The 72,089-nt window shown below is 38.8% G+C and overlaps 6 protein-coding genes across 6 annotated transcripts; 3 read left to right on the top strand and 3 right to left on the bottom strand.

The window, feature by feature from the left end:
* Positions 1-2,029: 2,029 nt before the first annotated feature.
* On the bottom strand, positions 2,030-3,138 carry LOC139111379 (golgin subfamily A member 6-like protein 22). The gene is made up of 2 exons (XM_070671636.1): positions 2,696-3,138; positions 2,030-2,138 (listed from the first exon to the last, which is right to left on the bottom strand). The coding sequence occupies exons 1-2, from the start codon at positions 3,136-3,138 to the stop codon at positions 2,030-2,032; spliced, it is 552 nt and encodes a 183-aa protein (XP_070527737.1).
* A 13,168-nt stretch (positions 3,139-16,306) lies between these two features.
* Positions 16,307-18,536, top strand: LOC139111261 (uncharacterized). The gene has a single exon (XM_070671405.1). It carries the CDS (start codon positions 16,785-16,787, stop codon positions 18,024-18,026), a length of 1,242 nt encoding a protein of 413 aa, XP_070527506.1. The 5' UTR covers positions 16,307-16,784; the 3' UTR covers positions 18,027-18,536.
* On the top strand, positions 18,030-21,893 carry LOC139111378 (uncharacterized). The gene has a single exon (XM_070671634.1). The coding sequence runs from the start codon at positions 18,030-18,032 to the stop codon at positions 21,891-21,893; it is 3,864 nt and encodes a 1,287-aa protein (XP_070527735.1).
* A 2,601-nt stretch (positions 21,894-24,494) lies between these two features.
* On the top strand, positions 24,495-25,760 carry LOC139111377 (uncharacterized). The gene has a single exon (XM_070671633.1). It carries the CDS (start codon positions 24,495-24,497, stop codon positions 25,758-25,760), a length of 1,266 nt encoding a protein of 421 aa, XP_070527734.1.
* Positions 25,761-52,840: 27,080 nt separating this feature from the next.
* Positions 52,841-54,443, bottom strand: LOC139111375 (uncharacterized). The gene is made up of 4 exons (XM_070671632.1): positions 54,293-54,443; positions 53,818-54,105; positions 53,191-53,610; positions 52,841-53,037 (listed from the first exon to the last, which is right to left on the bottom strand). Exons 1-4 carry the CDS (start codon positions 54,441-54,443, stop codon positions 52,841-52,843), a joined length of 1,056 nt encoding a protein of 351 aa, XP_070527733.1.
* A 160-nt stretch (positions 54,444-54,603) lies between these two features.
* On the bottom strand, positions 54,604-55,893 carry LOC139111206 (uncharacterized). Its single transcript, XM_070671336.1, has one exon. The coding sequence runs from the start codon at positions 55,810-55,812 to the stop codon at positions 54,730-54,732; it is 1,083 nt and encodes a 360-aa protein (XP_070527437.1). The 5' UTR covers positions 55,813-55,893; the 3' UTR covers positions 54,604-54,729.
* Between the last annotated feature and the right edge of the window lie 16,196 nt (positions 55,894-72,089).

Raw genomic sequence — 72,089 nt, 5'->3', positions numbered from 1 at the left:
GGCGTTATCTAGGCAGTTGCCGAAAAGATTGTAACGGCCCGCCCGCCGAAGATCCGCGTATCGATAACCGCCGTATCGATCCGGCGCATAGACATTCCGAATACCGCGTTACCGTAATATTTCTAATTCATGTATACTATTGTTCGTTCCGGCGACGTCTTAATCACGCGTTCGTCATATTTGTCTTTTATTTTTTAATTGAATAAACATCCAATTAATTGTTCATTCACGTTTCGTTGCATTTACGGACCTAACAATTCTATCGCGAATCCTGTTATCCCGGCGAGCTCATTCGGACACTCCGCTGGCCCGATATTCGCGGCCCAAGGAATTACGGTCGTTTCACACTATCTTCGTATAATAAAAAAAATATGGACCTTTACGAAATTTATCGTGTATCCGCTTTGAAGCAAAACATAAAATTGCTAAATTTAATGCAAAAATTACAAGTTCTCGTCAGAATAGTTCATTTACATTAGCTTTTAAAAAACAGTTACGTCTTTGCTATAGATTTGTATGTAAAAAAGGATTTAAAAATCGAGTTTTTTTTTAAATATAATTTGTAAAGTTCTTTTTATCAAATTACGAACAATTAAAGAAAGATGTACCTTATGATATTTCTAATTTCGATTGTGTAAAGTCAGTGGAAGTCAGTGGAACATATTATAACATTGGCTATTTTTTAGTGATAAGCAGCACCGTTAATATTTCTTCTATTTTATATGGAAAAATTAAGTATATTATAATTAATGCAAAGACAAACGCTGCATTTTTTTTTATATATTAGATTAAAGAATATTATTTTTTCTGAACACTTAAGTGCCATAGAAGTTGTAGAAACTTTAAGTTTATCTTTTATATGTCAAAAAGATATTACACATTTTGAAACTTGTGCTGTGAAATTTATATCGGATAAAAGACATTACGTTTTGTATAATTATTAAATTATAGTTATTAATAAAAACTAGTTCTAATTAAAATTATTGATTAGTATTATAAGTTTATATAAAGTTTATATGTATATGTAAAATATATAAGTATATTTTATTATTAATAATAACATAATGTTTTGTATAATTGTTTAAAATGATTAAATAACTTAAAATTATAATATATTAAAAATAATTTTAATTACTTCCGGCAAGTAAATAAACTCCTTAGTAAATCCTACATACTTCTTAGTAAATTTTTTCTTATTAAAAAAATATTTTACTGCAATCCATATAATGTTATATTTCACAAAAGTAGTAAATTTATGTAAAGTAACCGTAAATTACTTTGTAATAAAAAAAATAAAGTCTCAAAGTTAATTGCTGTTATCTTAATATAAAAAAGTAAAATGTCAAAGGTAATTACTATTAATTTAATAAAAAACAATTAAGTCTTAAAGTGAATTACTGTTATCTTAATATAAAAAAATAAAACCTCAAAGTTAACTACTATTTATTTACTATAAAAAAATTAAGTCTTAAAGTGAGTTACTGTTATCTTAATATAAAAAAGTAAAATTTCAAAGTCTATCACTGCTAATTTAATATAAAAAAATAAAATCTTAAAGTAAATTACTGTTAACAAAATTTGAAAAAATATTTACAGGTTTTTAGTAATCGCTTATTTTCTTGAAGTAATTTTATTCTAGTTATAGGTAATATTTACTTACAATAAGAAAATATTTTACTGATGTTAAACATTTTTTTCTTGTATTAAGTTATTCGTATATTATTGTAAAAAAATATTCTTTTACAATGTATATAATAATGTTTATTACTCTTTCGAGGTACATTTTCGGACTTTCGTCTCCTTACATCTTTAAATCTTTATAAACTTAAACTTAACCATACCCATAACAATAACAATTCATTATAGACATCTTACATTCAACATTTCTTTCTTACATTTTAACTCCGCCAACTCTTTTTACTCTTTTACTTTTTTCCACTACCTTCCCCTCACTACTGTCTACCTTTATCGCCACTATTTCCTTCTATCATTTTACGCTTTTTATCCATTTCATCTATTCGTCCTCGCCTTACAACATTTTCTTATCTTTATTTTTTTCTTCTTCTTCTTTTCCTTTTTCATCTATCAACTTTACACTCTTCTGTCTTCTTTTACATTTCTTTCTTACTTCCTTTATCCTGAAAAGACAAACAACAAAAACCTCGTCTTATTTCCTAAACGCTTTCGTATTTCTACCCTAATCTTTCTTATCAATCTTCCATCTTTTTTTAATTCCTCTTCTTTCTTGTTCTTTCCTGCAAATAATTTATTTCCTACTTTTCGCTTTTCTTACTTTCTCTAAACGCCGCTTAGCACACGAGAGAGAGAGAGAGAGATACCCATACGTTCTTACGCTCACACCGCCAGAAATCATTCTCTTATTCTATTTCTCATTCATTCTCATGGACCCCCGCTTCCGACGCTTTTACATCTTCATAATCTGCCTCATTCATTCTTCCATTCTCTCCCATTCTTTCCCTTACCCTTTCCCGTATTCTTAACCATTATTCCCCATTTCCCTCCCCTCCAAAATACATCTCCAACTGCCTCCTTCCAACTCCTCCCGTCCCCCCAGTTTACACACTCCTCCCAAACATGTTTCCACGTTTCCTCCTTATCCAAACACATCCTGCACTTTTTTTTTTCTATTTCCTCCCAGTATTTATTTCCCCTCATATCATCCCCCACTCTAAACCTTCCCACCCTTTGCCATTTCTCCTCCTTCCATCCCTTCTTTAAATATTCCGGTACTCCTTCCTCCTTTATTTTTCCATAATCCTTATTACATTTCCCCATTCTTATTTTTTCCCATCTCTCTTTTCTTTGCAATTCTTTATCTTTTACCACTATCTCTTCACCTCTCATTCCCTCTTCTTCTCTTCTTTCTTCTATCCTCTCCAGCGTCCACCCCAATCTTTCAAAGAATTCCTCCCTTTCTTTTTCCCATTTCCCACTTGTTTTTCCTTCCCTCGCTCTCTCCTTCATTTCTTCCCAGCATGCTCTTGCCAAAACCCCCCCTCTTCCTTTTTTCAATCTTTTCTCATATTTACAAGCCCTCATTCCCGCTTTCCCAGACAACTTTTCCCACTGAAATTCCTCTCTCATTATATACCCCGGCACACTTCTACTTACCCCCATTATCCATCTTAAATACCTCTCATGTACCATTTCAATTTCTTCCCTTTCCTTCCTCCCCATATCTCCACCCCATAGCTCATTACTGTCCATACAAGCCTGTCAAACAGCCATAGTCTTCTGCCCCAATCTTTTCCAAATTTCTTTTTACCAATATTCCATATTTGTCCCATCACCCTTGCTGCTTTCTTTACTTTTTCCTTCACGTGCTCTTTCTGATCTCCATTCCTTGTCACCACATAACCCAAATAATTAAATCTTTTAACCTCTTCTATTTCTTTACCCTTCCACACCCACTTTACCCTTTTCCATTTCCCTCCTCCTTTTCGGCACCTCATCACCTTTGTCTTATCCACATTTACCTCCAATCCTTTTTGTTCCACATATTTCTCTAATGTCTTCAACATTCCCTTTATTCCTGCTTCCGTTTCTGCAATCAATGCAATGTCATCCGCGTATGCCAGCGAGTACACCCTCCTGCCTTTTATCTTAGTTCCGCCCCATCCACCCTTTTTCAATTCCTCGTCCAAGTCTGCCAGCAGGATCGTGAATAAACTCGGGCTCAGCGGACATCCCTGCCTCACCCCTCTCACTGTCCAAAATTTTCTCCCTTCCTCTTTTTTTACTCTAACTTTGCTACTCGTCTCTTCCATTATCTCTTCGCACTTTTTTACCAACCCCTCTCTTATCCCCCTATTTCTTATTGCTTCCATCAATTTTCTTCTGTCCACAGAATCGAAGGCTGCCTTCATATCAATGAAAGCTATTACTAGCTTCCCCTTCTTTCCCTCTATTCTTCTATTTATCAGATGGTTTAAAACATAAATTTGATCAACTACTTAATAAATAAATTAAATAAAAATAAAATAAAGTAAAATAATAAATAAAAAAATAAATAAATAAATAAATTAATAAATTAATTAATTAAAATAATTAATTGTCTTGAATTTTTGAAAATTCATACGCTTGTACTCACAATTAATTTTAAAATTTGTATGGGCCGATTTTATATGCCTTTTTAAATTCTGTTCAAGTGTGTATTCTTTATCACATTCTGGACATGGAAACTAAAATATAAAATGTAAAAAAAATTAAAGATAAACTTCCGAAAACGATGCTCTCCCGATATTGATGTCCGTCTGTTTTCAAAACATTTAAAACAAAATCTAAAAACATTTTTTAAAATTCTTAATATTTAAAAAAATAAACAAGAAAAATTGTTTTATGGTTTCTTTTATCGTTTCCACCATAAAAATCAATTTCTGCAAATAACCACTATGGGATTCGTAATCAGCGCGTCAAGATACAAAAGTACACGGACAAACATCAAAATCGGGAGAACATTGTTTTTCGAAGTACAGCCAAAATTATTTTTTTTACTACTAAACGTAACATATGATTACAAGTACTTACGGTAAATTTATTTTTTTTTTTTTTATTTTCAGATTTTTTGTGCTTGTCGTCATTGCAGCAGGTAAAAATTTTGTGACAATCTGGACATTTTATCTGAAAAAGGGTAAATTGTCCCAATTTTTAAATAACAAAGAGACAAGCGAGTATTCTAAAGTTAATAAGTGTGTTTGTTAATAATAAAAACCTTTAAATAATACTTACGTCGATAGATTTAGAAGGCCCCGCCTCTGGTCTGAAATATTAATAATTTTTTAATAAAAATTGTAAACAAATATATGATTAAAAATACTTACGTATTACTGCGATTAGTTGTAACTGCAGCAGTTGCAACTGCCACAGGTGAATTCGATAAAATAAAAGAAGGCCCCGCTTGTGGTCTGAAATATTAATAATTTTTTAATAAAAATTTTAAACAAATATATGATTAAAAATACTTACGTATTATTGCGGTTAGCCGTAACTGCAGCAGTTGCAACCGCCACAGTAGAATTTATTGGGCTTATCTCTTGCACACATCTAAAAAATTAACAATTTTGTAATTAAAACTTACAGGTTCACTTATTTCATCGCGTAATTTTGTAAAAAAAATATCTTACTCTGATTCATTATTCAAATGTTTTCTACAAGGACTGCAAAATGGCACTTGTAAAAAAGTCTTATTCGTAATTGGCTCTTGTGGCGGCGTTTTCTCTATGGACTTATTTTCGGGTTCGCTATTGAAAAATTAATATTGATATTAAATGCAAATAATTTTTTAATATAAAATAACATGCGCTAACATGCTCTTAATTAGTAAATTTATACTATTTAATATAAATACTTACACGGTTTCAATAAAAAAATGTATTGGTGTTGATTCCTGTGAAATGTCCTGCAGTTTTTCTCCTAACAACGCTGATGAAAGATTAATTCTAAAAAATTAATATTTATATTAAGTTTAAACGTTTTTTTTTTAATATATGTACTATTATTACTACTTACAGAGAAGCGCTTCTGACCACTTCTACGTTTTCAGTTGCTGTAGCGGCCTGTAATGGCTGAGCCGTATTCATTTCTCTGAAATATTAATGTAATGAAAAAAAAAGAAAGAGAGAGAGAGAGAGAGAAATATCCTACTGTACTACTACTCACAAAAATACATTTTGTTCTTGCTCCAAAAGCGGGCGTTTTTCCGGTTTATATATTTGTCCTCTAAAAAATTCATATAATAAAAATAATTCATATAATAGAAAAAAGATTAAAAGAAACAAAACAAACGACAACATAAGAAGTTAAATTAACAAAAAATACTTACGCAGTTGCCACTTTAATCTCTTGCATTAAAATTGGACATTCTTTTTTTCCTTCGTTGTATAACAAGTCCATGTATTTTCGACTTTTTATAATATAAAAATATGTTTGCTTATTATTTATTCCTTGTGTCTAAAACATTATTTTTTTACATTAGAACAATACAGGCGTGCGCTGCGCGTGCGCATTAATTCAAGAAAATAGTAATTAAAAAAAGGCCACAGCCAAAACCAAACCTCAAAACCTCTTTTTTGACAGCTGACATTTTCTCTCGTTTGGCGAGAAGCAAGCCAAGCAAGAGAGAACCAATCAGCGCGAGTTTTAAACGGCAACAATAGATTCGAGATTTCGAGATTCAGCTAATTCAGACGTGCAACACACTTTTTTAGATAGGATTTATTATGTTATTTTATACCTTATTTAAAATTAGATAAAATACTATACTTACCATTACTATTTTTATTACATTACATGATTTCATTGTTTGCTCTATTACAGGCCACAACATAATAAAACCGTTATTGGAAAATCTTCGTTTGAAAATATAATTTGGATTATTCTTATCCATTACATATAGTTTACATCTGAGAAAAAAATATAATACATTTACAAATTATTGTTAAAATTTTAATGAAAACAAACTTTACGCGTATAATAAATTGTAATATAAAATAATAACTTACGTTATAAATTTAATATTATTCAATACTGCTATATGAGAATTAAGTGGATTAAAATTTTGTATAAATAGCTTTATTGTGTCCTCAGTTTTCATTAATTTATAAATATTATTCATCATCATTCGCGCATTTGCAATTCCGTTAACTAAAAACCAACAATACAATTAAGAAATAAATCATATTTATAAAAAAATTAAAAAATTTATACTAACGTGGTCCATCATTCATCAATTGTTCATGCGATATCATGTAATCTGTAAACACAAAAAATCTTACTAGTAAAACGTAGAATGTTAAACAACAATTGTAGAAAAAAATCTGATAAAACAAGTACTTACAATAAAAATTTGAATCATTTAAATAATGTTGCACTGTTGCGTTTAATGCCATGTTTATCTATAACAGAAAAAAAAACTAAAAATTATATAATTTAATAAATTTTTTATTTGCAGATACTAATATTCTGCTAGAACATTAAGGTACTTTGAGGAGAGGTAAATAGTGACTCACCCACATATAATTTATTGATATCCAAGGTAAGTTTTAAATAATAATGATAATATAAGTAATTTAATTTTTATTTTAATAAATTTGATAATATTTATATAATGTTAATTTAAGTAGTTTATAAAAAATTTTAATTTGTGAAATTAAAGATAAATATTATGTTTTTTAAATAACTTTAAAAATTTTTGTGTACATAATTATTATAATTTTATTATTTATTTTTAGAAGATTAGTAAGTTTGTATATATATTATTTAAGAAAAAAAATTATAATAGAATTAATAATTTTTAGATTTAATTCAGTTAATTTGGAGTATTTAATTTATTTAGATTGAATATCAATATTATTTATTAAATTTATTTTATTAATTTCTTCAATAGTTTTAATTTATAGATTTAGATATATAAGGGGGAATAAATTTATTAATCGATTTATTAATTTAGTATTATTATTTATCTTTTTTATAGTTATTATAATTATTAGGCCTAATGTAGTAAGAATTTTATTTGAATGGAATAAGCTAGGTTTAGTTTTTACGGGTTAGTAATTTATTATTAAAATAATGTATCTTATAATTGTGGAATAGTGACTGTTTTAAGAAATTGTTTAGAAGACGTAGGGTTTGTTGCACGTGGGCCGGTGCACGGGGTCCGTCCTTCGGGATCCGTGAGAGAGAGGGCAAAATGATTAGTTTTATTGAAATAAAAGATAAGAGTTTTTATTCGATTTCAATGATGCACTTTTATATCTCCCTAAGTTTCCTTTCTGTCGGTTCGGCACACGTCCTCGCGTTGTCACGCGTCCTCGGCTCCGCGAGGTCTCTTCTTACTTGGCACGCGACCGAACTTTCGTTATCACCGCTCTCAGTTTACGATACGGACTATGATGCGACTGCCCGTCCGTGACGGTTCGCGGTTATTTAATAGTGACGCAGGGCCTTGGCCTCCTCGGGTTGCAATGCCAAACTTCGGTAGTTCGGCGAATGCAACCTCAGCGATTTTGGCAATAAGTTCTCGCACGTGTTTCTTTTATTATTTAATTTCTTAAGGAGGTTTGCTGATCTTGCATCCTCCGAGGTTATTTAATTACGAGATACTTATTCCGAAATGCCCTGCGTCATGTTTCGTGTTGTAACGGGGTTTGGGTTACAACAGGTTATATATACAGGGTGTCCCAGACCAACGTCACTTTTTTTTAATGGTAGGTAGAACTCGTCGAAATAAGACGAAAAGTCCTATATCATTTTTCAAAATTTGCAACCGTTAACGAGATATCAATTAAAATGTAAACGTGTGCGAGCGACAAGAAAGCGCAGACTGAGCGAGCGCGCGATAGACGGCGGCGAGTATCGCTTAAAGAGAATGGGCGGAACTAGCGCGTAGCGAGCGAGACAAGGAGACAACGCGCGAGCGAGACGATGCGACGACACGCGAGCAAAATAAAGCGACAACGCGCGTTGTCTCTTTGTCTCGCTCGCTACGCGCTAGTTCCGCCTATTCTCTTTAAGCGATACTCGCCGCCGTCTATCGCGCGCTCGCTCAGTCTGCGCTTTCTTGTCGCTCGCACACGTTTACATTTTAATTGATATTTCGTTAACGGTTGTGAATTTTGAAAAATAATATAAGACTTTACGTCTTATTTCGACGAGTTTTACCTACCATTAAAAAATAGTGACGTTGGTCTGGGACACCCTGTATATGGAATTTTCTTAAAGCATAAACGTGATATGAGCGAATAATTTATGTGTCCTTAATAGTTAATTTTTATTAATAGTTATATTTATAATAATAGTTTTATTTATAAAATTTTTAGCAATTATTTGTTTTATGAAGGTTAAAGCTTCGCTAGTTCGATTACGAAAACTATGTTAAAAATACATACGTTACATTTATCGAAATTATGATCTAAAGGTGTGAAAAATTATGTTATAAAGTTAAATTATTTTTGTGACTTTTTTCATTGAAAGAAATTTTTATTATCATGTAAATTACAAGAATTTTAAAGATATATCAGAACATCCCTATAACCGCAGTTACCATTTACTTAATTAAAAGACATAACATGTCTTAAAATCCGTAACAAGGAACCAACTTTCATGAGTATCACATAACAGTCGAAAACTTGATAAATGGATGCCTTAACGGGTCCGTTATATTCCAGCTAAAATGTAATTTTAAATATGAGAAAACGACGCCACCTCTTCTTTCAATATTACTTTTAATTAAAAGTATTTATAATATAATTCGGCGGTATCGGAATAATCTCTAGAACTACAGTTACTGGTTATTTAATAAATAGACATAACATAAGATCCATAACAAGGAACAAACGTTTATGAAAATCATATAATAGTCGAAATCTCAACAAATAAATGCCTTAACGGATCCGTTTATATTCCGGCTGAAATGTATTTTATGAGCGAGAATGCGACGCCGCCTAGTGGCAATACCTCGTACTTTTCAGTGACTGTTCCGAAATGCTTATTTCACGATTTGAAGTATGCATCGTGATGTCTGTGCTTGTACAAAACGTAAAAGAAAAAGAAAAATACATTTTTAATATAAATAAATTATAAGCTTTGTAATAAACATATTTCAAAAATGATTAATTTAATCGTTGTTGAAATCCGATAATCTCAATAACTTAAAATAAAGGACCGTGTCTCTTGATATTATAATATTAATGCTAACATGTTTTCAATTATTGCTTATTATACTAAATTTATACTACATTTTCCGAGATTTTATTTAACTTTTTGTTGTTGCAAACTAAACTGATACCGAACTTCAAAACCTTTTTTTTTGACAGCTGACGTTTAAAGGCCAAAGTACATACACACTTATACATAACGCATAACGCGTATGTATAAAAAATACGATTGGTTCAATTTCTTATGTATTTACTGCTTAACAAAAGTGTGTGCTCCCGGCTTTACTATCGTTTAGCACGAAACGAGCCAATCGAGAGTACCAATCAGCGACGATTTTAAGCGGCAACAATAAACAGCAACAATAGAATCAATTTTCAGCTAATTAAACGTTACATTAATTTTTTACAGACTAGAACAAACTATGCGTGCGCGTTATGTTTTAATATAATTTTATTTTTATTTTCCAAAAGATTTTATTTGCATTTTTTTTTCTTTTTTTTTTTTAAATCTTAATTCTGCTTCTTTTTTTACATGTTTTTTATCACGCTTAAATGTTTTGGCTAGAAAATATAAAATATTATTTTTAGTTCAAATATTTCTAAAATGTATTTAATAAACATAGATAAAAATGGATAGTCAAGAAAGATAAAACGTTTAATCTAATTCACACTTGGCATGAACAAATCAGGTGCGTCTTCATGCATTCCTTTTTTTCAATAGATTTTAATTACAAAGTAAATTAAATTTTTATTATTGTTTACTTTTTGAATTAAAGTTTACAATTTTTTATTATTATTTTTTTTTTTAAATGTGTTTTGCATCAAATTTTTTTAACCACATCGGTTGTATTTTATGTTGCACCGTAGCTGGTGCAGGGGGTCCGTCCTCCGGGACTGTTCGTTCAGTCGGAACGTAGAATAAAGTTTTATCATGGTTCTTACAAAAAACAGCATTGGTTTTAATTATCTTTCCTTCGTAGCGTACAATCCTTCGTCGCGGTGTTAAGTTACGTGCCGCTTGATCGTAACTTTCTGACTTGCACGAGCTCAAAAGCTCGTGCATTATAAACGGTTTGTTGTTCTTAGTTAACAACTACGGAAGGCATTGACTGGGTGGCCGAATATTTTCCGCTGATATCGCGGTGTGGCAAAAGTGCTGACTTATTAGATTCGTATGCTTAGCGCATTCTATACGTTTTGGCAATCTACTGAGCCTTAACTTTAAATTGGCGCAATCGGTGTCAGTCACCTGCATCCAGGGGCTCGGGTTAAAACATTTAAAAGAATATTGTAAGTACATCCGACATCCGAAGTCTGTACAAGTGGAACGGGAAAAATATGTTGCATTGCACTTTTAAATTTTTTTTCAAAATTATGTAATAAGTTCTTTTCTTATGTAAGATAGAAAGACAATAAAACTTTCAAAAGTTTTTCTGTAAAAGAGTTTTCATGTTTATTATAAATGTTTACAGCTTACAGCTTAATTTACGAATTATACTACTCCTACCTGAAAAAGAGGAACGACACTTAAAATCGTTATATCGTCCGTTAATTTCTTTGTTCTGGAGCGATTCTTATACACAAGTGCTTATGTCGAGAGCGTAACTACTTCTATATTCTTGTGCCTATGCTATCTATACCTATATTATCTGTAGACTCATTCCGGACTGAGTAAGCGCGAAACGCAATATCGGGTAGGCGAAAGAAATTAATAAGAAGACTAATCTAAACGTAAAAGGACTGGAGAAAGACCGATAGTACTTTCGATCTCCCCACCACTGGAGAAAATTTTGAAAACAAAATTTTAAGGAAAGTTAAAACTAAGGAAGAACGTCTATTGGAGCCGGAATTAGTTTTGTTACGTGAAATAGGTTTGATTCTGGTTTTTTGTGTCCTGTATTAATTTGGTAAATGGTATTTGATAATTTTTCTATTATTTTAAAAGAGCCTATTCTTATTTCATTAAATTTTTTTCTATTTAAACGATTTCCATTTTCTATATATACTAAATCTCCATTGTTAAATGTGAAGTTTTTTCTATTTTTATCGAATAACATTTTGTTATAAATATGTGAATTTAGTGTATTTTGTAAAGCGGTTTGTTTGTCTTATGATAAAGAATTGATATTTTGTTGAAAGTTAAGTTCTTTTGGTAATATTGTAATGTTTTTTCTTTCTAGTAGGTATAGTGATGTAAAGCGTGTGATTGTATGTTCAGTTTCATTGTATTTTTTTGTACATTCGTGTGTTATTGTTGTCCATGCAATTTTTTAATTTTTTTTATTTAATGTGCATCTTATTTTGTTGACTAGGGTTTGATTTAGTCGTTTATTTAATCCATTAGAAAAAAAAGAATTCACAGCTGTAAATACGAGTGGTATGTTATTTTTATGTAGGAAATTTTTTAATTCATTGGAATTTATTCCAGGGTATTCATCAGATAGTAGTAAATTAATTTTATGATTGTTACGTTCTTAAGTAGTTTTATAAAATCATGAGCGTTTTGTGTTTTTGATGTTAATATCAAGAGGCACGATAGTGCCTCGCACAAAGTATAGGCGCAGCGCACTACCGTGCCTCTTATATGCGAATCAAAGTTTTGAGAAATCCATACATGTTCGGATCTCAATAACTGCTGAACCAATCGCTTTTAAATATTTTTTTAGCTTCTTCAAGTTCTTGGCGTAATTATTTGATCTCATTAGTTTTATAAAGTATATTTGATATTAAAATACACATTTTATGTTCTATTTTTGGGGAATCGTTCTTGGGGGGGTTTACTGTTAGGGGGTTTTCTTTTTTTTTTTTATTATTTTCTAGTTTTTTTTCAAGTTTTTTAAAGAATATTTAATATTAAAGTACACATTTTATGTTTTACATAGGGGGATTATAATTTTGGTGTATTATTTTAAGAGAAGTCTTTTTTGAGGGTTCAAAATAATATTTCGAGGGTTATTATATAAACGCATATCGCGTGAAGTGGTCAGTTATAAGGTGTAAATAAGTTTTTGTAAATCTGGAACCGCCAAAACCACCAATTGTATCCAGTGACATTATTTCAAAAGGTTCTGTGACCGGTCCTAAATGAGACAGTAATCCAAGTTTGTTCTGTCTTCTTGTTTTATTTTTTATACATATTGTGCAGGTTTTGCAAATTTTTTTTATATTTTGTAATAAATTTTTAGCCGTATAGAATTTTGTAATTTTGTTTTGTAATTGATTGATTCCTATATGGCAGTATTTTCTATGTAGTTTAGTAATTAGTTGTATACTGAATTCTTCAGATAATATAATTTTTTTTTTGTTTTTAATTTTTTTATAGAATATATTATTTTTTTGTATCAATTAATTTTTTAATTGTTGTAGATTTTTGTTATGTTGTTGATCTTTGATAATTGTGTCTAGGTTTATTAAATTGACCAGTTTAAGTTGTTCGTCTTCATTTTGATAAGTTTCTAATACTGGATTTCTGCTCAAACAATCAGTTTCTAAATTATTTTTTCCTGGAGAATATTGTATAGTAAAATCATATTGTGACAAGTAAAATGTAAAGTCTTTTAATTCTTTATCCGTTCTTGATTTTATATTTAATTTTGCTAATGGTTTATGGTCAGAAAAAATTGTGAAGTGTTTTCCTATAAGCCAGAATTGCCAATATTTTATTGCTTTCTTTATAGCTAAACATTCTAAATATATTGCTTTCTTTTCTGGTTGTTTAATTTTTTTGAAAAGTAAGTTACTGGTTTTTCTTCATTGTTTGGTTGTACTTGTTTCAGAACAGCTTCTATACCTTGTAAGCTGGCGTCCGTGTAAATATGTATAAGCAATTCAGGATCATATATTTCTAATATAGGTTGAGAACATAAAATTCTTTTTATTTTATTAAATGTATTTTCGCATTCTGTTGTCTAAAGAAATTGTTGATTTTTTCTTAATAAATTATGTTGTTATTTATATAAATATTATTATTATTTATTTATTAATTAATTTATTATTATTTTTTTATTTATTAATTTTTTATTATTATTTTATATTTTATATATTTTTTATTATTTTTTATTTATTTATTATTTATTCTTATTTTAAAAATTATGCTATCCCACCATTGTTACATAAATAAACCAATAATAAAATTAAATGTTGTTAATTATAACTAATTGCAAATAATAATATATGTTTTTGTAAATAATTTTAATTTAAAATAACTTAATACAATTATACTATAACTTTAAAGAAAAATAACTTAAATCAACAAAAATTAACATTTTTGAATATCTGTTTCGTGAATATTATTATTCTTTGTATGCAATCTTTCTTTTTCCCAGTCTTTCGAATTTGTTAGAACAGCACCAATTAGCCTGTCTATTTCTTTTTCATATATCATTTTAACATCTGTCTTGTTTTGCATCCTGAACACGTCTACACTTAATTACGTGATGTTTAATTATTTAAATTTGTACAGTTCACATTTTATAAATAAAATTAAAAATTTACCAGTAATGCAGTCATAAAATGCTGATGGTTTTAATACAAATTTTCCATTAGCCTTTTCGTACAAGTTAATTTTGTAGCTAAATGTTTATGTAAAAATTTCCTTATTATAGCAAGAATGTTTTTTGACGGTAGGGTTTTTGCATCCATAATAAATGTAATCATTGTTTTCTAGAAATATAATATAAATTAAAAATAGAAATATATTAAAATAAGTAACTAATGATAAAATAAGTAAATAATAAACAAAATCAAAAATAATTCAAAATAAAAATAAATCAAAAATAAATCAAAAAGAATAAATCTAAAAATTAAATACTTACAAAACTTTCTCGAAAACTATTATCTTGAAAGAGTAGTGTATTAAATTTATCAAATGTATCTTTATTTTCCAGAGAAAATTTAATTTTATGTTGCGTCATCAAATTTGAAACATCATTGTTCTTGTCTATACTATTAATAATATTTTGTTCTACATGTTTTTTTAAATTTTTTAAGTCATTTTTTATCGTCTCTTGATTATATTTTATTTCTTGAATTTCTGTTACAATTTGTTTTAAATCTGAAAAATAAAAGTTATTTTGATGATTGTACAGTTCCTATTTATACATGTAGAAAATGTAGAAATATTATTGATAAATTTACAATTAATGATTACAACTAAATTGTGAGTTGCAATCGGCTTGTTCAAAATAATATCCTCAATAATGACTGGCTTGTTAATTTGTTTAGAACTTTTTGTAAGACTTTTTTCTATCAGTTTTATTTTATTTTTCGATGCATTATATGGCTCTTTGTCGCTCATTGAATCTACATTGAATATATTAAAAAAATATTTAGTTGAAATCTTTTGCAAAATACGCAGTTAATTATATCATATTATTTTATAATTATATTAAATATTATTTTATTTTTATGTTATTTATATTTTACCTTTATATTATATTATATTATTATATTAATAAATTTAATTTAATTTTACCAGAATCTTCTGATGAAGAATGCACATATGTGACTTTTCCATCTAATCCGCATACCGCCAAACATTTTGCTTCTTCTAAATTATTTTCATTTTCAATATTTTTTTTTTTTTTTTTTTAATACTATTTGATCTTCTGAAATATCTGTTCCGTTGGAATCAGTAGCAGCTGTAATGTATCCTTCATTTAAAAATGTATTAACTTTTGCTACACCCTCTGCGTAAGTTTCTGTAATTTAATATTTTAATTTATATCATAGCTAGAGCATAAATATTGTAATTATTTATTATTTAACATATTTTACCAGCTGATGCGAGAATTCTTATTGGATATTGTGGCCACTTCTGAATTGGACTACTTTTTGACTTTATTAATTCTTGCTGTTCCGTAGCGTCTTGAATATATATATATATATACGAATATATATATATACTACGTATATATATATACTACGATATATATATATATATATATATATACAGGGTGTCCCAGATCAGTGGACGATGCCAAAAATGATAGGTAGATTTAATCGAATTAAAACGAAAAGTTCTTTACCATTTTGAAAAATTCTCAATAGTTTTCAAGAAAAAAATTAAAATATATAAAATGTATAAGCGTAAGAGCGACAAGAAAGCTGCGCGTGAGTGAGCGCGACAAACGAATGACTAGAAATGGCACCGTCGTCTGTCGCGCTCACTCACGCTTCCTCATCGCTCTTACGCGTACATAAATTAATTTTTTTCTTAAAAACTATTGAGAATTTTTCAAAATGGTACAGGACTTTTCGTTTTAATTAGATTAAATCTACCTATCATTTTCGGCATCGTCCACTGATCTGGGACACCCTGTATATGCGTATGCGTTGTCGTGCACGACCGATATAGACAAGTAAAACGACGCCGCACTTCTAAAGGTTCGCCGCTTAAGAAAGATATTTTGAACTTTACGAGTCGGCAAAGGCGCAAGATGTTATCTACGAGAGCCGCAAATTTCTTAAGCTTCAAATAAGTCGCCGATATCCAATCGAAAAGGATGTCGTGATATTATTTCGACCAATCACGGCGTTTTCCTCCCGGTTTCGCGTACCCGAAGCATAGCAACAGATTTTGAGAAGTCAGTCGAATGCGAGCTTCGAAGCGAACCGAGTCGAGCGAACATTAAAAAGGCGTGCGATATATGCGAAAGAAAGCGATCTTCCTGAGGCGACGTCGTAGGGTTTAACCACGACCCAGGAAGCCGTCATTTCAACGGATATTTTGCCGCGACTCAGAAATTAAGTTTTCTCAGGCGTTGTCGTGTGCAGAGACCATAAGAAAACGACGAAGGTGCGCGTGTGCTGAACACATATAGTATCAGTGTATTTCTATATTAATAAAAGACAATGTGAAATATTAACCTATTGACATTGAACAAAACATTTTGGTGCCTCCTGTGAGGTCACGGCCTCTGACCTCGAAGACGGATCTCGCAATTGACAGTTTGTCCGTATACAGCACGACCAGAACGATTGTGGATCAATCAACACACCAAAGAGCGGGTGGAAAATCCTGGCAACGTCTGCACACGTCTTACAAAAAACAGGGCAGTGCTTTCATTTATTCCTTATTTTTATTCCATTATCCTTCTATTGATTTCAACCATGGCCGATAGGAGTAAATTTATCGTTCAAAAACGAGTGTCACTAAAATCTCAAATCACTAATCTCGCGAATCTGTTTGATAAAGGAAAATTAGATAACACCGCATTAAAATTACGTCTGGCTCGTCTGACCGCGCTATATCATACGTTTGAAGAGTTAAACGATGAACTCATTCTATTAGAATCTGATGACAACCATCAGAGTGAATTTACACAAGTCCAAGACCGTTTTTATGCACTTGCAAGTAGAATTGAAGATCATCTAAACGCGGCTACTTCCTCAAGCGTCAATACCAGTACCGCGAGTAACGATACTCGTCCAGAAACTTCAGTATTGGTTTTGCCAAAACGTAAAATTAAATTACCGGACGCACCGTTGCCGAAATTCGACGGTAAATATGAAAATTGGCTAACGTTTAAAAATAACTTTCAGAATCTGATAAGTTCTCAGCCCGATTTAACAAATTTAGATAAATTGCATTACTTAAAATCAGCCTTAATAGACGATGCCGCCAATAAAATAAGCGTCTTATCAGTAGACGGCATCAACTACGCGGAAGCGTGGATTTTATTGGAAAAGGCATATGAGGTTAAAAGAATCCTGATCTCTAGACATTTATCTTTGATCTTAAATCTGCCGACATACGACAAAGAGTCCGCGCAAGGCCTATCAAAGCTCGCCGACGACACGCAACAACATCTCGCGTCACTCAAAGCGCTCGGTGTTTCAGTGGGACCAGAGATGATAATACATATTATAGAAAATAAGATGCCAAAAAATACGTTGGAGAAATGGGAGGCTAGCCTCGGTCGCGACGAGATTCCGAATCTTGACCAATTGTATGAATTTTTATACAAGTCTGCCGTGTGCGCGTCAAAGAGAGAACGTGTTAAATTAAACGATACGGAAAAAAGTAAGGCTGAGCCACCGAACAAACGTAGAAAAATATCGAACCAATCATTTATGACGAACGTCACGCGAAATTGTTCTGTATGTAAGACTAAAAAACATCCACTATACTTATGCGACGCGTTCAAGAAAATGACGGTTCAGCAACGTATTGATACTGTAAAATCTGCGAAACTTTGTTATAACTGTATGCGTTCACATCGCGGTACGCAATGCAAATTTTCCAATTGCACGATATGCCAAAAACGGCATAACACTCTGTTACATCTTGATAATTTTACATCCGTTAACAAGTCCGAGACAAATAAAATTAACGCGACACAAAGGGATTGACAAATGGAGCTTACCGATGGAAATTCGATTGACACTTTTGCTATTAATCATAGTTTATCACCTCAATTGCTGACTAGCGCAATGGTACACGTAAGCGATATTAATCGTATGAAATCGATAAAATGTCGAGCACTGCTCGATACAGGTGCTACGGCGAATTTTATAACCGAATCATTAATAAAACGATTAAAAATAAAGGCGGAGGGTCACTCATTACCGGTCAATACAATTAATTCTACAGGCACGGTATCAAAGAGTAGTGCGCGAGTCATTATTCAATCAATGCACAGCAATTTCTCAAAGAATTTAACTTGTCTGACTCTTCCGAGTATATCAAATTCCATTCCATCAGAGATTTGTCAACGAAACACTATTGCAATACCGGCGAACATAAAGTTAGCAGACCCTGATTTTCATCTACCTAGGCCCGTAGATTTATTAATCGGTTCCGGTCCTACGTTGTCAATCTTTTCCGTCGGTCAAATTAACTTATCTCAAAATGATCGAGATCTATATCTGCAGAAAATGCGTTTAGGCTGGGTTATCGGAGGAGACGCGTCGATAACATCAAAATCGGAAACATCTTCATGTTATTTATCAAATTTAGAAAATCAAATTACGAAATTTTGGACGATCGAAGAAGTTTTTACAAACAAACCATATTCTAAGGAAGAGATTGAATGTGAAAACTTTTACATCAAAACAGTTTCCCGGAGACAAGACGGACGTTACGTGGTTCGTCTTCCATTTCGCGTTTTAAATAAATTCATAGGCGAATCGCGATCGATTGCATTAAAACGTTTATTTTCTTTAGAACGCAAATTAACTTCCAATCCAAATTTGAAACTTGAATACGAACGAAATATTAAAAAATATAAAATGTTAAATCATATGTCCGAAATAAAAACGCCTTCCGATCATGGTTTTTATATGCCACACCACGCCGTTTTCAAAGATTTAAGCAACACCACTAAAGTTCGCATCGTATTCGACGCGTCCGCGAAATCCAACAACGGTATCTCATTAAATGACATCTTAATGGTCGGACCAACGATACAAGACAAGTTATTATCACATATTATCCGATTCCGATCATATAATTATGTGTTTTCTGCAGATATAGAAAAAATGTATCGTCAAGTCTTAGTACACGAAGACGACCGACAATTCCAGCGTATACTTTGGCGTGAAAATTCGGTAATAAAAACGCTTCAGTTAAACACTCTTACATTCGGAGTGTCTTCCTCGCCGTATCTCGCAATCCGTACGCTACACAAACTTGCCGATGACGAAGTTCAATCGTTTCCGAGAGCATCGAATGTATTAAAACATCATATGTACGTCGATGATTTATTATCAGGTGCCGACACAGTCGACGAAGCACGCGCGATTAGGGACGAAATAATCGCATTGTTGAGTCGAGGCGGTTTCGCTATACGCCAATGGGCGTCTAATGATCTGCATATAATTAGCGACTTAGACATCGAGGCGGTGCATATGAATTTAATTTTAGATAATGATCGATCTTTAAAAACGCTAGGAGTTACCTGGAACACGCGAGACGACAAAATTTGCTATACGACACACATTATGGAAATTTCGGGAGCGGTAACGAAACGAAAGGTTTTATCGGAAATAGCGAGAATCTTTGATCCGATAGGGTTGATAGGTCCTATAGTGTTTTTCGCTAAACGATTAATGCAAGACGTATGGCGAACAGGAATAAACTGGGATGAATCTCTACCACAGAGTATCCACACACAATGGTCAGAATTTCGTCATCAATTAAAAGATATGCGTTGCATATCGTTCGATCGTCGGGTTATATGCAAAGAATACAATAATGTACAAATTCATGGCTTTTGTGACGCAAGTAACAACGGTTATGGCGCATGTTTATACGTGCGTTCTACAGCAATTAACGGTGAAGTTTTTATTAAACTAATTTGCTCAAAATCTCGCGTTGCTCCGTTGAAGACTATAACTATACCCCGTTTAGAGTTATGTGGCGCATTATTGATGGCAAGATTGTATTCCGAGACTATTAAAACGGTCAATATTAATCCTGACAAAATCATTTTTTGGTGTGACTCGACCATCGTCTTGCATTGGTTAAAAACATCTCCACATTTATTAAAAACGTACGTTGCGAATCGGGTCGCTGAAATATCTGAAATTACTAACTTAATAGAATGGCGTCACATTCGCACATCAGATAATCCGGCCGATGCTCTTTCTAGGGGTCAATTGCCACGTCAGTTTATAAATAATAAATTGTGGCCTGAAGGACCCGCGTGGTTACTAAAAAACGAATCTGAATGGCACAATGAAACAATACCGATTATCACAGTACCGGAAATGAAAACAAATAGTTGTTTATTTATTACGCTTGACGAACCCGAATTTCTCAAAAATTATTCCTCATTCTCAAAATTATCCCGTATCATCGCTTATTGTCGCCGTTTCAAAACCCGTAATAGATTTTCTGGTCCGTTATCCTCAGATGAAGTGATCGAAGCTGAGGAACATATTTTGAAAATAATACAATCTTCTTACTTTCACAAAGACATCAAAATTATTAAAGACAATCGCACATCTTATTTCGGAAAATTAGTGTATCTTAACCCATTTTTAGACGATAAAGGTTTGTTGCGTATCGGCGGACGGTTACAGGCGTCTAAATTAACTTTTTCGCAAAAGCATCCGATCTTGCTTCCTAGTCAGCATCAACTGACGGACAAAATCATTCGCGAGATTCACGAGAATCATTTCCATACCGGGATTCAGACGACGCTTTATATTTTACGTCGCAAATTCTGGCTCTTGGACGGCCGTAACCAGGTTAGAAGAATAATACGCTCATGCATACGGTGTCGGCGATTTACCCCAGATACGATTACATACAAAATGGGCAATCTTCCATCATCTCGTATACAAAGGGCGACTCCTTTCGATAATACTGGAATTGACTTTTGTGGGCCCTTTTATATTAAAGAAAAAAAGTACAAAAATCGGTCTCGGATAAAGGTTTACGTGTGCGTGTTTGTCTGCATGGTCGTTAAGGCCATACATCTCGAATTAGTGAGCGATTTATCCACCGATGGATTTTTGGCGGCGTTCAGACGATTTACAGCCAGACGTGGTGTTCCTAGCAATGTATATTCCGACAACGGATCGAATTTCGTAGGCGCAAATAATGAAATGAAGGCTTTGTACGCGCTACTAAATTCCGACGATCACAAAAATTCAATATACAACCATGCTATCGAAAAACGAATATCATGGCACTTCATCCCTCCTGCGGCTCCACATTTCGGTGGATTATGGGAGTCGTCGGTCAAGTTATTCAAACACCATTACAAACGAGTAATAGGTGACTCTCTTTTTACATTTGAAGAGTTAAACACATTTACGGCCGAAATCGAGGGTATTCTAAATTCCCGGCCTATAACCTGTATTTCTTCCGACCCTAACGATCCACTTGCTTTGACTCCTGCTCACTATCTTATCGGAAAACCTATTACATCTCTACCGGAAGCGCAATTATCATCAGTTCCAGATAACCGACTGTCCGTTTGGCAGCACATTAGTAAAGTCAGACAAGACTTCTGGAAGCGCTGGAATATCGAATACTTAAACGAGTTACAGAAGCGAACTAAATGGATCAAAGACGGGCCTAAGGTGGAAGTCGACGCGATCGTTCTAATTAAGGACAAAAACATCTCTTGTACGCAATGGCTATTAGGACGTATCGCCTCGATCCATCCAGGGGAAGACGGGACTGTACGCGCTGCGACAGTTAAAACAGCTCATGAAGAGCTCAAACGAGCGGTCAAATATCTTTGCCCGTTGCCCATTGAACAATAGTTCAATAGCATTATAATTTATATCTGTATTTAACACGTACTTATGTCAAGCGTAGAATAATAATAATTATATGCGATGCGAAATTATGTACAATGCGATCAAACATCCCATCGACACAATCATGCGCGTATGGTTGTTCGGTGCCCTACCAACGGGGGGGAGGATGTTCCGTAGCGTCTTGAATATATATATATATATATGCGTATGCGTTGTCGTGCACGACCGATATAGACAAGTAAAACGACGCCGCACTTCTAAAGGTTCGCCGCTTAAGAAAGATATTTTGAACTTTACGAGTCGGCAAAGGCGCAAGATGTTATCTACGAGAGCCGCAAATTTCTTAAGCTTCAAATAAGTCGCCGATATCCAATCGAAAAGGATGTCGTGATATTATTTCGACCAATCACGGCGTTTTCCTCCCGGTTTCGCGTACCCGAAGCATAGCAACAGATTTTGAGAAGTCAGTCGAATGCGAGCTTCGAAGCGAACCGAGTCGAGCGAACATTAAAAAGGCGTGCGATATATGCGAAAAAAAACGATCTTCCTGAGGCGACGTCGTAGGGTTTAACCACGACCCAGGAAGCCGTCATTTCAACGGAGATTTTGCCGCGACTTAGAAATTAAGTTTTCTCAGGCGTTGTCGTGTGCAGAGACCATAAGAAAACGACGAAGGTGCGCGTGTGCTGAACACATATAGTATCAGTGCATTTCTATATTAATAAAAGACAATGTGAAATATTAACCTATTGACATTGAACAAAACACTTGCAAAACTTTACACATTTTTGTACTGTATGAAGGAGGCATGTATTTACAAACTAGTTCTTGCTGTTCTCCATCAAATAAAATCCAAGTCGATGGAACACAGTCAATCGACGTATTATTGTCCCATTTTATAAAATTTATAATATTGTACATAGTTTTTTTTCTCAGCGTTGACATCTAGAAAAATCACATATTGTGAGAGCATAAATACAAAGTTATATTGATTTGGGACACTCTATAAACTAAAAAAATTGATATGAGATACTTACCTTTTGTATGAAGACAGGATAATAGGAAAAACTGGATAAAAACGCGAGTTTCACAAAATTTACAAAGAAAAATTTGACTTTGCGATTTTCTCGTACTGATTAATTTTATTTATTATCAACTCTATAGCAACGGAAAATGAGCAGCGACAGATCGTCGTTACGAAATCACTGCGCGAAAAAATTAAACAAAAAAAGAACTCGAGTTTTTATTCAGTTTTTCTTATTATACATATATTCTTGTCTTGGTACAAGATAAGTATCTCATATCATTTTTTAAATTTTTAAAACTTTATATTTATGCATACATATAATGAGAAAATTTTTTAGATGTCAACGCTTACAAATAAAAAAAAATATATATATATATATATAATATTGTAAATATATAAAAAGTAATTTAAAAAAAAGTGATTCTATACAGAAGTGACCACAATACTCAATAAAAATTATTGCAATAACTGGTAAAATATCTTACAATAATAAATGCTTAAAATACATATATATGCCTTAGTAGTTGAGATATAAATTAAAAAGATACACCTGTACTACAGATTTCTATTTTCTACATATATAAATAGAAAGTGTACAATTTAAACATCAGAGTAATTTTTATTTTTTAGATTTAAAGCGAAATTGGATGATGAAACATAAATATTAAACTTTCCCCTAGAAAGTAATGACATAATAAATTTAATATAATGTAAAAAAAAGTAGTAAAAATAAATTAAAAAAAAAATAAAATGTAGTAAAAAAACATATATATATAAACATACTTATATTAATATACATATATGATTAACTTAATACATTATATTTAATTTAATACATTTCTTAAATTAAAAAAAATGAATTAAAATATAAATATAAATATAAATATATTTTTTAAAAGTGAGGTTAACATTAAAAAAAAATCTGTTTAGTATCAGTCTAGCCACTGTATAGTTGTTTCTGGATATTATTAAAAAAGTGTGATTAACATTTTTTTTAAATCTGCATAGTATCTGTCTAGCCACTGTATAGCCGTTACTAGCTACAATTCAAAAAATGAGGTTAACATTTATGAAAAAATCTATTTCGTATTCTTCTAGCCACTTTCTAGCCGTTACTCGATAAGATTAAAGAAGTAAAGTTTAATAAATATGTCTAGTATCCGTCTAGCCACTGTCTAGCCATTTATAGTTATTAACAATAATTGGTTAGACGGAAACTAGACGGATTTTTTTGGAAATTGACACAACCTCACTTTTGGAATCCTAAGCAGTAACGCCTAGACAGAGGCTAGACAGATACTAGACAGATTTTTTTTTAAATGACACAACCTCACTTTTGATTTCTACACAGTAATGACTAGATAATAGCTAGCTAGTCACTAAATAACAAATGTGTCTTCACAAATTATAGCTAGTATCAAGCTAGTCACTAGCTAAGAAATATATCTAGCCTGCGCTATCTAGTCACTAGCTGCTAAATCAGAATGGCTAGACGAATTTCCACTCGGGTTATTGACAAATACAAAGCTTTAGGACATATGACGCTAGATTAGGATCCAGAATCCGACGGATACTATATGCTTCACCACGCGGTGGCCAAAGAAACTAGTCACACAACTAAAGTTCGGGTAGTATTCGATGCATCGGCTAAAACAGACAATGGCCTTTCAATAAATAATCTTTTAATGGTTGGTCCGACTATTCAAGAAAAACTATTTTCGCACTTAATTAGATTCAGAACCTACGTTTATGTAATTTCATCTGACATAGAGAAGATGTACAGACAGGTTGTACTAGATAAAAAAGACCGTCGTTTTCAAAGAATTCTCTGGCGTGAAAATGAAGAAGTAAAGACTTTCCACTTAAATACTCTGACGTTTGAAGTTTCGTCGTCACCATTTTTTGTTATCCGTACAATGCACAAACTCGCAGACGATGAATCTCATACATTACCAAGAGCGGCAGAAATCATAAAAAATCACATGTATGTGGATGATCTTTTGTTAGGCGCGAATACTATCGAGGACGCGCGCGCTATCCGAAATGAAATAATTGAATTATTAAACAAGAGAGGCTTTTCTATAAGGCAATGGGCGTCAAACGATTTACGGATAATTAATGATTTATCTATCGAGGCGGTACATAAAAATTTAACATTAAATTCCGATCGTTCGTTAAAAACATTAGGCGTGTCTTGGAACACCTCCGATGATAAAATTTATTATTCAGCTCATCCAATTGAAATTGCCCGTACAATAACCAAGCGCAAGATATTATCAGAGATAGCGCAAATATTTATCCCGATCGGATTAATGGGCCCGATTGTACTCTACGCTAAGAAATTGATGCAAGATGTGTGGCGAACAGGTGTGCACTGGGACGAGTCTGTCCCACAAAGCATTTATACAATGTGGTCGGAATTCACTAAACAATTAAAAAATATGCGGCGTATCTCATTTGATCGGAGAATATTAATTAACGAATACCAAGATATACAATTTCACGGATTCTGCGATGCAAGTAACATCGGTTACGGCGCGTGCATTTATATACGGTCTGTTGGAAAGAACGGGAACATTATAAGCAATTTGGTGTGTTCAAAATCACATGTCGCGCCATTAAAAACGATTTCTATTCCGCGTTTAGAATTATGCGGTGCGTTGCTACTGACACAATTATACGCTGAAATAGCCAAAATAATGCAATTGCTTCCTAGTAAAATCATTTTCTGGTCCGATTCAACCATCGCATTACATTGGATCAAAACGGCACCGTATTTGTTAAAAACGTACGTCGCGAATCGCGTAGCAGCGATATCGAAACTCTCAGGATCGGTAGAATGACGACACATTCGTTTTGAAGATAATCCGGCGGATGCGGTCGCGAGAGGACAACTACCATTCGATTTCATTCAAAATAAAAAATGGCAAACGGGACCTTATTGATTGACAAAAAATGAAACACACTGGTATCACGGGAATTTACAAAAAATCGAAATACCAGAATTACGACCGAACACTTTATTGCACCGCAGCCGGTGCACGGGGTCCGTCCTTCGGGATCCGTGGGGAAGGGCGATAATTATAGTAGATATCAATAAATAGTTTGGATTTTTATTTGGTTGTGGTGTTACACTCCTTTCGCTTCTCCTGCGTTTCCTCTTGGTCAGTTCCGTGCACGTCCCCGCGTTATCACGCGTCCTCGGTTCCGCGAGGTCTCCTCTTTCACGGCACGCGACCGAACTTTAATTACCACACGATATCGGTTTACAGCACGGACTCTGATGCGACTGCCCGCCCGTGACGGTCCGCGGTTATTTAATAGTGACGCAGGGCCTTGGTGTCATCGGGCTGCAATGCCGAACTTCGGTTGTTCGGCGAATGCAACCCTCGCGATTTCGGCAATAAGTTCTCGCAATTGTTTCTCTTTTTTGTTTCTTATGATTTAATTGCTTAAGGAGGTTTGCTGATATCGCATCCTCCAATGTTATTTAATTACGAGATCTTATGCCGAAATGCCTTGCGTCATGTTCCGTGTTGTAACGGGGTTCGGGTTACAGCAACTTGTTTAGTGATAACGTCGAACGAACCCTCCATATTTAAAAATTATTCTTTATTTCCGAAATTATGTAGAATTATCGCGTACTGCTTTCGATTGAAATGTGCTCGCAAATACATTGGTCCTTTATGCGCAGAGGAATTAAAGATAGCAGAACTTCGAGTAATTAAAATACTACAACGATTATATTTCACAGAAAACATTAAAAAACTAAAGGATTGTTGCACCTGTGACGGTGCAGGGGTCCGTCCTCCCGGAACAGCCAGAGGCTCCCGATGAGTTTGTAAAAGATTGGGCAAATAAATGTTCTTCCAGTACACTTTTATACTTCTTTTATTCGTTCTTACTGGTACAGGCGTCGGGCAGCGTAACCGCGTCGTAATATGTTCACAAATAACCCGCGGATGTTCGGCGGCCGCGGGTTTTATACGCGACTGTTGCTAAGACGGAAAAGCAACAGTCAGCGGATTTTGGGCACGTAAGTAAATGGCCGTTTCGGCCATTGCTTACGTGAAAACTGCAAGGCAGCGGATTCCGTCGATCGGACGATCCGATTTTTAACGACGCTGGTTGTTAACACGGCCTGCGCCTTCGCGGGCGCGGCCCTCTCGTTGCCGGGATCGGGTTACAACATCCCTCCCCCCTAGGGAGAAGAAAAGGGCTATATCTCTGGCGAGGTATAGCCGTTTTCTTCCTTACAGAGTATGTCCCTATTCTTATCTTTTACATTGTGCTGTATGATACATTTTGTCGTGCGCTTAATTCTATTTTCTAAGTCCCTCTTATCTCTATCGGCTTATTTACTATACGGGCGCGGGCGCTGGCGCCGTGGTCGGTTTTAACATGCGCGGAGGCGGAGGAGGTTTTTTATTTTTATTATATCTTCTTATATCTAGTATTACAATTACCGCGATTATGGCTATCACACTTACGGAGGTGCTGGCGCTTGCCGTATACACAATTATCTCGTGAGAGGTGACACCTCCTGTTTCGCTTACGGTGCTATCTAGTTCGCTGAGTTCTCCGCTTAGCTTATCTAATTCCTTCCAATTTTTAATAAATGTTTCGCGCTGTATTTCTTTTATGTTTACTTTGTCAGGTAATGCGTCCGCGTGCGTAAGGCTTAGATTATAGATAGGCAAATGGGTAAATATTTCTGTCTCTTTGAAACGGTCTTTGTACTTATCGTCATGTCTGTCGTCGTGATCTTACATTCACCAAAAATAGTTAGTTTTCCGGTTTGTTCGATATGCAGTATTTTGCTCGGATAGTTCTTGCATTGAACGTGTATTTCCTGTGTGTTTCTTGTAGAAAATAGCCATGCCTGTGGCTCGTTTAGCGTAATCGAAATCGTGGCACACGACGTAAGGTGTCGAATTTCACATTGCGTCGGCTGTTGCTCGGGTCTCGTGAGCGCTTGTATCTCACACGGGGCATTCGCCTTTACGCGGTATACCGGGTGATTTTGCGTGCATATGTAATTTTTATTTCCACGTTTGCATTTCTTTAACTCGTCCGCGGTCAGTAGGATATAATTAGCATTATCTCGGTCGAACGCGATTATCTCGTTGTTTATGTTTACAACCTTAAATATATTTTCTCGCTCTAGAACGGGTATTAGCGCGACTCTCATTACCTCATATACTTCGTATTTGACGATGGGGAATTTAACGATTGTAACAATCGCATTTTTCTTATAATACGCGCTAATTTCGGCGTACTTCTGTATATCGTTCCAACTCTGCTCGTTTCCTTTGAACGGAAAATGATTTCCTCCTTTCAAATGATCAGATGCCTCTCTTAATTCTGTCACTAATCTTTCTAGGGGTAATATACGCAAGTTTATAATTTCTGCTTTCGTGTGGGTTAGAAAGTTGGTGATATCGTACATGTTGCTTATCATAGTTTTAATTAACGCTTCTAACACGGATAAGTAATCTATCGCATATAATCTTCGCGTCAGCTGGTCCAATCTCCAGCTGATGTTATTTGTCGCGTTCGCCAAAATTTGTATGTAGTGCTCCACTTTGTCCTCCATCATTTTTATATGCCCTATTGTAGTATTTAGAATTTTAATTTGCGTTCTCGCGACATGTTGTAACGCTTCCTGCCGTGAGTGTATTATCTTAAGCTGCTCTGTTATCTGTTCCTCGTCATCCGCGTCCATCAGTCCGAACAACGACTTTCCTACTTTTCCCACTATATCTATCACCCTCTTTTTTTTTTGGACCGGTACCCCATAATTTGTAGTCGGTTTAACGCGACTGTCAGCTTGTCATTTTCTGCTGCTGCTGTATATAATATTTCCTTGCACTTTGCGCTGTTACGTCAAGAGGATTATATTTTTATTAAATGGTTATTTGAAGGAAATTCTCAGGAAAGGTATTCGTGGGTAAGGTAGGGAGTTGACGCACCACCGAATTTTGCGTGGTATTCGAGATTCGAAACCACGCTATTTTACGCGCAGATTAAATATTCAAAAATTTCGGATTTAGATTGAGCGCGTAGTTGGTTCTTTTTTAGAGAAAGGAGGTAAATCCTTATTCTTTGGGATAGAACCAGGCGTGGTTATTTGCATATGAAAGATAATGGGGGTAATTATAAAATGATTAACTTAGAATTTTCAAAACAAAATTAACAAATTTAATACTAATCATTACGTTTAAAATTATAAAAGAGATTTATCGTTTTGGCAGACAGAATTAACAATTTTAATATTAATCATTTCGTTTAAAATATAAAAATAGAATCAACGTTCTGGCAGAAAAAATTAAGAAATATGAAAATGGTTTTAATCTAATTAATAGGTATAATTTTAACATTGTAATAAAAAAAGCAGAGTGTATTTACAAGAATGTGTGTGTGTGTGTGTGTCTATGTATAAATGTCTTTTAACAAAATATTACGGTGAATCAGTCCAACGTGACTTCTTTGATTTCTATCACCCTCGCTGTGGTCCTCGGGAAAACGAGATCGACTAGCCGCATCGGGGCCAGGAAAGGAAATTCCACCCCGGAGTAATGAATAAAAAAGTGAGAATCAGGAGCAAAACGTGCCGCCTGTCTCCTGATCTCTTCGGATTTAATATTGTCGGGGCCGATGGAGTAGGCCCTTTCCGGAACAGGATCTGTCCACGGAGTACAGACCCTGTGAAGGAGCTCCAGGAGAGGGTCTCTAACCTCTCTTGGTTCCGGATGCTCCTCGAGAACCTTGATACTCGGGACGGGAGATGGAGGTTGATCGGGGAAGTCTACTTCTGGGAGAGAGATGGATTCATCCTCGCCCAGAGAGTCGGCTTCCTCGGGTTCGAAAGGAAAAGGAGGCGGTGAGAGAGGAGAAGAACAGGCGCGAGGCTCACCTCCGGGAAACCGTGATTCAGAGATGAGAGATGAATCGAGGATATAAGATGGAGTCGTGGGGCGGAATTGTTCCGATCCCGGCTCCGTGGACTGTCTCGAGATGTCCAAGGTGTTGTCAGGATTTTCATGGATATTTTCTACGAAGTCGGCGGAGGATTCCTCTGGAGGAAAATAGCCGAATAGCGGCTCCGGGTCTCCATGAATGGGCGACGGTGGCGGAGCGCTCGGACGTGGGGACCACGGTCCCTCCTCGTTACGCGCAGGAGACACAAATACCTCCTCGCTTGGCGCCGCCGCGAGCAAATACTGGATGAAGAACTGGTGCACCAACTCCCTTAGATTCCGGATTTGTTTATTTCTTCGCGCCCGGCTTTTCTTTAAAGTTTTTTTATTATTGGATTCCACTAAAATTTACAATTTAATTTTAATTTTATTTGAATAGAATTTTACGAGATTAACAAAGAAAGGGTCGAAGAAGACTCGTCACCGACGATTTCCAAAGCCTTTAACTCGTCCATGAGTGAATCTCCGTAGTTCATCTCTGGCGAGAATCGCTTGCCGATTCCTTAGCCGTGGATAGTCGCCAAACTTCCAACAATATTTCGCGGCGTGAACCACAGTAAATTGCTAGTTATTCGACAGCGTATCTTAGCCGATATTCGGAAGCAGTTTTTCTCACACATTCGATTTACCATGGAAGAACACTTGACTTAAACAATACATTTAGTGGAATCAATTTTCGCGACAGTACATAATGAATCGTTGAGACTTACTTTTAGGAGATCTTCTCGATGCTTCTTCTTAATGAATGTTCTGCGATCTTGTACTGAGTGGCACTCACGATAGTTTACAGAAACGTATGCGTTGGTAACTGAGATGCAAGAGAGCGTGCTCCGCCAAAACACAAGTTTTTATAAGCTCGGAAAAGGAGAGGACTATTCCCGAATTTTCACTTTTCTGAAATTCAAATCTTTCATTTGCTGAGCTTGTTCCTCCACTTTTTCTATCTTACAATTATTGGGTATTCGCACCCCATCTCTTCTCTATTTTCTTAAACTTCTAAGTTTTCGCCCTTAGTTTCTAGATTTTGGTGAGGAGTTCCCAAGATCCATTGGTTTTTAGGAATAAGATGTCTACAAAATACTCCCGCTTTAAGGAGTGTTGCACCAGGACGGTGCAAGGGGTCCGTCCTCCCGGAACTTCTTGTATTCTCGAGGGGCGTCGTTTAAATAAAACTCTTTCTTTTTACTCCGAACACTTTTTATTTTCCTTAAGTTATGTTCCTTGGCTTCGGGCAGCGTTACCCCGTCGTTTCGGTTATCAGAATGACCCGCGGACATTCGGTGGCCGCGGGTTTTATACGCGACTGTTGCCAAGGCGGAAATGCAACAGTCCGCGGATTCCGGGCGCGTAGGACAGTGACCGCGTTCGGTCATTGCCTAGGCGAAAAGTGCAAGGCGTCGATCGGTCAGCGGATTCCGCGATCGGGTGATCCGATCGACGCTGGTTGTTAACCCGGCCTTCGCGTGCGTGGCCTTGCTGTTGCCAGGGTCGGGTTACAACATCCCTCCCCCCCTGGGGAGAAGAAAAGGGCCAGAGTTTTATCAGGGCCATTTTCTTCTTGTCGCAGTATACAGAAGCCATTACATTATTTGGTTGCTTAATCTAATTTTCTTGTTTCGCTTGTTATTCTAAACTTATGTCTTACACGGACGCGGTCGCCGTGGTTGGTTTTAGCATGCGAGGAGGCGGAGGGGGTTTTTTATTTTTATTATATTTTCTTATACCTAATATTACAATTACCGCAATTATAGCTACCACGCTTACGGTGGTACTGGCGCTCGCGGTGTACACGATTATTTCGTGTGAGGTGATACCTCCGGGCTGACTCACTGTGTTGTCCAGCTCACTGAGCTCGCCGCTTAACTTATCTAACTCTACCGGGTTTCTTATAAATGTTTCGCGTTGTATCTCTTTCATGTTCGTACCTTCCGGTAAGGCATCCGCGGGTGTAAGGCTTAGGTTGTACAGCGGTAAGTGAGTAGTTATATCTGTCTCGTTTGAAGCTGTCCTCGTACGTATCGTCATGTCGGTCGTGGTGATTTTGCATTCTCCGTATACATTCAATTTTCCCGTTCGCTCAATCAGTAGTATTTTGCTTGGGTAGTTTTTACATTGCATGTGTATCTCCTGTGTGTTTATAGTCGAAAATAACCAAGCCTGCGGCTCGCTTAGAGTCATCCAAAACGTGGCACGCGACGTGAGGTGTCGTATATCGCATTGCGTCGGTTGCTGCTCGGGTCGCGTGAGCGCCTGTATCTCACACGGGGCATTCGCCTTAACGCGATAAACCGGATGATTCTGCATGCATATGTAGTTTTTGTTCCCACGCTTACATTTCTTTAACTCGTCCGCGGTTAATAAGATATAGTTCGCGTTATCTCGGTCAAACGCGATAATTTCGTTGTTTACATTTATTACCTTAAATCTATTTTCCTTTTCTATGACGGGTATCGGCGAGACTCTCATTACCTCGTACGACTCATACTTGACGATGGGGAATTTTATAATAGTTACTATCGCGTTCTTTTTGTAATATGCGCTAATGTCCGCGTATTTCTGTATGTCATTCCAGCTTTGTTCGTTTACTCTAAATGGGAAGTGATTTCCTCCTTTTAGATGCCCCGAGGCTTCCCTTAATTCTATTATTAGTTTTTCTAAAGGTAGTATGCGCAGGTTTATAATGTCCGCTTTTGCGTGCGTTATAAAATCGGTTACATCGTATACGTCGCTTAACATATTTTTAATTAATGCCTCTAATACCGACAGATAATCTATCGCGTATAGTCTGCGCGTCAGCTGGTCCAGCCTCCAGCTGATATTGCTCGTTGCGTTTGCTAAAACCTGTATGTGGTGTTCCACTTTATCTTCCATTAATTTTATGTGCCCTATGGTTGTGTTTAAAATTTTTATTTGTGTCTTGGCGACATGTTGTAGCGCTTCCTGCCGCGAGTGTATAATTTCGAGTTGTTCGGTTATTTGCTCTTCGTCATCCGCGTCCATTAATCCGAACAACGATTTTCCTACTTTCCCTACAATGTCTATTAATCCCCTTTTTTGTACTGGCACTCCGTATATAATTCGTAGTCGGTTCAACGCGACCGTTAGCTTATCGTTTTCTGCCGCCGCTGTATATAGTATCTCCTTACACTTTGCGCCTATCTGATCTTCCTTTGCTTTGTAGAAATTCTCGCATAATTCCTCTGCTTTAGTGACGTAGCTTTGTAAATTCTTATACCGTGCTTCGATGGCTTCTGTGTCGGTGATTATTACGAATTTCCACACGGATTCGGTTATCTGAAGTTGTCCCTGGCCCTCGAAGTATAGCCCGGGTTCGTTCTCGAATTTGGTGATTTTGTACGGCGGTGACTGTTCACCCCCCGTACCGCCGTTTGAACCGTGTGTTGTAGCGAGAATAATTCTGAAAGGTAAATTATCTTTCAGTCTTATTACAACGCGACGCCGCGTTGGCTTTTTTTTTTTTTTTTTTTTTTTTTTTTTGAGTGCGCGAAGTGTCCCCACGTGTCTGAAGTTTCGTTTGTGCCGGCGAAAAGGACTCTATCGCTGAGGTGAGTGCATATATTCTATTTCATTCGTGTAATATTACGGTGTCGCCTTAATCTATCCCGTGAATTTTTTATGCTCGTCCCGTCAGTCTTCTTCTCGTCACCAGCGGGTGCATCACGAGTTTTCTATCCGTGCTTGTCCGATTTATTAACGTTACGAAAAAGTAAGAATATCGCGCTTTTATTTCGGAGAAAAAAAAATATTTTATTATAATTATTTTTTTTTTTTTTTTTTGTGTGTTTTCCTTACATTTAGTTTCCTTATAGTTACTTAAGTGTACTTATATCTACGGGGTGCTTATTTGTGATTTCTTCGTTTCCAGTGGATTTTCCAAGAGAGGCAACATTGGCGTCGGGGGAGCGGTGTTTTCGGTGCCGCGCGCCTGGTTACATTGTCTTGTGCCAGGACCACCTCCTGGACCGGGCGCGGTACCTTGTTTGTGTGAGGTGCAGTCAATCCTCCGAGCCAAGGATGTGTGAGGCCTGCTGCACCCCACGTACGCCGTCGCCGCCTCCCCCGCCGCGGGACGATTTTCGTCTCATTTCGGTGTGGGAACGTCGCTACGACGTGGACCTCCGGGTCCGGGCGACGTCCACTGGCCGGGTCGTCTGGCCCCTCAGCAATCGTGAGTAGTGTTATTTTTCTATGCTTTGTCCGTCCTTTGGCTTGAACCCAGCCTCTTTGAGTCCTGAGGCTGGTGTCGATTGCCTCTGCCACTGGTCCCCCTGCTGTTTATTCCTTATCCCTATTGCTTATTTACTCCTGTCCGCTTCGCTGCGCGTGATCTCTCTCCGTCTTATTAATGATCTATAAAAGCTTTTAGTCGGTTCGCGTGTACTCGCGTTGTTTTTCGGCCCTTTCTTATTGTATAATTGACGTCGCCGTTCCGTTCGATTATTATATACGGTCCTACCCATTTAGCGTCTAATTTCTTCGATCGCCCCCTTCGTACCGTTTCGTCGTGCAGCAGCACGTGGTCGCCTACTTTGAACGCGCGCGGATTTGCTTTTTGATCGAATGTAATTTTTGTTTTTTCTTTCTTTATTCTGGCGTTTTCTCTAGCTATCCGGTTAGCCGCGCGCAATCGTTCGCGTAATTCTTGCGCGTAATTTTCGTACGAATATGTTAGTTTGGGCACCGTGGTCAGTGCCGTAGGTAGTATTGCCTGGTGCCCGTACACGAGTTCGAAAGGGGTGAATCCCGTGGTTGTGTGGGGCGTGGTGTTATACGTGAACATCGCGTAGGGTAGCCACTCATCCCAATCGGTTTGCTCCTCATTTAGATAATGTCGCAAGTATTCCGCTAGGGTCCTGTGCGATCTCTCTAGCGCTCCGTTTGTTTCAGGGTGGTAGGCGGTAGTTTGAATTTTGTTTATTTTCAATAGTTTACAGGTTTGTTTGAAAATTTCGCTTAGGAAGTTGGTCCCTTGATCCGTGAGAATATTCTCAGGTATGCCGTGCTCGAGAATTATCTTTGTCGCGAACGCCTTAGCCACGGTAGCCGCTTCTTGGTTTGGTAACGCGATAGCCTTGCTGAACTTAGTTAGGAGATCTTGAAATGTCAGCACGTATTTATTTCCGGCGGTCGTTATCGGTAGCGGTCCCACGATGTCCAGGGCGCACTTCTCAAAGGGTTTCCCTGGCGTGTCCGTTAATATCAGCGGCATTTTCGTTTTTCGGCTTAATTTGTTCTTTTGGCAGTTTACGCATTTCTGGATATATTTCTCGATATCTTTGTTCATTCCGGGCCAATTATGGCGTAATTTGATCCTATTTATCGTGCGATTTACTCCCTGGTGTCCTCCTAGGGGAGTCGTGATATTCTTGGAGTATTTTTATTTTTTCTTCCTCGCTGTACTTCTGTTCTTCGCCGGTCTCGTTTGTGCTGACTCCGATAAACTCCTCTGGCGGGTTTCTGCTGAGCGCATCCGCGTTTGTATTTTGCTTGCCTGACTTATGCACGATGTCATATGTGTACTCTTCTAATTTTAGTCTCCACCTGATTAATCGTGATCCCGGATCGTTAACATTAAATAACCACACGAGTGGTTTATGGTCCGTGATTATAGTAAAACGCGTGCCATAAATGTACGGGCGAAAATGTTTTACAGCCCAGACTATTGCTAGTAGCTCCTTCTCTGTCGTGCTGTAATTCTTCTCTGCTTTATTCAGTATTCTGCTAGCGTATGCGATAGGGCGGTCTTCTCCTATTTCTCCTTGTGACAGAATAGCCCCGATTGCGTAGTCCGAGGCGTCGGTGGTAATCAGGAAAATTTTTTCGAAATTCGGATAGCTTAGCACAGGGGCGGTGGTTAGTTTCTCCTTCAATATTTCAAAAGCTTGTTGTTGCTCTATTTCCCATTTGAAAACGCTGTCTTTTCGCGTAAGCGCGGTTAAAGGTTTTGCGGTTTTCGAAAAATTTTCAATGAACTTTCGATAATATCCCGCTAGCCCTATGAATGATTGTACGTCGCGTACTCGTTTTGGCGTCGGGAATTGTTGTATTGCAGTTAGTTTAGATGGGTCGGGTCGTATTCCTCCTTCTGTTATTATATGCCCTAAATATAAAACTTCCTTCCTGAGGAACTCGCACTTCTCAGGTTGAAGTTTCAGATTATGTTGACGCAATCTTTTTAACACCTCCACGAGTCGCTTGTTGTGTTCGTCCAACGAGGCTCCGTAAATTACTATATCGTCGAGGTACACTAGACATTTTATCCCCTGTAGGCCCGATAGTAACGAGTTCATGAGTCGTTGGAAAGTAGCTGGCGCATTTTTTAACCCGAACGGCATTCGATTAAACTCGTAATGCCCCAGTGCCGTTGAAAACGCGGTTTTCTTTTTGTGCTCCTCGTGCATAGGAATTTGGTGATAGCCCGACGCGAGATCTAATGTTGTAAAATATTTCGCGTTTCCCAGTTGGTCTAGGATGTCCGTGATGTTTGGTATAGGGAACGAATCTCCTACTGTGGCGTCGTTTAGTTTCCGGAAATCAACAACTATCCGGAGTTTCGGGTTACCTGACGCGTCGGCTCGCTTCGGTACCACGAGTATGGGCGCATTCCACTGGCTCGTGCTTTCGCGGATAATTCCCTCGTTCATCATTTTAGCTATCTGTCGATTTACTTCTTCTTTATGGCGCTCCGGCAACCGGTAGGGTCGGCAGTTTATAGGCTTTATTCCCGCGTCGTTATTTATTTCGTGCGCTACCGCGGAAGTGTGAGAGAGAGTATCGCCAGCGAGGTAGAATGTATCGCAAAAGTTTGCACAGATTTGCCGCAGCTTGTCTTCCTCTTCCTTATTTAAATGTGATATCCGCAGCTGTTCATGTAATGCTTTTATTCGTGTCTGTACCTTGCCGTCGCTTGGCGTGTCGCGTAACGCGAGTACCGGTGCCGAGTCAGCAAATTCCGTGCGGTGAACGACCAGTCGTGGCGTCGGGAAAACTATAGGTTTTTCGGTCGTATTAATTACGCTGACAGGGCACGCGTTGTCTATCGGTTCGACTAGACAATTCCCGATCAAGATCCCGAGTGCGGGCTCGTGTGCGTAAATTATACCCACCCGGTTTTCGTTAGTAATCGCCCGTACGATGGTCTCACTGCGCGGCGGTAACATGATGCGAGCGTACGGATGGAGCGGGAAAGTAACGCGGTTTATACTTAAGCGGCCGTTCTCTACGTCATACACGGTCCGCTGAGTCTTTAAAAAATCCATGCCGAGAATTCCCTCGTAATCGATGGGGAAATCGTCCGGCACGACGTGCATGTCGTGGTGCACGAAGGTGGTTTTGAGGCGGATCGTGGCGTTACATTTCCCGAGGGTTTTCGCTTTATGTCCCGTTACTCCTGTTAAAGCGGTCGAGCCGGAGAAAATGGGGGTGGTACCCTTCAATTTTCCCACCTTTATCAGTGTAACCGCGGCGCCTGAGTCGACGAGGAAAGTAGCCTTTCCGTTCTTTGCTTGATGGATCGGTAAAGTGACGAGATCGAGCTGTCGGCTCCGCGTATCTTCTGCCAGGTGCGCTATTTGGTAATCTCTCGCGAGTCGGGTCTCCTGCTGGCGCGGCGGGGCAGCGGTTCCGGGGCCGCTCCCTATCATATCCGTATTTGTTTCTCTCTCTTGGCAATGCGCGGTGTTGACTGCAGGGCCCTCCTCGGCGGGGGTGCGGTCGGGAGTCGCGTCTAATGTTTTCACGGGGTCCCGTCTCGCGTTTCAGGCGTCGGCATTCCTCGCGCGTGTGCCCGGGTATGTTGCAATAGGTGCAATGTTTCGTTGTGGTATGCACGCGCGGCGGATGATCGGCTCGCGGTAACGGGAAACGTTGCGCGTAACGGCTCGAGCGACACGCGAATCCCGCGTGTCCTTGCTTCCCGCATTTTTGACAGGCTGGCGGGGGGCGTCGCGGCGGCGGGTCGCGGTCCAGGAAGGATCGCGTCGGTATACCGCGTTGTCTCTCCTCCATGGCCGCCCCCGCGATGGCCTGTTGTAGGGTGGTATAATTCCGTGAACGGACGATCATTTGCGTATACGGAAGGAGTCCGGCCTGGTAATTTTGTAACACTTGCTCCTGTACGGAATTCCAAATGCCGCGTTTCTCGTCGTCCGAATATTTCGGATTTTCGCTTAGGGCGTCGTATAGTTCGGTCGCGAGGGAGTCGGCTCGGAATCCAAAAGCTTGCGCGCTTTCCCCATGTCGTTGCCGCAGATTGTTGAAGTCAATTTGCAAGTACGAGGTGCCCCGTCGTTGCACGTATGCTTCTTCTATTTCGCTTAGGAATTGTGAGAATCCGACGACTTTCCTAGTCTCGAAACGCGACAGCGCGCGTCCAGTCAGTTTCGTGTAAAGTATCGCGGCTAATAATTCACTTTCGTCCGCCGGGTCTATTTTCCTCGCGACGTATTCGCATGCTTTAATAAATTTTTTGGCGTGCGTCTCGTTTCCGTCGAAGGAAGGGATCGTTTCGAGGGCATGCTTCATCGACAGGTATTGCCGGGGGTTGTCTAAAGAGAATCGTACGTCATCGCGGTCCTGAGTCAGCGGTTCTCGTCGTGCGGCTGCCGGCTCCGATGTCCGTGTGGAGTGGAGCGGTTCTCGCAGCGTACTTATCTCGACTTCTACCCGATCTAGGCGTCTGTTTATCTCTTGTATGGCATCCAAGATCGTACTTAACGTATCGCTATGGGGTACCGGTGAGCGCCTCCGCGAAATCGGAGAAGGGGGTTCGGGCCTGGGCCGCTTTATTACCGTGTCGGCGGTTGTCACAGGGGTGCCGCCGGCAACTTCCTCCCTTGACTCACTCGTTCCGTCGCGATCGCCTTGGTCTGTTACCATGAATATTTGCTCGCCGAGGTTCGTTTCAACCGGCTGATTTTCATAGGGCCTTGAGGAGGTCCCTTGATTATCGCGGGTAGAGTTTCGGCCGCGTCGTCGCATTTCTAACTCGTCTACTATTTCCGCGGGATCAAATATGCTACTGTCGTATGAGGTAAGAGAGAATTCGCCGCGTTGCGATACGTCGCTGATATCGCTACCCGTTTCTTCTAATAGCCTCTTCCGGTCGCTTTTTTGCGTTTTGTCGGTAGGTTGTGCTAAATTTAAGTCGGTTTCGTCGCACGGTTCGGCTTCTTCGCGCGGATCAAATTCGGCTGAGCTTTCGCTATCGCTCTCTGTATTTAATGCCCGACGCACGTTATCGTGGATTTCGCGTAGGGCGGCGGCTGCAATGCCTATGGGGTTCTCAGGGGGTGGTCGTCGTGCCCGATGGCCTGATTCGCTATGTAGCCAAGATTCGTTGGCTACTTGGGTTCGCAAAACGGAATCTTCGTCCGACATCGACTAGTCGGGTTAAAATTTACAATAAAATTATATTTCGGACTTACACTAACGCAAGGTGTCGCATGGCGCAGTCTCTGCTTCCGGGTTTGTTCGTTGCCTTTCCCTTCCGGTCCTTGTCCACGGCTGTCCGTTCCTTTGCGTGGCTGCGACCGGGCTGCTGCTACCTTGGCTTATCTCCCAGCTGTTTGGCTTCTCCGGTGTCGAGTGCGTGCGATATCGGCAGAACCGCTGCTTGCGCTGTCCTAGTCCTCTTCTTCCGTGTAGGATGAGTCCGACTTCTTACTTTTGTTTTATGTTTCAGAGATCTTCTATATGGCCCGTCGGGAATAATTAGACGTCGCCGAAGCGGTGCCTCTCCGGGGGGCGGATCCCACCGTTGCCACCAAATTGTTGCACCAGGACGGTGCAAGGGGTCCGTCCTCCCGGAACTTCTTGTATTCTCGAGGGGCGTCGTTTAAATAAAACTCTTTCTTTTTACTCCGAACACTTTTTATTTTCCTTAAGTTATGTTCCTTGGCTTCGGGCAGCGTTACCCCGTCGTTTCGGTTATCAGAATGACCCGCGGACATTCGGTGGCCGCGAGTTTTATACGCGACTGTTGCCAAGGCGGAAATGCAACAGTCCGCGGATTCCGGGCGCGTAGGACAGTGACCGCGTTCGGTCATTGCCTAGGCGAAAAGTGCAAGGCGTCGATCGGTCAGCGGATTCCGCGATCGGGTGATCCGATCGACGCTGGTTGTTAACCCGGCCTTCGCGTGCGTGGCCTTGCTGTTGCCAGGGTCGGGTTACAACAGGAGTTATCCCTTCCGAGCCTTCCAGAATTTTATTATCATTTTTAAAAAAAGATGGTGGGGAAACTTCTACCATCCGTACGACGCAGTGTTACCTGATTTTATTGCTTTTGTCTGCACCACATACTCTGGTAATCACGGGTCTCTCGCACCCTTGGTTTTTCTAAGGCTCAGGATCTATGCGCAATTACATTTTTAAGAAAAAGTTATTTTTTCTTTTCCTGTGATGGACAGGCTATCAGAGTTGAAATATTTATGAGCCCCTTAGGTTCTGATTTTTTGTGTTATGTCTAGACAAATTCCTTTTGCCTGGTTTTCGTTGGCGCCCGTTTACAATTTGTTGCATGTTTTTTATGCTTTTACGCAACAACTTGTCCCGGAATATGTTAGTGTTTTATGAATTGTCTTTTTGGTAGGTTCTGAAGTTTTCTTTTGTATTACAATGGACTACGGTCTACCTTCCCCTTAACTAAATTTCCTAATACATGTCAAAAAAAAGAGACGCGGAGTTGGAGACGTAACAGCGCTTATCTGATCTTTTTTCGACTTATAAAAATTTTCGCATAATACTTCTACTTTAACAACGTAACCCTGCAAGTTTTTGTACCGCGTTTCGATGGCTTTTGTGTCGGTAATTATTACGAATTTCCATACAGATTCGGTTATCTGCAGTTGTCCCTGACCCTCAAAATATAGTCCAGGTTCGTTTTCGAATCTGTTGATTCTGTACGACGGTGCCTGCTCACCTCCCGTACTTCCACCTGAGCCGTGCGTCGTAGCGAGAATAATTCTGAAAGATAAATTATCTTTCAGTTTTGTGTTAGCGCGATACCGCGTTGATTTTTTTTTTTTTTGTGAGTGAGCGAAGTGTCTCCACGTGCCTGAAGTTTCGCTACTGTGTAGACGAAAAAGAATTCTATTGCTGAGGTGAGTGCATATATTCTATTTCATTCGTGTAATATTACGGTGTCGGGCTTAACTTATTACTTGATTTTTTTCGCTCGTCCCGTCAGTACGCTCTTAGTCTCTGACGGGTGCTTGTCGTTAAAAGTGATTATTGTGGTCTAATTTTTGAACTCAAAAGTAAATTTCTTTTTGAATAATAAAAAAAATTTTATTTATTTATTTATTAAAATTTTTTTTTTTTTTTTTTCTTTTTGTGTGTTTCCTTAAAATCTACAAGGTACATTTATCGTGGTTTCTTCGTTTCCAGTGAATTTCCCAAGGGAGCTGCAATTGGCATCAGGGGAGCGGTGCTTCCGATGCCCCGCGCCCGGCTATATTGTGTTGTGCCAGGACCATCTTCTGGTCCGGGCGTGGGAACACGTGTGTGTGCGGTGCAGCGGCTTGTTCGAACCCCGAATTTGTGAGCCGTGCTGCACCCCGAGGACGCCGTCACCGCCTCCGCCACCCTGGGATGACTTCCGGTTGCTCTACGTCGAAGAACTTCGGCACGACGTAGACCTTCAGATCCGGGTGTCGTCCGTGGGGCGGATTGTCTGGACCCTGAGCAATCGTGAGTAACTTTTGATTATTTTTCTCCTGCTTCTTTGTCTGCTCCTTGGTTTAAACCCAGCATCTTCGGTTCCGGAGGCTGTTATCAATTGCTTTTGCCACTGATCCCCTTACTGTTGATTCTTTATTCCTATCGCTTAACTCCTCCTGCTCGCCCCGCTGCGCGCGATCTCTTCTCGCCTCTGACTAATGGTCTATAAAGGCCTTTAAACGGTTCGCATGTACTCGCATTGTTTTCCGGCCCTTCTTTATCGTATAATTAACCTCACCGTTTCATTCTACAATTATGTATGGTCCTACCCATTTTGCGTCTAGCTTTTTCGATCGCCCCCTTCGTACTGCCTCGTCATACAGCAGTACTGCGTTGCCTGTTCTGAATACGCGCGGATTTGTTTTCTGGTCGAAAGTAGTTTTTGCTTTTTCCTTTTTTAGTTTCGCGTTTTCTCTAGCTATTTGGTTGGCTGCGCGCAATCGTTCGCGTAATTCTTGCGCGTAATTACCGTAGAAATATGTTGATTTAGGCGTCATGGTCAGTGCCGTCGGGAGTATCGCCTGGTGCCCGTACACGAGCTCGAACGGGAGTAAATCCCGTGGATGTGTGAGGCGTCGTGTTGTAGGTAAACATCGCGTAGGGCAGCCATTCATCCCAGTCGGTTTGTTCTTCGTTTAAGTAATGCCGTAGATATTCGGCTAACGTTCTATGAAATCTCTCCAGCGCGCCGTTCGTTTCTGAGTGGTACGCGGTGGTTTGGATTTTATTTATTTTCAAGAGTTTACAAGTTTGTTTGAAGATTTTGCTTAAAAAATTAGTTTCTTGGTTTGTAAGAATATTTTCGGGTATTCCGTGCTCGAGTATAATCTTCGTCGCGAACACCTTGGCTACGGTCGCCGCTTCCTGGTTCGGTAACGCGATAGCCTTGCTGAACTTCGTTAGGTGATCCTGAAACGTCAGCACATATTTGTTTCCTACGGTTGTTATCGGAAGTGGTCCCACGATATCCAGGGCGCATTTCTCAAACGGTCTTTCCGGTGTGTCTGTTACAGTTAACGGCATTTTTGTTTTTCGGCTTAGTTTGTTTTTCTGACAATTTTCGCATTTGTGGATATATTTTTCGATGTCTTTATTTATCTCGAGCCAATTATAGCGTAATTTAATTCTATTTATCGTACGATTTACCCCCTAGTGTCCTCCTAGGGGTGAGTCGTGGTATTCTTGAAGTATTTTAATTTTCTCCTCTTCGCTATATCGTCGTTCTTCGTTGATCGTATTTGTGCTGACTCCGATAAACTCCTCCGGTGGGTTCCTGCTAAGCGCGTCCGCATTCGTATTCTGCTTACCCGACTTGTGAATAATGTCATACGTATATTCTTCTAATTTTAGCCTCCACCTGATTAGTCGCGAATCCGGATCATTAACGTTAAATAACCACACGAGTGGTTTATGATCTGTGATTATCGTGAAGCGCGTACCATAGATATACGGGCGAAAATGCTTCACCGCCCAGACTATGGCTAACAGCTCTTTCTCCGTCGTTCTGTAATTCTTTTCTGTCTTGTTTAGTATTCTGATAGTGTATGCGATGGGGCGATCTTCTCCTATTTCTCCTTGCGATATTATGGCACCGATCGCGTAGTCTGATGCGTCGGTGGTAATTAGAAAATTTTTTTTGAAATTTGGATAGCTTAGTACAGGGGCGGTTGTTAATTTCTCTTTTAATGTTTCGAATACCTGTTGATGTTCCATTTCCCATCTGAAGATGCTATCCTTTCGAGTAAGTGCGGTTAGTGGCTTCGCTGTCTTTGAAAAATTCTCAATGAATTTTCGATAATATCCCGCTAAACCTATAAATGATTGTACATACGTCTCGTACTCGTTTTGGCGTCGGGAATTATTGTATCGCGGTTATTTTAGATGGATCGGGTCGTATTCCTCCTTCCGTTATTATGTGTCCTAAATATAAAACTTCTTTCCTAAGAAATTCGCACTTCTCCGGTTGAAGTTTTAGATTGTGCTGACGCAATGTTTTTAATACCTCCACGAGTCGCTTATTATGTTCGTCTAACGAGGCTCCGTAAATCACGATATCGTCGAGATAAACAAGGCATTTTATTCCCTGGAGACCCGATAGTACTGAGTTCATAAGTCGTTGGAAAGTAGCGGGCGCATTTTTCAGACCGAAAGGCATTCGATTGAATTCGTAATGCCCCAGTGTCGTTGAGAACGCGGTCTTCTTTTTGTGTTCTTCGTCCATAGGGATTTGATGATTATTTTTTTTTTAATAATTTTTTAAACTAATACACATGTCAACATTAATATATTTCTTTTTATGTTACAGATACCGGCAGAATTTTACAACGCGGAATGCAGATTGGTAAGTTGCATCATATTTTTTTCGTAATTTGTAATTAAGGTCTTTTAAAAAATAGCGCGCCTGGTTTCTTCTAGTAATATAAATTTTCCTAAAATTCTGTGTAACAACATTTCTGTCTCTCGGTTCACATAAATACAGAATTATACGTTACGTGAAAATTAGTTACATTAATAGAATAAGATTAATATATCCTGAATTAGTTTGTAAGAAAAATTGCGGAATTAAAAGGGAAGAGGAAAATGCTTTTGAAAATAAAATTGCAAGATTTTACACAATTTATCTGTAAACTGTAGCAGCTTGTTACGAGTTGCTTGATGGAGTGGCTTTTGATAAACATTAGCGTAACAAACTCTCTGACATATTTTTCTATTGCGGGTTTACATCAGTTATACAACTTCTTAGGAAAAATCTGATTTGCAAAACACAAACGTTTCTATTAGAATCAAGTTCTTTCGCGAGACGAGCGCGCACACGCCCGTGTACGTGTGTATCTCTTCGTAATAATTTACTTTATCGGTTTAACCCGCCCGTGTAATTTTTATCCGTGCTTCCTACGGTTCGTCGCGTAATATCGCGCGGCCGATCGTGTGAGCTCCAGAATAGATTGTCCAGTAATCTACATAATGGCGGACAATGTTGCCAAGTAGGTGGAACGTCCAAGAATTAACGTGGCCGTCGGAACGTCGGCCTGAAATATATAGCTGCCATTTTGCCGGCTGTTAATATCCGGGATAAGTATGCGCGCGGTCGCCGTAATCCATCAAAAGTTGCGAGGAAACGAGACACCGTCGTCGTACCGCCCAAGGCATCCACAATATAATAGGCTTCTCGTTTACTTGGTTGCGGTATGATTTGACAAAAAGAACAATGCGGTACAAGTTATCAAATGGCCGTGAGTCGTCAACAGAATATACAGGGTGTCCCAGATCAGTGGACGATGCCGAAAATGATAGGTAGATTTAATCGAATTAAAACGAAAAGTCCTGTACCATTTTGAAAAATTCTCAATAGTTTTCAAGAAAAAAATTAATTTATGTACGCGTAAGAACGACGAGGAAGCGTGGGCTGAGTGAGCGCGACAGACGACGGTGCCATTTCTAGTCATTCGCCTGTCGCGCTCACTCACGCGCAGCTTTCTTGTCGCTCTTACGCTTATAAATTTTATATATTTTAATTTTTTTCTCGAAAACTATTGAAAATTTTTCAAAATGGTAAAGGACTTTTCGTATTAATTCGATTAAATCTACCTATTATTTACGGCATCGTCCACTGATCTGGGACACCCTGTATAGAAAAAAAGGGGAGATAAAATAAAATAAATTACTAAAAAACGAAAAGCGATCCGATTTAATCCGTGGTGCATCCCGAGACTTACCAAGCCGTGCTTTTAAAATTGATAAATCTTCAAGGATATTTAAAAGTGATTATTCTTCGTTAACGCGGCATCAACGATCATCTGCTTGGCATAAATGTAAAATATTTTGCTTTAAAAACTTCCACGTTTAAGAGAAATTTATGTTTGCTCCTTATATCGCGTTTCTATAAACTAACGAAGGCAGGCGATCGCGATTTTCTTATCAGAATAAATTCCGGCAATAAAACTTCCCGTTGTCAAAGCTTACTTATAATTCCCGCTTAAATCCTGGAAAGAGAGCGATAAACCGCCACTCTGCATCGCTTATGTAGCTCCGGGGCTTTAGAGATTTTTCGGTGCAAAGAATTCAACCGCAGCAGGTGGTGGAGAGAGGACGGATCCTTAACGCTATCGCGGAGCCGCTCGTCTACAGGAATTGAAACGGATCCGAAACGAGAGAGCGCGTTTCCAGGGCTCGGGTAGCCCGTCGATAAATTCGCCGATCGTCGGGGGTCCGGCCTGCTCGGCGCTCGCATTATTTTGCAGGTCACGATCGACCGCAGAGCGGCGTGCTGACCCGTCCTCGTCGTCGTCTTTCGGTAACGATCCACGACCTAACCGGTTGACCCCGCTGCGCGAGTTTCGTGCCAAGCACGTCGCGCGGTCGGTCGGGGGCTCGTCTAGCTAGACAATTTGTTACTTCCTTATTACTCGACACGGACTCTCGCACCCGCTCTTTCTCCTCTGCTGGCCGCACTACACGTGCCAACGCGGAGGGCACACGCGAACCGCCGCTGCACCGCCTTGCGGAGGCTTTCGGCTCGTTCCCTCGTTCCCGAGATGAACGAGAGAGGGTGGACGATTTATTAGTCGAGCGCCAAGAAATTCTTCTAAAGTAAAATCGAGTCCCGTTGCGCGTAAATCTTTGTCGACGCGGCTCTGAAAGTGAGGACTACAGAAACGAGAGGCAAAAAGAGATGCGATTTTTTTTTTCTTTTCTTTTCTTTTTTTTTGTAGAAATCAAAACAGTAAATCAAAATCTTTCAGCTGAATTAAATGAGAATATCAATGGAATAATTCTTTTTAGTCTTTAATTTTTAATTTATGCCAGCCAGCGTCGTATGGCTTATCATTAGCGTGGATTTAACAAAATGTCGGGACACTATTTGTCCGTATTCCAAGCCGTTTGCTTCTCGTTCAAAGTGCAAAAGTCGATTATATTCATGCTAGATATTTTGCTTCTCCGCTATTGGATACGTCAATGCTCGGCAGCATCCCACGATCATACGCTATCAATGCTGGATGGTAAGAGCACGGTGTTTCCTTCCGGTAACATTATTATCGGAGAAATATTGTACATTCGAGAGAGAAAGCTCTTGTTAATTTCTACAATTTACTTTCGGTTTATTAGTGTGGCTCGAGTTATCGATACTATCGAAATTAAGTACTTGCCGGCGTACGAAGTTGCATCAGCAATTGTCTCATGAAGAAAGCTTAAAATACGCGTTATCTCTTAGATATGGATTTTCAATGAACGCGCAATAAATAGATTTTCATTAACAAGTAATTTTAATCGACACGTTCAATCATACGCGAGACTGAAACTTGTAATTGACTTATCACTGTTTATCAAAAACATTAATCGTATTTAACCTATGGAACTCACTTCCGATTAATTTACGTCAAATGATTATATTCATATTTAAAAGATCATCGAACATGAATATTCCATTGCGCGCGGACAACGCGTCAATTAGATAAATAGAAACCTAACGTTTAATAATTACACACAGTTTCAGGTTATATTATAATTTTTGTATAAATGTAAAATAAATATAATTAATTAAAAAAATATAATACTTTACATTTGTACAAAAATTAAAATGTAGCTTGAAATTACGTGTAATTTAATTTTATTTATAACGACTGTATTTTACCATCAAACGAATATCATGTTTTATAATTAAATTAAGATTATTGATTGATTTTAATTAAATGCTTACAATATACTACACGCATCTGCGCGCGGAATTCGCACGGCTGCGAATTATGAAACAAATATCCTAGCACTTTTTGCTCTTCTCTCGTTTATTCGTCGCCTCAAGTCGTCTCGTTCCTGCGATTTAACGTAAGAATTGCTTTCCGGAGCGCCGAGAGTATGCCCATTCAGGCGTACCGTAAGTTACGTAACCAGCTCGCCAGACCGGCGAATGCACCGCGAGAAAGATTACGGCTGATAAACACGTTGCATTCGCGAGGTCGGTTAACCACTCTCATGAGTGGATATTTATATTGCCGATTGGCCATTCGTTGCCGCCGAGCTAAGAGCCCAACTACACGCGAGGCATGTAATTAAGTATCGTTATATAGATAATATTGAATCGCGTAATTTTCAATCCCCTTAAAATTACCTTTTTTAAAAAAAAGGTATAAAAAAGCGCCAAATATAAGCGCGCGAAATTAAAATTGCTACAAAATAAATAAAATTACAATCAAAACTTGACTCCCCAAAAAGAAATAAAATGTTTACTGTAATATTGAATACTTTCTATTAAAGTTATGAGATCAAATAATTGCGCCAAGAACCTAAAGAAACTAGAAAATTTTAATCAGTACAAATCATGTAAAACCGTATGAAAATAGACCTAGGTTGGTCCCAATGATGTAACGTGGTAATGTAAAGAAAGAAAAAACAAAAAAATCTTGGCGCTATAAAACCAAATCTAATGCGTAGCACAACGCAAAAAATAAAATTATAATTTGAAATTTTGAAGATTTGGTTTCGCAGCGCCAAGACTTTTTTGTTTTTTTTTGTTAATGTTTTAGTTTGATTACTGTTTTTTTAACAGTAATCAAATGCTATTAAAATACAATGCTATTATATCTCCTCACTGAATCTTATGCGTCAATAATGTCGATCGATAAACAGAGTCGGTAAGTCGATAAATTAACGGATCACTGCGGATCACTAAGCTCACACGTCAAACTCACACTTCAATCATCAACAGAGTCGATAATATTATCAAACAGTCGATAAATCAATCCGCACCATCTAGTGATGCAAAAACAAAAGGGACATTTTTTGAGACGTAAAAATGACGACGGAGAATCTTAAAAATTTTACTTTTGTAACCAAAATTAATATTGATATATCTTTATTTATAAACAACGCAGCGAAATAATAAAAGCACTTTTATTATACAGGGTGTCCCAGACATAACGAAGGATACTGGGAGGATAGATAGAATTGATTGAGACAAGTAGAAAAGTTCCGTACCATTTTGCAAAATTCTCAACCGTTATTGAGAAAAAAATTAAAATGTATAAATTGTATAGGCGTAAGAACGACAAGGATGCTACGCGTGAGTGAGCGCGACAGGCGAATGGCTAGAAATGGCGCCGTCGCCTGTCGCATTCACTCACGCGCAGCTTCCTTGTCGCTCTTACGCCTATACAATTTACACATTTTAATTTTTTTCTCAATAACGGTTGAGAATTTTGCAAAATGGTACGGGACTTTTCTACTTGTCTCAATCAATTCTATCTATCCTTCCTGTATCCTTTGTTATGTCTGGGACACCCTGTATAAGTCGACCCTAATCTATACAATAAGCCTATTTAGAAAGCGATTGGTTGAGCCGTTATTGAGATCCGGTAATCTACGGATTTCTCAAAACGTCGTCTCGCGTAATAGAGGCACGGCAGTGCCTCGCTGCGCCTATACTTGGCGCGAGGCACTACCGTGCCTCTTGATATTATTGGATTTCATAACTTTAAAAGAGAGTAATTTATGGGGTCTAGTTTTGGGGGGATTTCATTTATTTTGTAGTTATATTTAATATTACAGTAAACATTTTATGTTCTACTTTGGGAAGTCTAGTTTTGGGGGGATTGGAACGAACATTACGCGTCTAATAAAATAAATCGTAATATAAAATATTAATAACTTACTTTTTACAGTTTATTTTCTTAAGGAGAGTCTCGTGCGGAAATAAAAAACTTATATTTGTTAAAATTAATTTTACGCACGCTTTAATTTTTAATATTTTAATTAAATTTAATAAGAGTATACGTGCATTTGTGGCACGATTTACTGAAAATCAATAATAAAATTAAACGACGTGATAGTGTCTGGCGTTAAATGTACGCACAACAGACAAATTAAATTTAAAAATGCGCATACTTACGTGAAGTGGTATTTACAATTTCTTCCACAGATGAAATGTTATCTGTAAATAAAGGAAATCTTAGAAGTAAATAGAAATACTGATCAATAAAACAAGTACTTACAATAATAATTTTTATCATTAAAATAACTTTGCGCGACTGCCATTATATATACAATTCAATTCAATTCTGATACAGAAAAAGGACTAAAAAGTTATATGTATACAGGGTGTCCCGCAAAATGCGAAAAATCTCTCGGGTGTAGGTAGACATTATAAATATATTTAGAAAAGTTTAGCACCAATTTGTCGAATTCGCGATCTTAACATTTATACGAATTTTTATAACCGAGCAAATAAGAGCGCGCTCTTAGAAGCGGTCTACGCCTAATAGCATGGACTCTGCTCCAGCTTACCGAATGGCTGATCTCTTTTTCGGCGGGTCTAGTGAAGGTAGAAGACACGGATGGGGGGGAAAAGGGGATCGGACAATCGCTAAGCGACGAAAAAGTTGGGGCAGAGTCAATGCTATTAGGCGTGGATCGCTTCTAAGAGCGCGCTCTTATTCGCTCGGTTATAAAAATTCGTATAAATGTTAAGATCGCGAATTCGATAAATTAATGCTAAACTTTTCTAAATATATTCCTAATGTCTACCTACACCCAAGAGATTTTCCGCATTTCGCGGGACACCCTGTATATCAGTAAGTAATAGCACATATAGGCCCGGTTTTACCAACGTCACCAAGTTAAGCTTAATGGCCGATTAAATCGGTTTGAACCATTGGAATTGACCAGTCGCATCTGTCGTTCAGCGATGTAATTGGTTCATTCCAATGTTTCAAATCGATTTAACTGACCATTAAGCTTAACTAACGTTGGTGAAACCGGGCCATACAGAGTGAATCTTAATGAATGATACAGCCAGACTGCCAACAAGAAAGAAGGAAAGTTATAATATTGTTACGCCGGGAACGGGGTCAGCCAACGTCTCCGCGTTCGCGCTTCGCACTCACTCTTCTCGCACTCTCTCACCCGCGGCACTCGGACTCCGCGAAAGAAAAGAGACGGTTTAAGAAAAAGGAACGATAAAGGTTTAATCAGACTTTAACCAAATACAGAGACATCCGCACCGAATTAAGTCACGGGCCGAACTGTCATTTCTTAACCATAATAAATAGACTTTGTTCCCCTGGCAACGGGGAACCGAAACCTCGGAGCGAGCCGGCAGCTTCATGCTGCTCCGTATACCGGGCGTAACAATATTGTCAGAGCTCGTGAATCAATCAATGCGACGTGCCGTCGCTTCGCAGGAAGGTGGTAGGTGCGAAAGAAATGAGCTTCAGAGCGAATTATAATAATGGCTTATAATTTTGATTAAGCATCTCACAAACGAGAGATGAGCACGTTGGCTGCCTCTGGTCAGCCCGCCGCTGAACTCGCCGTCGGGAGGTCGGATCTGTCTCGTAAATGCAAAGTCGCGGAACCCTACGGGCTTTGCAAAAACTTGTCGAATTTTTAGAGCGAATCTATCTCTCGCGGATCCGCCGCGTCGTTTTATAATTGTCCCCCCGAACGGTCGTTCGCATTGTTCTTTCTATGTGACGTCATCGCTACGTCACGAGTTAAAAAATTTTCCTTTGTCTCTTCGGATGAAACGTTATCGAAGAACAGTTACTTTTTTTGTTTATCCGCAGGTATGTTAACATTTTTTAATACACCACAATAGATATCGCTGACTCATCTACTTGTTGTGTATTCGTCATGTTTATGTTTTTATTATTTTTACAAAGTAAGTTTGTTTTCTTTTTCGTTTTATTTTACATTTAAATTAGAATTTTATTTAATTGAAGAATTGAACGAACTTACCTAGTGAAGTTCGATTACAATTATGCTTGTCTCGTCCGGATGGATACTTGTAGTAGCGTTCCGCTGCTGTTTACTTACAACAGGCTAATTTACAAAAAATAACTTTTGTGATGGCGCCACGCGCGGTGCCGCGCGCGCTGTCCCTGCGCGCGCCCCGACCCAACGCCATTAGTTTAACCCATACAAATCTGTATAGAAAACTGGGGTTAGGGGGGGAGGGAATCTCCATCCGGACGAGACAAGCATAATTGTAATCGAACTTCACTAGGTAAGTTTGTTCAATTCTTCAATTATGCCCCGTCTCGTCCGGATAGATACTTGTAGATGTTTAACCCACAGATTTGTATCTCTACCGAAACATGATAAGTAAAGAAGAAACAAGATATATTCTGTGATATAGTCAAGAAATTTAAAACTTTAATTCTCGTGAAACCAAACACAAACTTATAATAAATGATATAATCTGAGATAATAGACTTCAAATTAAACAAGACATAAATTCTCTTTTTCTTTTCAACGCAACAAAATAAAGTACAAAACTTAACTTAAATTAAGAAGAGAATCTTGAAAAGTGTTCTCTATAATCGGCCGATTATAAAAACGGGCAAAAACGTTGGAGGCGTTGCTCCAACCCGCGATGCATCTAATTTCTTCCAGACTGACACCCTTTTTGGCCGCAAATGAAGTGGCGGCGTGCCGGGTAGAATGCGCCGAAAAAATTGAGGTGTCTACGCCTGCTGCTCCCAAAACTGCCTTCACCCAACGACCCAGCGTCTGAGACGACACTGGGAGGAAGGGGGGACGAAAAGAAATAAAAAATTTATTAGCATCCTCTTTCCGAAGAGGTTTAGTGACCTCTAAGTAGTGTCTTATGATTGAAAACAAACATAATTCTGGGCGGGCAGTAAATGGTTTAAAATTTAGTATCGGTTGAGCCCTACCAATACCAGAAGTCTTAAGTTTGTCTGGGATCTTAACAATTAGAGACTCCGAGAAAGAGATATTATCTAACCGAAACGCAGCGAAGGTTTGCATCCTTTGAGCTGTAGACAACGCCAAGAGTGTGATTAGTTTCTTAGAGAGAAGCTCCAATGAGAGGTTTTCGAGTGAATGCAGCGAAGCTAAGAACTCAATCACCGGAGTAGGATCCCAGACGAACTCGTAACGCGGTCTCTGTGGTTTTAAAACTGCTACACCCCTAAAAAATCTTTTAATTAACGGGTGCGAACCCACCCCGTCTATTGAAATTAACGACACCGCCGATCTGTGTAGATTAACTGAGGCATAGGACCGGCTGTTAGACAACACTGTAGATAAGAAAACTAAAAATAAATTAATAGGTGGTGAGAAACAATTAATATGATTTTGTTGGCAAAACAACCACCATGAACGAAGCGGTTTAGAATACTGCACTATTGTGCCCGCTGTGATGGATGCTAACATCGTTTCCACGGCTGTCGCAGGAGTACCCCTGTTTAGGAAGGCCTGGCGGATAATTTCACGGCCACCAGGGAAATCTTCTGCCAGTTCGGGTGGCTCTCTTTAAAAGGAGAAGATAATAGGTTACTATCCGGTTTAAAACAAATAGACTGATCTACTGTCATACGTTGTAACAGCGGAAACCATGGTTGGGTTGGCCACCATGGAACAACTAATACTCCCTCAGCCTTGTCTGAAATTATCTTTCTCAAACACTTTAGGATAAGAATAAAAGGAGGAAACGCATAGAAAAATAAACCCCTCCAGTCTATTGAAAAAGCATCCACTGCTATTGCCTGAGGATCGGGACGCCAAGATACGAAATGGCTACACTTCGCATTAATACGCGTAGCAAAAAGATCAATATCAAATTGACCAAAATAAGATTCAATTTTTTCAAAAAACACCTGCCCTAATGTCCATTCCGTTTCATCCGAAACCACGCGTGATTCGGCGTCTGCTTCAACATTCTGTGCCGACGGAATATATGAAGCAAAAATAAATATATTACGATTCTCGCACCAGATCCAAATTTTTCTAGTCAAGTCCGAGAGATGCGAAAATTTAATTGATCCCATGCGATTTATATAAGCAATGGCCGTAGAATTGTCCATTCTAAGAAGTATATCTACATTCGATAACTGCGAGGCAAAACATTTCAGCCCATAAAATGCGGCTAAAAGTTTCAGATAATTTATATGAGACATTTTTTCTTCCTTGGACCAAAATCCGTTAGTGCGGTGCTTTCCGCAGACCGCACCCCATCCTGTAAGAGAGGCGTCTGTATAAATTACCTAATCAAAACGCCCGGATCTAATTTTATTACATTGCAGATTATTCTCTAAAATCGACTTCCACCACAGAAGGTCGTCTCTGATGGAGGTCGGTAGTGTCATTCGTGCTTCAAAATTGTCCTCAGAATTAAAGAGAGCTAAAAATTTTTCTCTTTCAAAACTCTTAGTATATAACATACCATATTGTACTGCCGGACAAATTGATATCAGGGATCCTATGACACTAGCAAAAAACCGAATTTTACAACTCTTCTTAGCAAGAGTAGAATTGACCAATTCAAGTAAATGAGATCTCTTATCCGATGGTATAGAAATAGCAAATAATTCCGTGTCAAATATGAAACCTAAAAATTTACAAGATTTTGCTGGTTCGAGCATACTTTTCTCTCGGTTAATTAAAAAACCTAATTCTGAAAGTAAATTCACTGTAGAGATGACATTTTCGTAACATTGCTTATAAGACGAACCTATAAGCAAAAAATCATCAAGATAGGCCACCGAGAACAGACCTTTCCCTCTAAGCGAACATAATAACGGTTTTATAATTCTTGTAAATATATAAGGGGCCGATGCCAAGCCAAATGGTATGACACGAAATTGATAAAGTTGACCTCTAAATCTGAAACGCAAATATTTCCTGTCCTCATAATTTACTGCAATGAGCAGGTAAGCCTCTTTCAAATCTAAGGAAGCTAAAAAATCTCCTGGTGAAATCAGGCGAATCACCGTTTTCCAGTCTTCCATCTTGAAATGCGGGACAATAAGAAATTTGTTTAGGCTCTTTAAATTCAAAATGAATCTCCATTCCCCTGAAGGTTTTTTAAGAACAAAGAAAGGAGATAAAAATTGTCCCTCGCAATCGTCTACCGCCTCTACCGCTCCTTCCCTGATCAACCTATCAATTTCCTTAACGCAAGCCTGCTTCTCTATCACATTAAGATGAACGGAAGGTTCAAACTGTTGAGAGGGGGGGTTATGCCTAAAAGGCAGCTTGTAACCAGCAATGGCTTCCAAAATTACCGGATCACATGAGATTGTTTTCCATCTGGGAAGAAAAAAGGATAATCTGCCTCCTAGTGATACCTGTTCTATTAATGTCTCCTCGAACGGGACCTGGAACGATGCGTCGTTTTGTGGTGGACATTCTGTGCCCCAGTCTTCCTCGGCGTTGTCCTCGACAGCCTCGGAGGGGCACGGGCGTTTCCCGGCTTAGTCGAAGGTGTCTGGAAAGACTGAATTGGTTGTAAGGGCTTCCTAGAGAGAGACGGAACCGCTCTAACTATATCCTTAGAGCACTTCTGCATAGAGCTGGCCTTCTTAATTTCTTCCCCGAAAGTTGATCCAAACAGAAAATTGTCTGCGGGGAGAGAATCCGCTGTTGATTTTGCTACTAGGTTCAACACCGAGGTGAACTGTGCTCTTCTATGTAGCGAAATACGAAAAAAGAGGTCTGCCATAATTTTTCCCGCATCCCTGAACTTGCTCAGAGCCGAGCGTGCCTCCGGAGACAAAGATGTCTGGATTTCCTGTCTCAACATGTCCGAAAGCGCCTCTCCCAGACTATATAACACTATACCTGCTTGGTCTTGAATTTTGCAGGTGTAAGAATCTCGCTTAACGACCGGATTCGATCTTAAGGCCGCCTCGCACTCAGGATTAAGCTTTGGCGCTCTGAGGAAGTCTGAAGTATCCGGCGGCAAATACTTCTTCAGGAGGACCTTGCGTTCCTCCTCCGAGAGGCCCTTGCGTGCCAATGCGAGCCATTTTTGAGCTACAAGCTCATTCCAGGGCATAGGAGCCGCAGATTCTGCATCTGAGCCAAATAATTCTCTGGCCAGACTATCCGGTTGGGCATCAGAAACTTCCGCTATCTTCCCATCCTCTGCAACTTCTGCAAAATGAACTGTCCGATCAACATCAAAAGATGGACTTAAGAGTGCGACATTATGCCGCCTGCATTTTACAAATGCAGGACCTGCATTTTTGTACACACCTTGCTGATGTGCCGGTGTAACCGAGCACTCAGATGCTTCTGCCTGAGGTACAATCACCGCTGGAACAGTCTCGGGCTGTTCAATTACAACTTCATGCAAAGAAGCGTGCGAAACAGGCGAGGCAGATGGGGAACGGCGAGACGAGTTAACCTCATCTGCTACACGTGTCATGAAGTCCATGATCCGTGAAATTTTTTCCTCAATATTATCGAGCCGACTCTCTGACGAGGAGTGTCTTCTTTTTCGCGATTTATGCGAATGTTTACCCATAATGAAGACCAGAAACAGCACTCGAAAATACGATGAACCAAAATAGCCTGTGCAAGCGAACGCAACAGGAAAAACAATGGCGTTGGGTCGGGGCGCGCGCAGGGACAGCGCGCGTGGCGTCATCACAAAAGTTATTTTTTGTAAATTAGCCTGTTGTAAGTAAGCAGCAGCGGAACGCTACTACAAGTATCCATCCGGACGAGACGGGGCATAATTATTAATGTCTTAATTCGCTGCCCGACAAATATCTATAAAGAACTGATCAGTAGACTTGTGGAAGATAATAAAAATGGTGTTATGGCGCATGAGGCATGAGGTTAGATATAACTACAGATTTATTTAAATATTTAGTTTAGTTTAAGGATTTAAATACTTTGAACTCTTGCGTATACAGAATGTCCCAGACCAAAAATGTGATATTTTGCACATAGGTAGGTCTCGTCGGAACAAGACGAAAAGTCTTTTACCATTTTGTAAAATTCTTGCCCGTTTTTGAGAAAAAAATTAATTTCTCTTCCGTAAGAGCGCGAGCAAGTGAGCGCGACAGACGACATCTGAGCCTCTTCGTCTACTTGACGCTCTTTTTTTATATCATTTGTTGGATGGTAACGACGAATGTTTTTTGTACGGTATAATACATGGTGAAGCGTGAAGTGCAGAAGAACAGATAGATGATACCAATGGAAGGGAAGATAAGAAAATTGCAATGTGAGAGGATTCAAAAGACAGGATGTGTTTCGTAGCGTCTTGCGAACATATACATTTATACGTATACGCGTTGTCGTGCACGACTAGCGAATAAAGAAATACCGCCGAAAGATTAAAGGAGTTCGCCCGCCGACGCGGCATTTTTGATCGCGGCATATCGACCGAACAATATAGCCTTATCTCTAGCGTCGCGAAACGAATCCAGACTTCAAGAGAGTCACCGATATCCTATCTGAAGGATTTTATTACATTGTTTCGACCAATCATAGGAAGTTCCTTCGTTTTCTTCCCGAAATCGCGAAGAAACCGAACTTTCGAATCAGTCTAGAGAAACTCTCGGACCGTTCGACTTCGACGTGCGAATCTTCTGATAAAAAGCGCTAACAATTCGTGATAGATTACACGTAGAAACGGTCATTCTTCCCTAGGCGACGATACCGGTTAACTGGGTCTCAGAAAGGCGCCTGTACGCGAAGTGCGTTTTCGCCACGCGACCGATAAAGTTCGTTTTTTATCAGGCGTTGTTGCGGGTGAAATTAATTATTAAAAATTAAAAGTATTTGTAAGACTTAAGGTCTCTGTGATTTGAACAATAAATATATTATATGAAAAACGAACTACCGTGTGAGTGTTAACGCGCTGACATCGGGTAGAACAAGATGGTAACAGCGGATCACTCGCCAGTAGCATATATTCCCCTGCATAGAACGGACGGAAGTTCTATGTAATATTAATATATGAGTTGTTGTTTCTAAATATATCTGAATCATTTAAGCTGCGTGTCCGACGTTATTTCATCTCTCGCGTTCCTTGCCACGAATGCAAAATCTCAACATCATTACTTTATTATGCTTTATTTTCTTTTTTTAATTCTTCTTTTTTTACTTTTTTGAACACTTGACGCTCTTTGCTTTTTTTTAAAAAGTTTTTGTTAAAACGATGAAAGAATATTAACGCAATAAGTGAATAATAATCGGATATGAATTCGTGTTTTTCAAGTGTTGCAGGAGCGCTGCTCTACGTTTACCCTTCCGCCCCGATAAGCGCATATTTTAAAATTACGTCACTGATTGTAAAATGTGCACGTGCTGTGGAATGACTAATTTCTACAGTGCATAGTCTCGCAATGTATGAGCATTCTCGATTTTTCTTTGAAATTTAATCTATTATGTATAGCGGTATTTTTTATTTTTGCGGCAAAGCACAAGCTTCCCAAGCCGCCTTTTCTTAAGCAAGGCCGCCGTGCTTTTTGTTTAACCGCCAAGCGAGACCGAACTCGTCGGTACCGATCGCCGTCGCGATAACCCGACCGTTAAGTTTTCGGTGTCGCGACGTTTCGAGTTTGCTCGATGCTTTTCGGGCTTCGTCGACGCTCCTCGAGCTTTCTCGATAGTCTTCGGCCTTAGCCAAACCGAGAAAATATAAGCGGGGCCTTCACGGCCTTAGCGCGCAGTCCTAGGTCCTGCAAGGAGAGTTCAGACCCACTGGGTCACCGATTTTCTTGAGATTCAGCCTGTATATTATATTGATACAGAAGTTTCCTATGTTATTCGGAGACGATGCACTTCTCAAGAATTTACGAAAAATCGCGATTTAAAGTTTTGCGTGTCCCTTTACTATCACTGCGTAAGAACAAATTTTCGAAGCACGGCGTAGTTGCCGGTTTGCGTCCTATTTTTCCATATATTTTTTTTTAAATATATTATTGTACGCTGAAATAAAATTTATTATTAATTTAATTTTTGCGTCTAAAAATACATTTTATAATACATATTTGAATTTTTTTATAGAAAAAATAACAATTGTTAGAAAATAAGAAAATGTCGAAAAATGTAACATGATATTTGTGCTTTGGAAAGTTTTGTGCGATTGGAAACTTTGCTCCTTTTTTTTATTACTTGCTGGCACCGAGAAATTTATAACTAAATATCCGGTCACGTAGACCGACTGATAAGTTTCATCTTCAGAGAACCTGGGCCATCCTGTAATATTATGCGCTTGTCCTTACGAACAAAGGTAGGGCAACCAGATATTGCGAGCCTTCACGCCGATGAGTTAGTTGCTCTCTGTATCTCAATGCGAAAAGACCGTGTCACTTGCAAAAAGAAATTGTCAGCTGCGATATAACTGCTTTAAGTCTTGCGTGCTTAATACACTTGCCAGGCCTGTTCGCGTGCCACAAGGCCAGCAAGCTTTTGTCATTTAATATTTTACTATTTTTTATCCCTATTATTTTTTGTATAATTTTTCTCTTCTTTAATAAATAAACTATAATTCACTTTTGGAAATTTTGGTAAAGTGTTATTGGAAACTCTAACAACAAGTTTTTAATAAACGGTTTTTGAACATATATGTATATTATGTATAACTCGGCATTATAATTCGGTGATATGTTAAAATAAATAAGATATATAAAATCTATTTATAACTATTTATTTGTTTATTAAATTTTTATTTATTTTAATTTGATATACAAATGATTAATTCTGCTTCTGACTTTTACAGTTTTTTGGATGATACAAGTCAAAGAAACAAATAAAACATAAAATTGTCTCACACCAAGCACACTTTATAAAACCTATTGTTTCGCAAACATATTTTTTTTGTAATAATGAGATAGAAAAACAAATTTCATTAACATTAAAAAAATTTGGTCTATTACTTATTAATTTTGACGCAAACCATGCGTATTTAATCATGGGTAAAAATATTGATGCACTTAACTGATGTAATATTAAAGAGTGAATTTTTATAATGTCTTCGCAAGATGATATTTTTTTTTCTTTTGAATTAATGTCGCAGCATTTTGCAAGCGCTTGAGAAAAATTTTTATTTGCCGGTAGAAGTACACATCACAAGACTGGCACAGTGGTGTGCATTTTGGTGGAATTATTTTTAATGTGCACGTTGCTTCCCCTTGTTCATTTTCAAATATTTCATCATGTAGAGCGGGATTAGTTTGACCTCCTCAAGAGTCAATAATGAATAAGAATTTATTATTTTTAACATACGTTAATACAACATTAGTCAAAAAATTTATATATAAATTAGTTGTAAGTTTACTGGAATTCGAACAGATGACAACAACGTTTTTATATTTACCCGTTAACACGTCAATATTACTTTGACCTTTAGGGCCAAACTTTCCCGTACTCTCTTGCACGCACAAAAATACAAATAGAATAATTTTTCCCGACGCGGTTAAGCTATACTGCGCAGTATATGAATGTGATATTTTATTTAAACTTTTATTTTTAACAAATACTGTTTTCATACCTTGATGTTCGAAATTCTTTTATATGTACTTTGATATTGACAACCAGTCTGATCCGTATTTATAACAAAATCTAATGGAAAATTAGAAATGATGGCTTTGGTTTACATTTGAAGTTTTTCGGCCGCTTCTAATACCTCGTCCATTGTGCAATAATCCTTTTTGCTGATTTATTTTGTTATTTTTTGCTGTTTTATTTTGTGTCTGTTTTTAAATAAATCCACCCATGAGTTGCTCGCATTAAATTTGAATTGCTCGTTAATATATGGAAAAGCTGCTGTCATTGCCCACTGTTGTAGTGTCCTAGTCGAAACCTATTACAATTAAAAGACAAAACATAATGTATGTTGCACCGGGAGGGTGCCGTGGGATTCGTTCTCCGGAGGGACTTGTAATTTTTGGGAAATAAAGTCGCCTCTTCGTTAATCTGATTCACTTCTTTATTTCTTTCTTCCTTTTTTACACTTGTTATTCAATTAAAGATTCCACGCGAGATACTTGTTAGCGACTGCCTGTCCGGGCCGCGGCTGCCCCTATATATCTCCTACTGTTGCTATGCCAAAAATCATAGCAATCAGCGGAATCGCGGGTGGCAACCGCGACTGTCCTCGGACTTCGCGTCCCGGCCGGAAATGCCGGGTTACCTTGATCGGCGGTATTCTGCCGATCAAGCTAAATGGTCGAGCGCGTGCGACATTCCAGCATTATTCCCGAGCCTCTGTTGCTAAGGGATCGGGATATAACATCCCTCCCCCCTAGGGAGAAGAAAAAGGGTTGAATGTTTCATTTTTTGTTCAAGCCTTTTTCTTTTACAAGTTCCCTTTCCCTCGGGGAGAAAAGGAAAAACGTTGAGTTTGTGATACGTCTTTTTTTTTTTTTTGTGGTTAATTATAGTTTATTTTTATTACAATATTTTTTTCTTATTATAGTAATAATTATAATAATGGCAGTAAATACGGTTAATGTTGTACTTAATTCTACGGAATATATTATTATTGTTTTTGTTCTAGCCGCAACATTATTATTATCTAATTCGGAACGCATTTTGTTTAAATCTAAGCTTAGTTGTAGTAGTTCATTTTTATTTCGTACAATTGGTTCCCTTTGTATGTTTTTTAATTGTGACGTAATTTTAGCAATGTTGGTTCTATCTTTGACTGGTATCATAGTGATATTATATGTTGGTATACAAATATTGATGTCGCTTTCTCCTAGAAGAGTTTTCGATTGTATTGTGAGGTCGTTTGTATTTAATTGGCACGCGTCCCTTAGTATTATTTTACCTGATCTGATTATATTTATTTTTTTACTCGGCTTGTGTTTACATCGTAGTTTAATGGTCTGTGACGCGGTCGAGTATAGCCACGCTTGGGGCTCGTTTAGTGCTGTCCATATGCTAACATTAGATATGATATGGCGGGTTTCGCATTTCTCGGGTTGACGTCCCGGCTCGGTGAGTGCTAAGACTTCGCAAGGTGCGTTATCTGATATGTGGTACGTCGCGAAATTGTTTTCGCATATAAGTTTTTTACTTCCGCGGATACAATTATTAATTTCATCGCGGGTTAAGGTTATGTATTTGTTATTTTCTTTGTCTAACGCGATATATTCGTGCGCGGTTTTAATTGTTTTGAAAATGTTAGCGTGGTCATAAACGGGAAACGGTATGACCGCTTTTAATTCGTATGTCGTATCGGTGACGACTGGCAATTTAATAATTATCATCAGAGCGTTGTGATCGCGGTAATGCGCTGTAATCGATATATATTTTTCGATTTGATTCCAGTTCTTAGGATTGGTATCGAACGGGAATTGTGATCCTTCGGGTAATTGAATCGTTGCATGTAGTAGCTCTGTTATGATTTTGTCAATCGGTAATAGCCGTGTGTTAATGATGCCTTTTTTTGTCCAGGAGATAAAGTCGATGGTGTCTTGTATGTCAGTCAGTAGGTCAGTCACGAGTATTCTTAGTGTGTTAAAGTGTTCCGTCATCTCCATTTGCCGCGTTACTCTATCTATCTGCTGACTTAGGAGGATGGTCGCGTTCGTTAAGACGCGGTCGTGTTGCTTGAGTTTAATCTCTAGTTCTTGTATATGGCTTAGTGTACCGTTTAATATTTTAAGTTGATTTTTCGCTACGTGTTGAGTCGTTTGCTGGCTTGCAATTAGCAGTTGTAACTGCTCTTGAATAATTTTTTCGTCGTTGGCGTCCATTATGCCGAATAAAGTTTTTCCTACTGTGCCTACTAAGTCTATGAGACTTCTTTTAACGTGTTGAATTTCATAGGTCGCGGTTAATCTGTCTAATGCGGTTATTAGTTTATTATTTTGCATTGTAACCAACATTGCTAAATTATGACATTTATCTTTTAATAATTCGCCGTTATATGCTTCATGTAGTTTATTACAGGCATTTTCCGCGTCGTCCACTTGGTTTTGTAATTTCTTAAATCTAATTTCAAAGTCGGCGATATTTATTATTAGTACTAATTTCCATGTAGTGTCGGATAGATGGAGAAGTCCATGGTCCTCATAATATAATCCGGGTTCGTGGATGAATTGTGTAATTGTATAAGGTGCGGTTTCGATTGCGCCCTTCGCGGTGGTGAGTGTTAATCTGAAATGTTCACTGGTTAAGTATGTGTGTGTGAGGTGTTAGCATATCGTGTTGGAAGGTGTGTGAGTTTCGTGGGTCGTCTTCATCGTGGGAATGAAGATGCAGCGTCGGCTAAAGGTACGTACTTTTTATCTTTGGTATAGGGTTTTATGCACGGATAACAATTACTTTCTCGGAGCTTCGGTTTATCAAAATTCGTTCTCGGCTTCAACGTTAAGGTTTTTCGTTCGTCTCATTAGTAAGACGCTAACTGTCGTTGTAATGACATCGTAATTTTGTTTGAAAAAGTAGAGAAAAAAGAAAGAGAAAAGTAATTGTTATTTCGTGTGTAGTTGTAGATATGTATGTGTGTGCGTTCGCGTGATTTATTGTTATATTTGTGTTTTTTGTTTTTAGTGGAATCGCAATCCTTTTATTACGTCTGCGAGGAGTGTTATTTAGCCTTTAGGCCTCGCGTATGTTCGGAATGCGTGGGGTTGAGGAGCCGCCACCGAGTTCAGTACTTGTGGCACAAATTGGAGCCGAGTTTGCGGATGCAGACAACGAGGGACCTGGAGTGTCGCAGGGTAGTTGTTGTCCCTGGTGACTACATTGGTGAGTCGAATTATTTTGGTTTATTATACTGTACATGGTTTTTGTTGTTGCTATATGTATATGTATATTTTTTTTTTTTTTTTTTTTTTTTTTTTACTGACTAATTTGTTTTTGCTTATGCTTAATGCTCTATGAACGCTTTTAGTCTATTTGCATGCACTTTCATTATTTTTCTGCCTTTTCTTATGCTAAAGTTAACATCGCTATGCTTTTGTACTACTATGTACGGTCCTATCCACAGCGCATCTAATTTCTTGGACCGGCCGCGTCGAACCGTTTCGTCGTAAAGAAGAACGGAATCTCCGACTCTGAATTCGCGTTTTCGGGAATCTTTGTCGTAATTTTCTTTCGCCTTTTCTTTCTCGGTTTTCGCGTGATCGTGTGCGAGAGAGTTGGAGGCCCGTAATCGTTCGTGTAATTCATTCGCATAGTCGTCATATGAATACGTTTCTTTCGGCGCGGTCTTCAGTGCTGTCGGTAATGTAGCACGATGTCCGTAGATAAGTTCGAAGGGGGTTAATCCGGTTGCCGTATGCGGGGTTGTGTTATATGTAAACATTGCATATGGCAACCATTCATCCCAATCGGATTGATCTTCGTCGATGTAATGTCGTAGGTACTCGGCCAGTGTTCGATGCGATCGTTCGAGTGCGCCGTTAGTTTGCAGATGATATGCAGTTGTTTGTATTTTTTCCATCCGTAGTAGTTTACAAATGTTTTTGAAAATGTTGCTCGTAAAATTCGTTCCTTGATCGGAAAGAACGTATTCCGGTATCCCGTGTTCAAAAATTATTTGAGTCACGAACGCTTTTGTTACGGTCGCGGCTTCTTGGTTCGGGATAGGAATCGCTTTACTAAATTTCGTGAGATTGTCTTGAAACGTTAGAATGTATTTATTATTATTGTTCGTTATCGTTAGCGGTCCTACTATGTCTAGGGCGCATTTTTCGAACGGTCTAGTCGGCGTGTCTGTGATTATTAGCGGCATTTTTGTCTTCCTTGATAACTTATTTTTCTGGCACTGTTCGCATTTCTTTATGTATTCCTCTATGTCTCTTCGCATGCCTGGCCACTCATGCTGTAATCTGATGCGGTGTAGTGTACGTGTGATGCCTTGGTGTCCGCCTATTGGTGTGTCGTGGTATTCATGTAAGAGCTTCGCTTTTTCTTCTGTTGAATATGTGTTCTTTTCTTTTAGTACGTATATTGGGAGCTTTTCTTCTTGCTGCGAGGGGTTTCTGCTAAGCGCGTCCGCGTTCGTGTTCTTTTTTCCGTCTTTATGGACTATTTTGTAATTATACTCTTCGAGTTTCAATCTCCACCTTGTCAGGCGGGACCCAGGATCATTTACGTTGAACAGCCAGATCAATGGTTTGTGGTCTGTTACAATCGTAAATGTTGTTCCATAGATATAGGGTCGGAAATGTTTCACCGCCCATACTATCGCGAGTAGCTCCTTCTCTGTCGTGCTGTAGTTTCTTTCGGCCTTGTTTAATATACGGCTTGCATATGCAATCGGATGATCCCTTCCTATCTCCCCTTGCGAGAGGATGGCTCCGATTGAATGATCCGAAGCGTCCGTTGTGACGATAAACGGGCGTGTGAAATCGGGGTATTTAAGTATCGGTGCAGTGATTAAATTCTCCTTTAATATTTCGAACGCGTTCTGTTGGTCCATTTCCCATCGAAATTTTTCGTCCTTTTTCGTGAGCGTCGTTAAGGGTTTCGCGATTTTTGAGAAGTCTTTTATAAATTTCCGATAGTATCCGGCTAGTCCGATAAATGATTGTACGTCTTTTAACTTTTTTGGTACCGGAAAATTTTTTACCGCGAAAATTTTGGAAGGATCGGGTCGAATTCCATTTTCGGTTATCAGATGTCCGAGATATAGTACTTCTTTTCGTAAAAACTCGCACTTGTCCGGTTGCAATTTTAAATTATTTTCTCGTAAACGTTTGAAGACGGCTTCGAGTCTCTTATTGTGTTCCTTTAATGTTGATCCGTAGATGACTATATCGTCTAGATACACGAGACACTTGATACCGTGTAGACCCGATAAGACCGAGTTCATCATGCGCTGAAATGTTGCCGGTGCATTTTTAAGTCCGAAAAGCATCCTATTGAATTCATAATGTCCCTCGGGTGTAGAAAATGCGGTTTTCTGTTTATTCTCTTCCTTCATCTGGATTTGGTGGTATTCTGATGCCAAATCCAGGGTCGTAAAATACTTCGCGTGCCCGAGTTGATCGAGTATATCGGTCATATTTGGAATAGGGAAAGAATCGCCTATTGTAATATCGTTTAGCTTTCTAAAATCGACGACTATTCTTAGTTTCGATTTTCCGGATGCGTCGGCTTTTTTGGGGACCACTAGTATGGGTTCGTTCCATTGGCTTGCGCTGGTTCTTATAATTCCTTCGTCGAGCATCTTCTTTACCTGCTCCCGTACTTCTACCTTATGTTTCTCGGGCAGTCGGTAAGGGCGGCAGCTAATTGGCCTACTTTCCTTTTCCGTGACAATTTCGTGCGCGACAGAGTCAGTAAAGGAAAGCGGGTCGCCTTGCAACTGGAAAATGTCGCAAAAGCTTTCGCAGATTTTTGTCAATTCACCTTTTTCTTCTTTATTCAAGTGTTGGATTCTAAGCTGCTTTTTAACGTGCTCTCTTCGCTGCTGCACTGCGGCTATATTTGGCTTATCTTGTAACGCGAGCGCGCTGACCGTGCACAATTGCGGCTCCGCTTCTATGTGTACTGCAAGTATATGGAATGGCACGGCTGTGTCTCGTGTGTTTAAAATGCTTATGGCACAAGTATTATTTTCAGAGGCTACTAGACAATTGCCTATGAACATGCCGGGTTTAAGTTCATCGGCATATATTATTCCGATCTGGTTGCTGTCGGTGACGGCTTGTATTATTGTTTCGCTTCTCGGTGGTAGCGTCGTGCGTACGTACGGTTGTAGCGGGATCGCGGCGCGGTTAATTATCAAAAGTCCGTTCTCGACGTCGTATACGGTGCGTTGCGCTTTAAGAAAATCCATCCCGAGTATCCCGTCGTACGCAATGGGAAATTCGTCGGGCACTACGTGCATAACGTGCGAGATCGTACTGTCTCGCAAGTAAATTAACACGCGGGTTGTTCCTATTGTTTGCGCCTTATGTCCGGTCACACCAGTTAGAGCCATCGATTCAGTGTAAATCGGTGTATCGCCCTTCAGCTTCCCCACCTTGACGAGGGTGATAGCAGCACCGGTGTCCAGTAAGAACGTCATTTTCCCGCCCGTGGCTTGTAATACGGGCAGGGTGACGAGATCCAAGTGACGATTCTTGTTGTCGTTTGAGATGTGTAACACCTGATAATCTCGCGCGGGCCGCGTCTCGTAACGTGCCTCGTTATCTACGCGCGTGTCGTCGTGTGTCGGTTGTCTCGTAGGCGCTCTCGCTCTCTCCTCCGGTAAGGTTGAATGCACCGTGGTCGTCCGTCGGGGTGTTCGCGGGGGAGCTCGGTTATCGTGTCGTGCTCCTTGCGGTGTCTCGCTGTCCCTTTTTAACTTACGGCATTCTTCGCGCGTGTGATATGGCTTGTTGCAGTAATTGCAAAATTTGTCCGTGGTACTAACGCGCGGTATATTTTCGGCTCTGGGCAAGCCGAACCTGGGCGCGTACCTGCCGGTGCGGCACAGAAATCCCGGGTGCCCCTACCTCCCGCATCTGTTGCATGTTGGCACGGGGGGGGGCGGTTTGCCGGGGTGCGCGGGAAGTTTCGCTCGATGTACGCTCGCTCGTTGTATGTGCGTACGGGTGCGCTACGCTGTCTTTCTTCCGCTGCAGCTCCTGCTACCGCTTCTTGTAGCGTCCTGTAGTTCCGCGACCGGACGATTGTCTGCAGATGCGGCAGCAGACCCGTCTGATAATTGTTCAGCACTTGTTTCTGGAGCGAGTTCCATATCCCGCGTTTTTCGTCCGCCGTGTAGTTGGAGTCTTCGCTCAACGCGTCATATAGCTCGGTTACTAACGTGTCGGCTCGGGTTCCGTATGTTTGCGCGCTTTCTCCCGTGCGCTGACGTAGCTGGTTGAATTCCAGCTGGAGGTGTGCTGTACCTCGTCGCTGCACGTAACCCTCTTCGATTTCGCGTATGAATTGCGCGAAGTTTAGAATTTGTTTTGATTCAAATCGCGAGAGTGCTCGTCCCGTAAGTTTTGTGTCGAGTATAGCCGCCAATAACTCATCCACGTCTTCCGGGTCTACTTTTCGCGCCGCATATTCGCATGCCTTAACGAACTTTTTACGTTGTTTTTCCGTCGAATGAGGGTATAAATCCGATTGCGTTTTGCAGCGTTAAGTATTGCCGCGGGTTGTTGAGAGAATGCCGTACATCTCTTTGGGGCCGTCTCGGGGGTGGCACGGGATGCTGCAAGGAGTCCGCCGTCCTGTTGAGCCTGGCGCCGTATCTTTGCGCGAGATATTCGTTCTCTAATCTTTCTACTCTCGTTGCGGTCAGTGATATCGCGTCGAGTATCGTGAGCATCGCGTCGTCGCGCGTTGTGCCGCCTGGTCGCGAGATTGGTGAGGAGTGTCGACACTGCGGTTGTGTTGTGTTTGTGTTAGCGCCGGGTTCCGTGTTGATGATAGAGTTTTCGCCGTGTGAGGTCCGCGCTCTCGCGCCTTCCCCGCCTGTAAGCGAGGGCTCGTTCCTTTCGCCGTTATCGGTCATCATGAATATAAATCGCTGGTCTTCGGGTGCAAATATTTCGCTCACTAGCGATTTTATTGACGATCGGCGACTTTGATTACCGGATTCTTCGGCTTCTCGGTAATTCACGAAATTCGCGTTACCCGAATACATGGGTACAGGGAGGGAGATTCCGTTCGTGAATTCGTAAATCGCGCTATCGCGGTCCAAGATTTCGCCGTCTACCGTTATTTCGCGGATAAAACTTCGCGTCTGATTCGTTAGCCTGCACGGAATTCTTTTAAAGATAGGTTGTAGGTTTTCGGGCTCGGTCATGCCGTTCAACCACGATAGGCGCGACGTGTGACAGTGTAGTAGGAATTCGCCGCGGTACATATAATCTTATTCGCTTTTTCGCCCTGTATATATATATATATATATATATAACTAACTTACAATAGCGCCGGTAACAGCATGCTGCTTGATAGCTGATGAGTCGCGATGTTCTCAGCTTGGCTGCTCGTACGCTTTTCTATCTCGTATTCGGTCTGCTTGGCTGCTTATCTGCGTGGCTGCTTATCTGCGTGGCTGCTGCTCGTAGTTACGCTGGTCAGGGGATGCTCAGGTTGCACGTCCGGCTCTCCCTTGCTTATGGTCTTCTTCTATCTTCTCATTCATAAATTGAGTTCTCACAGATTTTTTATTTGTTTGTTGCAGAGGTCCCGCACTATCAATCGAACGCCCAGTAGGAGGAAGGGCGACTACACGAGGGCGACTAGACTCCGGGGGGCGAATCCCACCGTTGCCACCAATGTTGCACCGGGAGGGTGCCGTGGGATTCGTTCTCCGGAGGGACTTGTAATTTTTGGGAAATAAAGTCGCCTCTTCGTTAATCTGATTCACTTCTTTATTTCTTTCTTCCTTTTTTACACTTGTTATTCAATTAAAGATTCCACGCGAGATACTTGTTAGCGACTGCCTGTCCGGGCCGCGGCTGCCCCTATATATCTCCTACTGTTGCTATGCCAAAAATCATAACAATCAGCGGAATCGCGGGAGGCAACCGCGATTGTCCTCGGACTTCGCGTCCCGGCCGGAAATGCCGGGTTACCTTGATCGGCGGTATTCTGCCGATCAAGCTAAATGGTCGCGCGCGTGCGACATTCCGGCGTTATTCCCGAGCCTCTGTTGCTAAGGACTCGGGATATAACATGTATATATTTTTTAAAACACTTTTGTTTATTTTTTCTGTTTTATAATACTATGTACTTACTTGCTCATAAAAAGCTCTAGCTTCTGTGAAACGCTGGAAAGTTCCGAGTCAATATATATCCATTTCTCAAAGTGAGTTCCACCGTTTTTGACATCTTCTGCCCATTTTTTTAGATCCTCTTTTCTGTTTAAACGGCTGCATCCTTTTTTATGTAAAGTTGCCAAAGACCACTTTGGATGAACTTTAGCTAAAGCGACCGTTTTTATTTTATATCCTATAGAAATATAGTCAAAAGGTTGTTTTGTTTTTAAAAATTCGTCAGGTTTATAATTATCTTCGTCAATTTGACACTATAAATAAAAATCAAATTGCATGAGCAAATTATAAATGTTTGTTTTATACAGTTTTGATAAACGTGCTAATTTTATTAATAATATAAATATTTTAACATACCTTTTCGTATAATTATTCGTTATCACTTTCATCAAATAATATTAAATCGTCATCTACAACCACTTGTCGATCTGATAAAATGTTTATTATTTCTTCGTAAATTACTTCACCCATAACTATTGACACAGAACTTATTTTTTCTGGAGGTTTATCAGTTAAAAGATCATTTGATTCAAGTAAAAAATAACAATGTTTAAGAGTAGTTGTTATTTCTCCCTTAAAATCTTCCGTTTTTAGCACATTAATTCGTTCGTTTTATAATTGTTAATTTATTTTTACGGTAGACGTACTAGGTGGTTAATCCATTTTAAAGCTTATCACAAGAAAATTGTACAAAATTTATTTTTTTTTTTCCTTTAGTTGTAATCGTTCGAAATTAGAGGGTGTCTCTTTGTTTTAATAAAAAGAACTAAACATAACTGATGTTTACTGTTACTTTATTCAATTGTTACTGACTTGCCTCTGGACTGTTCGCAGATCCAGAAGCTTTGTGATCAGAGTTGCTGACACGTATATACATATCTCTTCGCTAGGTGTAAAACAAGATGAGACATCCGAGTATCATCGCTGATACACGATGACGCATATGTTATTGTAACCAAATATATTTTTATATTATTAACGATTAACCTATTAATTAAAATCAAATTAAAATAAATAAAAATTTAATAAACAAATAAATAGTTATAAATAGATTTTATATATCTTATTTATTTTAACATATCACCGAATTATAATGCCGAGTTATACATAATATACATACATATATGTTCATAAACCGTTTATTAAAAAATTGTAATTTTTTCTATAAAAAAACTCAAATATGTATTATAAAATGTATTTTTAGACGCAAAAATTAAATTAATAATAAATTTTATTGCAGCGTACAATAATATATTTAAAAAAAAATATGGAAAAATAGGACGCGAACCGGCAACGTGCACAGGGTGGGCGCACTCCCACCATTTTACGGGGGACGGAAGTTATAATGTAACGGGGACAGCGGCAGGCGGCAGCACTATCAGCCGCCATGTTGAATTTAGCTGTACCAGTGCATATAGCTGCACCGTTCCCGCCAATTTCATGTATGTGAATATAGCATGTCACTGTATTGCAGAGTGCATTGAAGTGTTGGTGTTGCTCTTTGTAATCATTGTGTCAAAGTGATTTGCAATTGAATTTGCAATAATTGCAGTGACAGTGAGTGCAAGTGAGTGACAGCAAGTGACAGAGATCAACGTATTCTACCAGGAGTGATCAGGAATAATCAGGAGTGGCCATCAGGACATCAAGAGTGATCATTAGGACGTCAGGAGTGACCAGGACATTGAAGATATTATAAAGTATTATTTGAGTAAGAATTTTGAGGCTTCTTTTGGTAAGTACAATCTTAGTACAATCTAATAAAGATATATATTTATTTTATTAAAAAATAATAAAACTTATGTATATGTAAAATGATATAGAAGTTGTAATAACAATATAATTAGTTTCAGGTTTCGAAGATGGTACGTAGATGTTGTGTGCCAAAGTGCACATCTGCTTCAAGTATGCCAGTGCATAGATTTCCAAAAAATAAAGAAAAAGCTGAAGCCTGGCTAAAAGCAATAGATCGGAATGATTTGATTGGAAAAGTCTTAATTACAAAATAGAAATATTCCAGCAAACACAATGTTAAATGTAACGTACATGTTAGTTGTAATTTCCTACTCAATAATGTAACTGTTAGATCTGTTTTATAACAGTTACGTTATTGAGTAAGAAATTACAACTAACATTTACATTACATTTAACATTGTGTTTGATGGCATGTAACATTAGCTATATTTTAAATATAAAACATTAAAAAGTAAAATTATTAATGTTCTTTATTTAATTTAGAATTTATTTGTTTACAGATTTACCACAGGAGAAGCAGAATGAATTGAGAATTTGCACAGAACATTTTACAGAAGAAATGTTCATCAAGGACAGATCCCGGCGATGTCTCAAAGAAGATGCACATCCTATATCAAATATTAATTTATTTAATACTAATATTAATGATGATAATATTATTACCGATATTCATTTTTCAAATACCACCGAAAATTCTACAAATAATGTTATTTTGGTTGCAGGTTCCCATCAAGATGTTGCACCAGGTAACGGTGCAAGGGGTCCGTCCTCTCGGAACACTTGTGTACCCACGAGGGGGCAATAAATAGATCTCTTTTTAATATAACTGTCATTATTTCCTTCCTTCGAATCGTACAGGTTTCGGGCAGCGTTACCGCGTCGAAGTTCTTATCAGAATAACCCGCGGACTTTCGGCGGCCGCGGGTTTTATACGCGACTGTTGCTAAGGCGGAAAAGCAACGGTCCGCGGATTTTGGGCACATAGGACAGTGACCGCGTTCGGTCATTACCTATGTGAAAAGTGCAAGGCGTCGATCAGTCAGCGGATTCCGCGATCGGAAGATCCGATCAACGCCGGTTGTTAACCCGGCCTGCGCCTTCGCGGGCGCGGCCTTGCTGTTGCCAGGGTCGGGTTACAACAAAGATAATATCGAAATTATTAAGAAAGAAGAAGAAATTAATAATCTAAAGGTTAAATTAAGAAGGCAAAAGAAGAGAGTTTATAAAAACAGAATTATTATTAAGAAGTACCGTCATA

The sequence above is a fragment of the Cardiocondyla obscurior genome, linkage group LG23 (assembly GCF_019399895.1).
Source record: "Cardiocondyla obscurior isolate alpha-2009 linkage group LG23, Cobs3.1, whole genome shotgun sequence".
Lineage (NCBI taxonomy): Eukaryota > Metazoa > Arthropoda > Insecta > Hymenoptera > Formicidae > Cardiocondyla > Cardiocondyla obscurior.
The sequence above is the reverse complement of the archived record's forward strand: the minus strand, read 5'-3'. Positions and strand labels throughout refer to the sequence as shown.

What these genes read in the sequence shown, in the direction of transcription:
- LOC139111379 (XM_070671636.1), bottom strand. Translation starts at nt 3,138, where the DNA reads ATGGGGGTAAGTAGAAGTGTGCCGGGGTATATAATGAGAGAGGAATTT. An exon ending in AAATGGCAAAGGGTGGGAAG is followed by an intron (nt 2,139 to 2,695) that starts GTTTAGAGTGGG and finishes TTGTCTTTTCAG; the next exon opens with GATAAAGGAAGTAAGAAAGA.
- LOC139111261 (XM_070671405.1), top strand. Translation starts at nt 16,785, where the DNA reads ATGGCCGATAGGAGTAAATTTATCGTTCAAAAACGAGTGTCACTAAAA.
- LOC139111378 (XM_070671634.1), top strand. Translation starts at nt 18,030, where the DNA reads ATGGAGCTTACCGATGGAAATTCGATTGACACTTTTGCTATTAATCAT.
- LOC139111377 (XM_070671633.1), top strand. Translation starts at nt 24,495, where the DNA reads ATGCTTCACCACGCGGTGGCCAAAGAAACTAGTCACACAACTAAAGTT.
- LOC139111375 (XM_070671632.1), bottom strand. Translation starts at nt 54,443, where the DNA reads ATGGAGATTCATTTTGAATTTAAAGAGCCTAAACAAATTTCTTATTGT. An exon ending in TTGTCCGGCAGTACAATATG is followed by an intron (nt 53,611 to 53,817) that starts GTATGTTATATA and finishes CCTCTCTTACAG; the next exon opens with GATGGGGTGCGGTCTGCGGA. An exon ending in TATTGATCTTTTTGCTACGC is followed by an intron (nt 53,038 to 53,190) that starts GTATTAATGCGA and finishes AGATAATTTCAG; the next exon opens with ACAAGGCTGAGGGAGTATTA.
- LOC139111206 (XM_070671336.1), bottom strand. Translation starts at nt 55,812, where the DNA reads ATGGACTTCATGACACGTGTAGCAGATGAGGTTAACTCGTCTCGCCGT.